Consider the following 65490-nt stretch of genomic DNA (forward strand, 5'->3'; position numbering starts at 1 on the left):
TTCCCTGGCACAGCCTGAGCCTGTGTCCTCTTGTTCTGGTACTGGCTGCCTGGGAGAAGACAGCAACCTCTGCCTGTCTACAGCCTCCCTTCAGGTAGTTGTAGAGAGTGATAAGGTCACCCCTGAGTCTCCTCTTCTCCAGGCTAAGCAACCCCAGCTCCCTCAGCCTCTCCTCACAGGGCTGTGCTCCAACCCCCTCACCAACTTCGTTGCCCTTCTCTGGACTCGTTCCAGCAAGTCAACCTCCTTCCTAAACTGAGTGTCCCAGAACTGGACACAGGACTTGAGGTGCAGCCTAACCAGTGCAGTGTACAGAGGCAGAATGACCTCCCTGCTCCTGCTGGCCACACTCTTCCTGATGCAGGCCAGGATGCCATTGGCTGCCTGGGCACACTGCAGGCTCATGTTCAGCCTACCATCGACCAGTACCCCCAGGTCCCTCTCTACCTGGCTGCTCTCAGCCACTCTGACCCCAGCCTGTAGCACTGCCTGGGGTTGCTGTGGCCAAAGTGCAGCCCCTGGCACTTGGACTTGTTCAATGCCATCCTGTTAGCCCCTGCCCATCTGTGCAGCCTGGCAAGGTCCCTCTGCAGAGCCTCTCTACCCTCCAGCAGATCAACTCCTGCCCCCAGCTTGGTATTGTCTGCAAATTTACTGATAGACTCAATGCCCTCATCCAGATCATCAATGAAGATGTTAAAGAGCACAGGGCCCAGCACTGATCCCTGAGGCACACCACTGGTGCCTGGCTGCCAGCTGGCTGTGGCACCATTCACCACCACTCTCTGGGCTCAGCCTCCAGCCAGTTCCTAACCCAGCTCAGAGTGCTGCTGTCCCAGCCAGGGGCTGACAGCTTGGCCAGGAGCTTGCTGTGGGGTACAGTGTCAAAGGCCTTGCTGAGGTCCAGGTAGACTACACCCACAGCCTGCCCCACATCCACCAGGCAGTCCCCTGGGCATGGAAGGAGATCAGGTTGGTCAGGCAGGACCTGCCCTTCCTAAATCCATTCTGGCTAGGCCTGATCCCTTGGCCATCCTCTAAGTGCTGTGTGATTGCACTCAGGATGACTGCTCCATCATTTTCCCTGGCACTGAGGTCAGGCTGACAGGCCTGGAATTCCCTGGCTCATCCAACCGGCCCTTCTTGTGGATGGGGACCACGCTGGCCAGCTTCCAGTCCTCTGGGACCTCCCCAGTGAGCCAGGACTGCTAGAAAATGATGGAGAATGGCTTGGCCAGCTCATCTGCCAGCTCTCTCAGCACCCTAGGATGGATCTCATCCGGTCCCATGGACTTGTGGGGATCCAAGCGGCTGAGGAGAGCTCAAACTACCTGCTCCTGGATCACAGGGGGAACTATGCTGCTCCCTGGCTCCTTCTGCCAGCTCTGCAGGCCAGCTGTCTGGAAGATGTTCTGTCCTGCTAGTAAAAATTGAGGCAAAGAAGGTGTTAAGTACCTCTGCCTTTTCCTCATCCTTTGTTACAACGTTCCCCTCCATGTCAACCAAGGAGTGGAGGTTGTCCTTGCCCTTCCTCTTGCTATTAATGTATTTATAGAAGGACTTTTTGTTGTCCTTCACAGCAGAGGCCAGGCTAAGCTCCAAATGTGCTTTTGCCTCCCTAATTTTCTTCCTACATGATTTAGTAACATCCTTAAACATTCTGTGGGTTGCCTCCCCTCTCTTCCAAAGGTGATACACCCTCTTTTCTTCCCTTAGCTCTATTAAGAGTTCATTACCCATCCAGGCTGGCCGGCTGCCCCGGCGGCTCATCTTCCGGCACATTGGCACAGCCTGTCCCTGAGCCTTCAACAATTCTTCATTGAAGCAGGCCCAGCCCTCCTGGACCCCTTTGTTTTTAAGGGCTTTATCCCAAGGAACCCTCTGAGTTAGTTCCTTGAGTAACCCGAAGTCTGCCCTCCGGCAGTCCAGAGTGGAGGTCTTCTTGCTGCCCCTCTTGGCTTGACCAAAACCGAGAATTCAATTATCTCGTGGTCACTGGACCCAAACACCCTCCAACCACCACATCCCCACCAGCCCTTCCCTGTTGGTGAAGAGGAGGTCAAGCATAGCCTTGCCCCTGCTAGGCTCTTGCAGCACCAGGGATGAGAAGCTGTCCTCCATGCACTCTCAGAACCTCCCAGACTGCCTTCTCTCTGCTGTGTTGAGATCCCAGCAGATGTCAGGCAGGTTGAAGTCGCCCATGAGAACAAGGTCTGGTGATTGAGACAGCCTCTAGCTGCCTATAGAATGCTTCATCAACTTCTTCCTCCTGGTTGGGTGGTCTATAACAGACTCCAACCAGGATGTCTGCCCTGCCGGTCTTCCCTCTAATTCTCACCCACAGGCACTCAACCTGATGGTCCCTGATCTCTGTCTCAACAACAGAGTCTAACAACAGAGTCTAAAGCAACAGAGTCTAAAGCAACAGAGCTCCCAACACCAGAGCTTATAACAATGGAGTTTAGAACCAGTAGAGTTCCTAACAACAAAGTTTAAAACAAGAAAGTGTATAAGCAATAGTTTATAAGTTTATAACAACAGAGTCAACAACAACAGAGTTCATAACAAGAGAGTCTGAAACACTGGAGTTCAGAAGCAGAGGAAGGTGCAGGGAGCACTGTGTGAAGGGCTGGAGCCTGTGATGTTCTCCTCTGCTTCAAGGGCATGGGGTCTGCCAGCTGCTTCGGGCACTCCTGAGCAGTTCTCGGCTCCTTTCTCCCCAGAACTCAGACTGCTGCTGCTGGTGGTGCTGGCAGCCTTCTACACAGTGCTTCCCACCCTCTCAGCCTGGATAAGGATTACAGCAGGAGCAGCCCTGCAAGAGAGGATTTCCATGGCAGTCGTGGGGAGGGGAACTGAGGTCACCAAGGGCATTAGCAGCCTTGGCAAGAGGAACAGGGGACCTGGAGAATCAAAGCCCAGCAGAAGCATGGGAGGCTTGGCTGGAGGAGGAGTTGTGAGGGGCAAGGCTGAGAGCTGCAGAGCAACAGCTCCATGGAGTGGCTCTTCTCGGTGCTTAGCCCTGGACTGGGCTCCTGAGCCACAGCTGGCACAGATCCTGCCTGCAGCTCCACCTCTTTCACAAGGAGGATCTGCAGCTACTCTCAGGTCCCTGATGATGCCAGTTTTGGGGTCCAGCATGAGTTCTGGTCAGGGTCAGAGCCCTGCCATCCCCCCCTGCAGCCTTGCCCACACATTTGATTGTGCCACCACTGTGACTGCTGCTTCCTGTGGGATGCTCCACCCCAAAGATGCAAGTGGAGCAAACCACAGCAGACACCTCCCAGCTAATCTTGCTGGGGGTCCTGGCCCTTGCTGGGGCTTTACCTCTCCCTGCTTTGCTCTGGGGGATCCAAGTCGCCTGTGCTCCCCAGCTCCAGCTGAACTGGATTGGGACCAGCAGCTTCCATGGTTTCCTGCCATGAAAGGGGACAAATCAAGCTGGCTGCCTTGGCTCGGGGCGGAGAGAAACTCAAGAGCCAGGAACATCTCTGCCTGCTGCCCTCTGCTGCTGAGCCGTGGCAGCTTCCGCTGGCAGTGCAGCAGGGTGCAGAGCTCGCTGCCAGCCCCTGGGGAGGGTTAAAGGCACTGTCCTGGCAAAAGGACAATCATCATCTTGATGAGAAACGACTGACTGAGAACGCTCCCCGAGGGGGAAGCTCAGTGCTGACTCAAGGGGTTGAAGCGGGATCCAGGCCCTTAGGATCAGCTCCCTTGGAGTTCTGATGGTCTCCCAACATGTCAGGAGAAGCTGTGCTAGGAACAGGCAACCTGCCAGCCTGAGGGAGAGGCCCAGCCCCGGGCACCCAGCAGGCCTTACCTCTTCTTGCTGGCCTTCAGTCTTGGCACTCTCCTCCTTCTTCCTCCTCTCCGGCAGAAGGTCATCCAGCAGGCTGAGCTCCCGCTTGGAGAACCAGAAGTCCATCGCCTTCCGCACCAAGACCAGAGCCAAATCCTTCACAGACAGGAGGGGAGATAGGGTGAGGCCAGAGCTGAGCCTTCCACCTCGCTGCAGACACGGCCTGCTGAGCAGCAGCAGCTCTTACCAGCAGGGGGAAGATGAGGGCAGCAGGGGACATCTTGATGAGGCAGAGCAGGGTGAGGCAGAGGACCTGGATGAAGGTGAAGAGGTGCACCTTGCGCAGGGGGACGTGCCGCAGGTAGAGGAAGTCCGGCTGGTGCTTGCTTGGCATCAGAACCAGCAGCAAGCGCTTGAAGAACTGCAAAGGCACAGGCCAAGAGCTGCCAGCTTAGCACCGCAGAAGCTTCCTGGCCCTGCTGACACCTGGAGGCTCTTTGCAGGATGCCGCTTGAAAGCACAAGGCCTGGCAGCCGCTCTGGACGCTCCTCCTGGGGGCAGCAGCAGCCACTTTCCCTCCCCTCCAGCTACCAGCCGGCTTGCCCACGGGAGCTGCCACCGACCTGCCCTTCCTCCGTGCGGCTCTCTTCTCTGCCTTTCCTGGCCCACCGAATGCCCCTGCAAGCGCTGCCGGCAGCGGTGGAAGCTGCCTTCCCTGGGCACCGAGTTCCCCCATTTCCACCTGAGCAAACCCTGCCCTGCCCTAGCCCCTGACCCGAGCACGCTGAGGAACCGCTGCTCCCAGCCCCAGAGATCTCCTGGGCCCCCACCCACCTCTCCCTCACAGCAAAGGCTTTCCCTGCGCGCTCGCAGAGAGCCTCTGCCGCGGCCCCGCGTTGGCCTTGCTGCCGGGCAGAGGCGGCAGCAGGGAGCAGCCGTGCTGCAGGCTGCCGCTGAGGCACTACCTGGAGTCCTCGGAGCGACGACACACCCATGTAGAGGAAGATGCCGTAAAGCACAGGCATGGGGATGAGCTGCGGAGGAGAAGGCAACGGTCTGTGCCTGACGTGGCACTGGCAGGCTCAGCACCCTGCTCTGCGGGCACTGCCCGCAGCCGCCTGAACCCCCAGCAGGGCTGGCCCTGAAAGGCAGCTGGAAGCCAAAGCTCTGGGCGCCGCTCGCTCGCCTCCAGCGCACCCCAGTGGGGGCCGAAGGGCTGCAAAGCAAAGCCCAAGCTGCTTCCCGGCACAGGTCAAGCCCCAGGGTCGGGGGTCGCCTCCTCCTCCGCTCCACAGCTCCCGGGGGCTGGAGAGGCGCTGGGAGGTGTGTGTGTCAGTGCCACAAAGCCGGTGCCGGTCGGGGCTTGGCATTGCCCTCTCACCTTTAACACCGAGGTCAGGAAGACAGAGCAGCCCATGAGCACAAAGACCATCAAGCCAGTGACTCTCTGCTCTCGCACCCCCAGGAACCTGGGTTGCTCTCCTGGAGCTGAGCCGGCAGACTCCACCTTGAGGCTGTTCACGTGGGTGATGGACAGCACAGTGGCAGCCACAAACCAGGGCAGGCCCATCAGGGAGCACACCCCCAGCAGCACAGACACCACAAAGAGGTCCAGGTGGTAGCCACATCCTTTCTGCAAGGAAGGCAGCAAAAGAAGGAGCAGAGCAGCCCACAGCACAAGAGCAAGGGCAGCCTCAGCAGTCAGACTCTGCCCCTGCTTGAGCCGCTCCTGGCAGCACAGCACAAGGCTTCCTTCCCGCGGCTGCCGCCACCACTTCACAAGCACAGCACGCTTCCCTCCTGCACCCAGCTCCATGTGCTGCTGCAGCAGAGCGCTCGTCTCAGCTGCCCTGGGCTTTGCTCCCTGGGGCACCACTGCTGCAGGAGAGCATCCTGCCACCCAGCCCGATGCTGGCTGCAGCCCAGGGCGGGGCGGGACGGGCTCATCTCTTGCAGCCTCTTACCTTCAGCTTGTGGTCCTTCCTGTTGACGATAGCAACCGTGATGTGCTGGTCCATGAAGATCAGGACGGTGCAGAGCAGAGCTGGGATGAGCGCAGCGAACACTGTCCACACGGGGTTGGGTCCTAGGGGGCTGATGAACCACCCGCGGTCGTCCCTGGTCAGCTGCAGCAAAGCACAGGCCTCAGCAGCAGCTCTCAGCCCAGACACTGCCCTGCCTTGCATTTTGCCTCTCCCCTCCTGAGGCACAGCATCTCCCAGCCTTGGCTTCAGGTCACCCTCTCTGGTGGGCTCCAGCAGTGCCGGCGGCCTCTCTGCAGGCACCTGCAGCTACTTCTCCTGGAGGTGCCCAGCTTTGGGGCTGCCTTCTCATTTCCAGAAAGAAAGCGTGCCTTGGAGGCACAGGAGGAGATGGGCAGAGCAGCAGCATGTCCTGCAGGCCCAGCCCCAGCCTGCCCTGCCATCCCCTCCCTTGCGGCAGCCCCGAGGGCTGAAGCCAGTTCCAAGCCAGGCAGCCTCATTACCTTGATCTCACTGGGCACGTGGAGCTTGGGCGAGGGGATCCCAACCAGGTAGTCGGTCAGCACCATGGTGACCAGGGTGAGGAAAACAGCAAAGTCACTGATGAGGGAGCGCACCTAGGGGAGAAGAACAGAGCTGAGGGGGGCACTGCCAGCGGGGCCACACCGGGGCACGGAGAAGCTGGGGCCATCGACACCCCCAAGGCCGGGGCAGCAAATCCCCCCGCAGCGCCTGCAGCCTCCTCCCTTGCCGACATGCTGTGGCTGTGAGAGCTGGGCCCAGGCATGGGAAGAGCTGAATGAAGTGGGCAAGGGCTGCTGGAATTCAAGCCTTTAGCAGATCTATTGCCACTGCAGCCACGATGGCATAAGGCTCTGCAGCTCCCTTCCTGCCTCAGGGGGAGCAGCTGGGGCTTTGTCCAGGGCAGCTCTGCGTTTGAAACAACTTTGCCCCCGAGCAGGCAAGGCACGGGTTGGGGGGTGGGGGTAAACCAAAGCTAACTGTGGAAGACCCAATTTCCCCCCCCCGAAAGGGAAAACAGAGAACACAGAAGGGGCCCTGGGGTAGGGGGTAGGACAGGTGGGAAAGGCTGTGAGCCGTTTTCATCCACAGAAAGCAGCGGGGGGGGGGGGGCCGGGGGGGGGGAATCCGAGGCGGTGCAGAGCTTCTCTTCCAGCTTGGCATTTCCCAGCTTGACCAAGTGGTGGTGGAGACTGCTTGGGGAAAGGAGGGTGGAGACTGTTGCTACTTTGGTGGTGAAGAAAGGGCTGCTCCTCAGGTTCTTCAGGAAGCTGGCCAGGGCAAAGGTGGAGAAGAGGAGGATGCAGCACCAGAAGAAGACATTAGGCACGTAGGGGCCATGGGGCCCACAGGCAGGGCCTCGGAACTCTCCCCGCAAGTGCCGGCACTCCTGGAGAGACAGAGAGTCGGGACACAGGCGGTGAAGGTGTGGCCAGGACACGCTGGGTAAGGAGGGGGTGAGGAGGATCTGGCAGCAGCACGCTTGGCAGCCCCTCCGCAGCGCAAGGGCTCTGCCTTGTGCACCGGGGGGATGCCCCCTGGCGGCGGCACGAGGAAGCAGTGGCTCGGGGCACTCACAGTCACGGTGAGGTTGTGCCAGGCGATGCCAGGCACGTCGAGCTTGCTGCTCTCCCAGAAACGCAGGGTTTCGAGGCTGGGCTGGGCTGGTGCCACACACTCGCAGCTGGCAGGAGAGAAGCCAGGAGAGGGGTAAGGAAAAGGCAAAGGAGAGGCAGCCCTGAGCTCCTGGCCAGAGGCAGCAGCCTTTAGCAGGGCAGCACTCACCTGGAGTTGGTGTAGCTGGCGAGGGCGCCGGGCGTGTGCACAGGGTAGGTGACTCGCAGCTGACTCAGCTTCTCCAGAGCCTCGTAGATGAAGATGAGGCAGATGAGGGAGGCGTAGGTCTCCTCGGTGAAGCGAGTGATGTAGCGCACCAGGGAGCTGGCGTCGGTCACCACCAGCACCAGGGAGAAGAAGGTGGTCCAGAGCCCGATGCACGCCCGCAGGGACAGGTAGGAGAGCGCCTGCTCCCTGGGGAACCAAAGCCAGGTGGGAAGGGGGAGAGGCCAGCAAGGGGCTGCCAGCTCTGCCTGCCCTGGGCAAACCTCAGAGCAGTTTAGGAGCGTGGCCAGGCTGGGGGCGGGGGGGAGGCAGTCTCCAGCAAGTGCCACAGACAGCCTCGGGGCTGCAGCCTGGGCTCTGGACCCGCGCGAGGAGAGGCCAAGGACTTAGCAGCAGTTGGGTTAAGGCCCTGGGGGCTAGTGGAGGTCAGGCGCCGGCTGTGGGAGGTGCTGTGGTCTCACCTCACTCTCATGCCCGAACACCAGCGCTGGCTGGGTTTGTGCCCAGTCACCTGCTGCCAACCCACCCCCACGACTCCCCGTCTCCGCCCTCCAGAGCCCCTGCACCACCAGCTAGTAAAGCAGCAGCAGCCTGCAAAGCTCTGACACCGGAGACAACTGAGACCTCACAAGTGCCACCCGGAACAGCACGGCCCAAGCATCTTTTCCTCCTCCCTGTCTCCTGCTGCAGCCTCTGCCAGCCCCTGGCTGTGGCAGCCAGCCTTACTTGCAGAAGTGGTAGATGATCTTCTCAAAGACAAGGATGGGTCCGGTGCTGCCGAGGATGGTGAGAGGCTGCCCAGCAAAGAGGCAATAGACCACGCCGCACAGGCAGGCACCCATCAGGGACTCCATGGCACTCTGCCCGGGGGAGAGAGGCAGCAGGCACTAAGCAGATCATGCAGGGCAAGCCCACACCCCCCAGCAAAGCCAAGTGAGCGCAGCAGGGACTTGTGCCCGAGGGTGGGCCCTCCCTCTGCCCTGCCAGCCAGCAGAGAGAGCTGCTCACCATGCAGCCCTCGGTCGCCTCCCCCAGCAGGCCGCCGAAGGTGATGACAGGGGACATGCCGGCGCAGTAGAGGAAGAGGACGGACGCCAGGCACTGCAGGCTGAAGGCGTCCCGAAAGTCGCTCCAGAACCAGGGCACTTTGCGCTTCACGTCCTGGATGAAACCTCCGCAGAACCTGGAGGCAAGAAGGGAGGCTGAGTGTGCTGCGGGAGGGGCTGTGGAGCTCTCTGCTGCACAAGGGCAGCCACAAGCTCAGAGTGACTTGCAGGGCTGCAAAGCAGAAGTCTGCTGGAGCCTGCTTTATACCCAGGAGAAAGGGAGGCAGGCAGGAGAGCTCCTGCAGCACAAGCAGGCCTCGGCCCAGAGCCCCTCCCCTCTGCCCCTCAGCAGCAGCAGTGCTCTCCCTGGGGGTCTCTACCCCTCTGCCCCCACCCCAAATCCAGCAAAGCAGGGGCGATGCCGCTGCGCCTGAGCCCAGCCGCCCACCTCTCCCCCTGCCGGGCCCAGGGCACCGAGGTGGTGCTGTGCAGCCCCTGCCTGAAGCAGCTAAGGCCAGAGCCCTGCCGGAAGGGCAGCTGCAGCCTCAGTTTCCAAGGCCAGCAGAACCAAGGCCAGCCAGGGGAAGCTCAGATCACCTTCCTGTCCACTCCAGCTCCGGCCCAGTGTGTCTCGCCGGCTCGCTCGGCGCAGCACTGCCACCCGCAGCTCCTGGCACCTTCCTTTTCTCCTGGGGAAATGGGAGCAAGGTACAGATGCCCACCTGTCACCGTTCCTCCTGCTCTGGCTCTGGGACTGGCAGAGGGGCACCTGGAGAGCCTGGCCCCCTCAGCACATCCCCAGCCGCGCTGCCGTGCTGCCCCTGCCCCTCCCGCCTCCCGCCCTGCGGCACCCACCTGGGGAGGGACCTTTTCCGGGGGCTTGATTCGGATGGAGGGATCCCACTGGCCTGCTGGCAAGACCTTCACCTGCTCCAGGAACTCTGCCAGGCCAGCCAGCAGGTCCCCTGGCTTCCTGCCTTTATAGGCAACTTCTTGGAAGACCTGCCAGCAGGAGGCAAGCTGCTGAGAGGACAGCCCGCCTTGGATGCCCTCTCCAGGGCAATCAGCTCCTGCCTAAATGCAGGAGAATCTTCCCCATCGTTCCTGCTGGGGGCAGGCAGCATTCCCCCACAGCAAACACCTGCCCACTCTGGGAGGTGCAATGGTCTCCTGCACGAGGTCCCCATCCCCAGGGGCACCCCACGGCCTTTAGCCTAAAGCCAGAGGTGACCCAGAGCTCCCTTATCTGCTGGTACCTCATCAGTCATCAGAGTAGCCATGGCCCTGCCGACCTCGTGGTACTGCTGGGCTTTTCCTGCTGGCCCCAGCAAAACAAACAGGAACCTGGGCAAGAAAAGCAACATGAGGCAGGAGAAGGTGTCCTTGCTCAAAGAGCACCCAAGGAAAGCCCCAGGAGCTGCCAGACCAGAGTCTGGCTCCAGCGGGGACACACAGGCAGCGACTCCCAAATTCATCAGAATCGATCCCACACTCAGTCTGGGCCAAGGGCCATTCAGATGGGCTGGTGGCTACCAAAGCTCCAGCAGGGAAGGGAGACACAAAGGCAAGGAGATGGGGGGGAAGGGGGGGGCTTGTTCCCTTGGCAGCCCCACTGGTGCGTGGAGTTGGATGCCGTGGCGTGGGGCTCTTGGGAAAGCAAAGCTGTGTGCTTCTCACTCAGACCTGGTTGGGATGGGCACTTGGGTCAGCCCCGGGAGCAGCACAGCCTGGGCCAGGCGGACAAAGGCCAGCAGGGGCTGCTGAAGGGCCCCCAGCTCCCCTACGAGCAGGCTGCAGGCTTCGGCCCCGCTGGGAATCCTCTTCAGCAAGCGCAGCTCCTCCTGGGCACAAGAAGCAATCCTCAGGCAGCTGCCCCGAGAGCAAAGCCCTCGACGCTCTGCAGCCCTCCCTGGGGCCACCTGGCCAGAGCCAATCTGGCCCTGAAGGCAGAAGAAAGCTGCAGGGCTCTCACCTTGCCTAGAGCCGTTGTGGAGCTCTCCTGCTTCCTCTCTCCTTCAGCCACAGCAGCGTCTGCAGAAGGCTGAGGGCTGAGCGCTGACACTGGCAGGGGAACAAAGGCACTTGGAGAGGTGGGCAGGTTGCCAGGGCTCTGCCAGGGTGAGCCTGCTGGGACCCAAGCCCTGCAGAAGCCTTCAGCAGCTGTCAGAGCCCTGGAGAACAGCTCACCTCGGGCCACAGCCCTGGCCAGGAAGCTCTTCCTCTCCTTGCTCTGATGCTGCAGCAGAAGCACTTCTCGCACTCTCGCCCGTGCCTGCTCATCAAGCCCTGAGCTCTGTCCCTGCTGGTGCAGGATGGCATCTGGGGGGGCAGAGGGAAAGAAGCCATCAGAGCAGACACCCCCAGTCCCAGCCCTGTTTCGACGAGCGACCTGCCAAGCCCTGCCTCCTGCTTCTCTTTGGCTGGAGAATGCTCTGCAGTCGCTTCTCTAACCCCACACATTGCTTCCAAGAGGAGCCCACCCTGCAGGCAAAGCCCAGTGCCAGGGTTGGGCCCCCAGCCTCTGCTTAAACCCACAGCAGGACTCCTGGGTAGGAGCCTGCCATTGGGGCAGGGTTTGACTGGGGAGGGAAGGGCACCAGAGGCAGCTGAGTTGGGCTGTTGCCAGAGGGACACAGAATGCAGGCTACCTGCAATCTCTTCCATGCTGCTGGCACCAATGTCCAGCAGCACTGTGCCGCTGCTGATCAAGCTCCTCAGCTCCAAGAGGCTGGGCAGGGAGAGTGTGGCCACGTAGGGCTTGCTCCAGCATTCACTGCCATCTTCCAGGTCCTCCTCAAACTTGAACCACCTGCAGACACAGGATGTGATCAGCCCCAGGGATGGGAAAAGTGCCCCCAGCTTTGGCAGCCCTTGGAGAGAGCTGTGGGGTAGCAAGAGAAGAAGGCTCCTGGCAGCAGCAGCAGCTGCAGCAGCAGCAGCAGCAGCAGCTGTGAGAGCTTTGCTTCCCTCAGGGAGGAAAGAAGAGCTCTGAGCGCTGCTGGCCCAGGGCTCCTCTGGCACCGCTGCCAGCAGCAGGGCTTTACCTTGCTGCATCCTTCCACTCAGCAGCTTCACCCTCTGCCACGCAGAGCTCAGCCATCTGGCAGAAGAGTTTGTGGGGAGCATGCTGCTCGTCCTCCTGGCTCCCAAGGATGGCCTGCACCCGCTGGGCTGGGCTGGCTGGGGGCAGAAGACAAAGCTCTGTGCTCTCAGCCTGCCTGAACCAGCTCTGTCCTGCTCTCATGCCAAGGGACCACCAGCTCAGCACCAGCTCAGCCACAGATGCTGGGCTGGCTCCTCTCCCCTGGACTCCTCCTCTGCCCAGGCTTGCACAGAGCCATGGAGCAGGAGCAGCATCTGCTCCACCTCTGACTCAGGGTGGGCAGCCTCCCTTCCCTTCCCTTCCCCACAGGGCCATTTTTAAGGCCAGGATCCCTCCCAGGAAGAGGAGCCTCAGTCCATGATGCATGGCACTGCCTTGCCAGCCCCTCCTGAGCAAAGCCTGGCGAAGGGAGGCCTTGCTAAACGCTGCCATTTCCCTCGGGAGGGCAGCAAGCCACACAAGCCAGGCACAGGGAGCTGCTTGCAGAAGCCCCCAGGTGCACACAGCCCAAGGAGCTCAGGGAACAGCCTGGGGGCACTCACCCTGCCTGCCACAGCTGGGGGATCGGCTTCTCATCACCCGCCTCCTCCCCACGTCCCGGGCACGGTGGCCTGCAAGAGAAGAGTCACTTGCAGAGCTCTTGATGCTGCAGAGATGGGGGAGGCAGTGCCACTGTTCAGCCAGAGCAGCCCTGCCCAGGAGGAAGCACCACCTTGGTGCCTTGGGAGAAGGCACTGGGCTGCTGGCTCCTCTGCCAGGCTCTCTCTGCAGCCTTACTTTGCAACTGATGCTCAGAGTGGAAGCTGGCAGTGCTGCTCCATTTGCCCTGGTCAATCACCGCCTCTTCGTCGTATTCCTGCTCAGCAAGGAGAAGAGGGGCAAAGCTCTCTAGAGGTCCTTTACCTCCTCCACCCCTGTGGCCACACAAGTCCCCCAGGGTCACATTTCTGCATGCCCCCTCCTCCAGGAAAACCCAAACCCGTGGAGTGAAGGAAGGCTGCCAAAGCCCTTTAAGGTTCCCGAGTGCAAGCAGAAGCCAGCTGCCAGGCCCACTAAACTGTGTCCTGAAGCACCCCATCTACAGCTTCCTGAACAGCTGCAGGGATGGCAACTCCACCAGCTCCCTGGGCAGCCTGTTCCAGTGCCTGACCTCTCGGGAGAGAAGTTTTCCTCGTGCCCAATCTACACCTCCCCTGGCACCACTGAAGCCCATTCCCTCCCATCCTGTCACTAGTTGCTGGGGAGAGGAGACCAACACCAGCCTCACTCCAGCCTCCTCCCAGGGAGCTGGAGAGAGGTTTGTAGGAGCTTTGGCTTGCAGGAGGTTTTCCTTCCCATCCCCTCCTTGCTCTGAGCAGCGAGGCCGAAGCAGAGCAGGGCAAAGCATCTCCTCCTGCCCATGCCTCTGCCCCCTGGGGAAATGCCTCTGGGCTGTGGGGGAGAGTTTTGCCCTGTCTGGGGGGGATGCTGGGCCCCTGGGCAGAGCCCCAGCCACGCTACCAGTAACTCCTTCAGGGAGGCCATTTGGTATCCTCCGTTCTCGTCCATCCTCGCCTCGCTGGCTGCCTTGGCAGAGAATTGCACCTTGAGAGCAACCAAGGGGCAGATTCCCCCAGCACACCAGAGCAGGCCTCACGGAGAGGAGCTGAAGCTCAAGTGGCTGCCAGGGAGCACCAACACCGTGGAGACAGAGATGCCCCATGGTGACCTCATAATCTGGGCAGTGGGAGTCCTAAGGGCCTGGTTTGCCTTTGTTCCATAGGGGCTGAGATCTGCTGCCAGGGAGCAGGGAGGGGCTGGGAGGGCAAGAGGAGAGCTGCTGCCTGCCCCCCAGCACCAAGGGCTTCCCACAGGGCAGGGTGGCTGGGGCAGGGCCAGGACCTGTGCCCACACAGCGCTGCCAGCCTGGCCTGAGTGCGGCTGCCCAGGCAGCCGGGCCAGGGGCAGAGCCTGGCACAGCCTGTGGGGCCGTGTGGGCATGTGCTGGGCTGGCACTGCTGCCCCTGGTGCCCTAGGGAGACACTGAGGGCACAGAGACTGCACAGGCAGCGTTTCCTACAGGAAAACTCCAACTGAGCCACACAAATCCACAACTCTCAACCCTTCTTCTTTCCCCTGTCACAGGGGCAGCACCCAGTGCCATGGGGCAGCACCCGGCTGTGAGGCAGCACCCAGTGCCATGGGGCAGCACCCAGCCAGGGGCAGCACCCAGTGCCATGGGGCAGCAACCAGCTGTAGGGCAGCACCAGTGCCATGGGGCAGCACCCAGCCATGGGGCAGCACCCAGTGCCATGGGGCAGCACCCAGCCATGGGGCAGCACCCAGCTGTAGGGCAGCACCCAGTGCCATGGGGCAGCACCCAGCCATGGGGCAGCACCCAGTGCCATGGGGCAGCAACCAGCTGTGAGGCAGCACCCAGCCGTGGGGCAGCACCCAGCCATGGGGCACCACCCAGCCCCACGTGGGGCAGCACCCAGCTGTAGGGCAGACCCAGCTGTAGGACAGCTCCCAGTGCCATGGGGCAGCACCCAGCCGTAGGGCAGCACCCAGCTGTGGGGCAGCACCCAGCCCCACATGGGGCAGCACCCAGCCATGGGGCAGCACCCAGTGCCATGGGGCACCACCCAGCTGTGGGGCAGCACCCAGCCCCACGTGAGGCAGCACTTGGTGCTGGGGCAGCAGCTGACAGGGCAGGATGGCACTGCCATGGTGTCTGGGCTCCATGGGCACTGGGGCAGGCTCTAAAGGCTCTCAAATGCCTTTCACAGTGGTTAAAGAAAGCAAATCTCTCTGGGACGTTGCCTTCGCTCCTCGCAGCTTGTCTGACTCTGTCACTTCCAGTGGGAAGTGTGCTGGGGGGCAGCTAAAGCTCTTCTGCTGAATGGCCACTGGGGGAGACTCGAAAGCCCAAAGGCTTCTCCACGCCTCCAAAGCAGACCCAAAGCCCAGGACTCCTTCTCTGCCCCCACCTGGGGTTTGCCATAAGCCCCAGGGCTCTGACCCTTCCCCCCAGAGGAGAAGCATAGAATCAATAAGGTTGGAAGAGACCTCAAGGAGCATCAAGACCAAGCTGTCACCCAGCACCTCATGACAACTAAACCGTGGCTCCAAGTGGCACATCCAAGCCTTGTTTGAACAGCTCCAGGGATGGGGACTCCACCACCTCCCTGGGCAGCACATCCCCAGGGCCAATCTCTCTGGCTGGGAAGAATTTCTCCCTAACATCCAGCCTGAACCTCCCCTGGCACAGCTTGAGACTGTGTCCTCTTGTTCTGGTGCTGGGGGCCTGGGAGCAGAGCCCAACCCCCTCCTGGCTACAACCTCCCTGCAGGGAGCTGGAGAGAGCAAGAAGGCCTCCCCTGAGCCTCCTCTTCTCCAGGCTAAGCAACCCCAGCTCCCTCAGCCTCTCCTCACAGGGCTGTGCCCCAGACCCCTCCCCAGCTTTCTTGCCCTTCTCTGGACACCTTCCAGCAGCTCAACCTCTTTCCTGACCTGAGGAGCCCAGAGCTGGACACAGGACTCCAGGTGTGGCCTCAGCAGTGCTGAGCACAGGGCACAAGGACTTCCCTGCTCCTGCTGGCCACACTATTTTCAGGCACAAAACTGCACAGGGAAAATGTTGTCTGGCCCTGAAGGCCACAGCTAAGGCCTGGTCTGGCCCTGAAGGGCACAGCCAAGCCTGGAACCATCCTCCCCCCACAGCAGAGAAGGAAGCTGCCTGCATCCAGGGAGAAGAGAGGGAAGGGAAGAGGCAAGAGCTGGGCTGGCTGCCAGCTGAAATAGAGGCAGAGAACAGAGTGATGGGAATGAAATACCCAAAGGTTACAAAGATCCTGTTCACACCTGGACCCCTCTGCACCTCCTGGAGCTCCTCTCTGTCCTTTGCTCAAGGCTTAAGCCTCAGCCCATGACACAGCAGCGATGGTGCTGAGGCACATGGGGCAGTGCTGGGCCATGCTTGGACTTGATTTGAAAGGTTTATTGGCACCCCACCCGCTCCTCTGAGTCCATGACACAGATCCTTCCCCCACACAGAGGCACAGACACAGCTCTGCGTGCTCCACGCACAGCTCCCCTGCCCCTCACGCACACACAGAGGCCAAAGGACTCCCAGAGCTCTGCATGGACACACAGAGCCTCCCACGCCTCAGGCAGCCCTGCAGCCTGCGTGCCAAGATGCTGCCCTGCACCCACCCAGCCTCACCATCAGACCCCCCACATCTCCTGCCCCACTCCTGCTGCCCAGGGGCAGCCCCGAGCCTGTGTGTGTGCTCCCTGGCTGAGGCTGCACACCCAGGAGGGCAGAGGCTGCACACCCAGGAGGGCAGAGGCTGCCACATCGTGGGGGAGAGCTCAGATCATAACCAACTGGGTGGCTCCCTAGAGAGAGCAGAGTGGGGCTGTGATCAGTGGCAGTCAGGCAAGTGAGCCCTGCTGGCCACTGCCCCACTTTTGGTGGCCACAGCAGCAGCTGCTCCCTCCTCAAGTGCCACCTCTGCTGCTCCTCCCCAGGGGAAGCCTGGGAGCGGTGGCAGCAAGAGGAGCTGGGAGGTGTCTGCTGTGGTTTGCTCCACTTGCATCTTTGGGGTGGAGCATCCCACAGGAAGCAGCAGTCACAGTGGTGGCACAATCAAATGTGTGGGCAAGGCTGCAGGGGGGGATGGCAGGGCTCTGACCCTGACCAGAACTCATGATGGACTCTTGCAGGGCTGCTCCTGCTATAATTCCTATCTGGCCTGAGAGGGTGGAAAGCACTGTGTAGAATGCTGCCAGCAGCACCACCAAAAGCAGCCTGAGGTCTGAGGGGATAGAAGTCTAAAACTGCTCAGGAACATTGGAAGCAGCTGGCAGGCTCCAAGCCCTTGAAGGAGAGGAGTGGCAATGTGGCTGTGGGATGTGCCAGCACAGAGGTGGGCAGAAGCAGCTTGTGGTGATGTGGAGCATTCCCAATAAAGCCCTGAGGATGTTGTCAGTGAGCCTGGCTGCATTGCTGGCACTGAGCAGCTCCAGAGCAGCACAGGGAGGGGCACTTTGCAGGCAGAGGGAGGCTGCTGGTGTTGAGCCTCAGTGTGTCCCTGTGTGTGCTGCTGTGGTGCAGCAGTGGCAGAAGGGCTGCCAGCCCTGCGGCACCCGGAGCACTCTCTGATTCCTGCTCTCCTTCTCTTGCTTCCAAACACAAAATTGTTCTCTGCTGCCTTTGATGCATTCTCCACTTTCTTCTGGATGTTGAACTGCTGCAGCAGGTCCAGAGGAGGCCACAAAGATACCAGAGGGCTGCAGAACCTTCCCTATGGGGCAGGGCTGGGAGAGTTGGGGCTGTTCAGCCTGGAGAAGGCCCCAGCAAGACCTTAGAGCAGCCCTCCAGTGCCTGAAGGGGCTCCAGGAGAGCTGGGGAGGGACTCTGGACAAGGGCTGGGAGGGCCAGGCCCAGGGCCAATGGCTTTGAGCTGGGAGAGGAGAGATTGAGAGTGGAGAGGAGGAAGAAATTGTTGAGAGTGAGGCAGGGGAGACTCTGGCACAGGCTGCCCAGGGAGGCTGTGGCTGCCTCCTGCCTGGAGGGGTTGCAGGCCAGGCTGGATGAGGCCTGGAGCAGCCTGGGCTGGTGGGAGGGGTCCCTGCCCATGGCAGGGGCTTGCATCTAGATGATCTTGAAGGCCACATCTACATCATTTGGTTGTATGTTTCTTGCTTGTGGCTTTGCTTTGGCTCTGCCACCGCCCTGGAAGCTGCAGAATGCAGAACTGTCCTCCCCTTGTCCCCGGCTGTGAGCTGAGGGTAAGGGAGCTCTTCGAACTGCACCTTTGAATCTGCTGTGCAGTGACAGGAGAGGCCAGGGGAGGCCTGGAGACTGTGCCCTGGGGCTGCTGCCTCCTTTCTTCCTCCTTCTTCCTTCTTTTTCCCTGGAAGTGTTTTTCTTCACCTCTGTCCTCACAAAGTCTCTTCCCTGGCACGCTGGCAGCAGCTGGCAGGAAAGCAGGAAGATTCCTTCTCCTCCTGCCATTTCCCTGCAGCTCTGCAGGAAGGAGCTGTTAAGCAGAGATGGTTCTTGTGCTCTCTTCAGGTTTTGGGGGAAGTCCTTGGGCTTTGGGCTCAGCCCAGGCACAGCTTACTGAGTCGGGTGGCTGCGGAGCCTGGCAGGAATGACTTAGAGAAAGACACACAAGAGACTCAGTAAGTTTCTTGTATCATGCTTCTATTCTGGCGCCTGACACAGGCAGAATCATTTCAAAAGACCTGTGTACCTTCAGAGAGTTTTGGGCAAACTTTTATACAGAAAGTTATCTGTCTGTAATGACAGAGGGATGTTAATATTTCACAGAAAAGTCCAGGTGCTTCCTAGCTATACAAAGCTTGTCTATCTAAAATAGCAGAAGTATACAGAGCATCCAGGTGTCCTTTCTCTTATACAAAAGATCATCTTGTCCCAGACTAACAGAAGTGAATCACTGACAAATCCTGTTACTGCTTATCTATGCAAAGGCTGTCTGCCAACCCCTCTCCCCCTCCCTGCATTCCAGTACTCAGCTAACAAGCAGACAATTCTTATCAACTCTGTTATTCTGTTAATGAGAATTTTCTGTTCATCAGGACAAGCCAGCAGAAAAGGTCCCCTTGCAGAGCCCTCCACCTTGCTGCGGGCTCAGCCTGGCTCCAGGCTTTTGGTGTCTGCCAAAAGCGCCCCGTGCCCATCTGGGATGGGTGCACGAACCCTCCTGCCATGGGCTTGTCCCCAGGCAGGGCCAAAGCTCAGGTGGCTATGGGCTGGGGGGTTGCAAGGTGTAGCTTGAGCATTGCCCCCGTGGCAGGGAGACTGTCGGCCGGGAGGAGACTGCTTCAGCTCTTCACACAGGAGGGGAGGCCAACACCCGAGCGGCTTGCAGGAAGGGAGCAGAGCCCGGTCTGCCCTGCTGCTCTTCTGCCCTGCTGCCCACGTGTGCCCTGCCGGTGCCGCCTCCTGCGTCCGGCACGGCCCTGGCGCCGAGCTCGGCCGCGCAGCGCCACGCCAAGGGGTGGCTCTGGCAGGCCGAGCCCCGGGGCAGGTGAGGAGAGAGCCTGCGGGCTCGGGGCGTTATGGGGGGCTCCAACCCCCCCTTCCCCCACCTCCATCAGCGGAGGTTTGATCGGGGAAGACAAAGGCGCTAAACTGCCTTCCCCTCCCTCTGGGGGACAGGTCAGAAGGCTCCGTTCCTGCCCCCGGGGGCTGGAGCTCCTCACCAGTGGGGGAAAGCCCTCGCTGGGATTCGGAGCTGAGCTGAGCTGTGCCCAGGATCCATTGGCGCTGCACACATTGCCTAGGAAAAGCTTAAGCAGAGGGACCAGAAAGCAGTCTGCCCTCTCGGTTTGGCTCTCTCTTTTGCAGCTCAGGTCGGATTCGCGGCGAAATCGGAGAGGTCAGCGCTGGGAGCCGGCTGCTCCCCGGACCTGCCTGCCCTGGGGGGCTGCTCCCTGCCTGCCGCTGCAGGGACCCTGCCTGCCGCAAACCTGCGGCTGCTGGCTGGCACAGGCCGGCAGTGCGGCTTCCCTTGCAGCGCTCAGGCAGTGCTGCTGCAGGAGTCCTGCCTCGTGGCGGCTGTGCCTAAGGACTCGCTGATTCTGGCGGCTCCCTTTCCCTCGGAACTGCGCCGCGTTAGCCACACCTTGGATTAGAAACCTGCAGCTCTGGAGCCTGCCGCCGAAGAGAGACCTAGGCACCGGCTGCCAACTCCCGCTCGGTCCTCCCGAGTACAGCCTGGCGTTCTCATCGGCTTTGCCTCGGGTCCTGACTTGCCTCTGTTTCCTGAGTGGGGGGAAGCTATTTTGTGGCTTAGCCTTTCCCAGTTTCTGAATTCTTTGAATCGTACCAATTCCTGGTAGCATTCGCGACCCAGTGGGACCTGTCAATAAAATCTCACGAGTCTGGACATCATGTTGGGGTGGGGGGTTGGGGAAATAAAGATAGTTTTGTAATTCCCGCCTCGTTAACTGAAGCCCAAGCAAAACAGGCCGGGACAGCTGCTCCGCTCCGTGTGTGCGGCGGCCGGGGCTGGGCTGAGCGGCCCCGCAGGCAACAGCGCCACGGCCAGGGAGGGCTCCGAGCTCCGCGGAGCCTGCGCGGTGCTGGGCACGGCCCCGGCCGGTAGGGCACGGCCCCGTGGCGGCGGTTACTGCCCTGGGAGGGCTCCGTGCTCCGCGGAGCCTGCTCGGTGCTGGGCACGGCCCCGGCCGGTAGGGCACGGCCCCGTGGCGGCGGTTACTGCCCTGGGAGGGCTCCGTGCTCCGCGGAGCCTGCTCGGTGCTGGGCACGGCCCCGGCCGGTAGGGCACGGCCCCGTGGCGGCGGTTACTGCCCTGGGAGGGCTCCCTGCCCCGCGGAGCCTGCGCGGCGCGGCTATAAAGGAAGAGCTGCGTCGCTACAGGCTGCTGTTCACAAAAGACCGGAGGAGTCCTTACTCCCACTTCCTCTTCCCACATTGCTTGCCAACAATCGACTCTTCTCCTTGCAGCTCCTTCAGCAGCTTATTGTTACACAGGCTATTTTCCACACTAGCTGTTAGCTTCCCTAATGACACTAATATTTCACTCTACTCTTCAGGCTTCCACAGAAATATAAGAAAGCAAACCAAATATAAACAATGAGAGCAAAGGCAAAGAATAAGAAACATTTTCTAGTAAAAGAAAACATTTTACTCCTATCTCACAATTTCCTGTGTCTGGTTCCCTGTCCCACTTTTGAGTTCCATACTTCTGCTTTAGAGTTTCTCTCTGGCCAAGCCGCTCTCCATCATTTTCCCCCAGCCCTGGCTCACTGGAGAGGTCCCAGGTGACTGAAACTGGCCAATGTGGTCCCCATCCACAAGAAGGGTCGGATGGAGGAACCTGGGAACTCCAGGCCTGGCAGCCTGACCTCAGTGCCAGGGAAAGTGATGGAGCAGGTTATCCTGGGGGCAATAACTGCACCTGAAGCATGGCCAAGGGCTCAGGTCCAGCCAGCATGGATTTAGGAGGGGCAGGTCCTGCCTCTCCAACCTGAGCTCCTTCTATGATCAGGTGACTGTCTGATGGATGTGGGGCAGGCTGTGGATGTGGTCTGCCTGGACTGCAGCAAGGCCTTTGCCACCACCCCCCACAGCAAACTCCTGGCCAAGCTGTCAGCCCCTGGCCTGGGCAGCAGCACTCTGAGCTGGGTTAGGAACTGGCTGGAGGCTGAGCCCAGAGAGTGGTGGTGAATGGTGCCACAGCCAGCTGGCAGCCAGGCACCAGTGGCATCCCCCAGGGATCAGTGCTGGGCCCTGTGCTCTTCAACATCTTCATTGATGATCTGGATGAGGGCATTGAGTCAGTCATCAGCAAGTTTGCAGATGACACCAAGTTATGAGCAGATGTTGGTCAGTTAGAGGACAGAAGGGCTCTGCAGAGGGACCTTGCCAGGCTGAACAGATGGGCAGAGTCCAATGGGATGGCATTGCACAAGTCCAAGTGCCAGGGGCTGCACTTTGGCTACGGCAATCCCATGCAGGGCTACAGGCTGGGGTCGGAGTGACTGGAGAGCTCCCAAACAGAGAGGGACCTGGGGGTGCTGATTGACAGCTGCCTGAACATGAGCCAGCAGTGTGCCCTGGTGGCCAAGAGGGCCAATGGCATTCTGGCCTGCATCAGGAATAGTGTGGCCAAGAGCAGGGAGGTCATTGTGCCCTGTGCTCAGCACTGCTTTGGCCACAGTTGAGTCCTGTGTCCAGTCCTGGGCCCCTCAGTTTAAGAAGGACATTGAGACACTTGAAGGTGTCCAGAGAAGGGCAACAAGGCTGGGGAGAGGCCTTGAGCACAACCCTGTGAGGAGAGGCTGAGGGAGCTGGGGTTGTTTAGCCTGGAGAAGAGGAGGCTCAAGAGTGACCTCATTGCTCTCTCCAACTCCCTGCAGGGAGGTTGTAGCCAGGAGGGGGTTGGCCTCTTCTCCCAGGCAACCAGCCCCAGAACAAGGGGACACAGTCTCAAGCTGTGCCAGGGGAGGTTCAGGCTGGAGGTGAGGAGAAAGTTCATCCCAGAGAGAGTTGTTAGCCATTGGGATGTGCTGCCCAGGGAGGTGGTGGAGTCCCCATCCCTGGAGGTGTTCAAGAGGGGATTGGATGTGGCACTTGGTGCCATGGTCTAGTCATGAGGTCTGTGGTGAGAGGTTGGACTCGATGATCTTTGAGGTCTCTTCCAGCCTTGGTGATTCTGTTAGACTGTGATTATTTCCCCTTACATAATAACCAGTTCCTGTCTGATGCCCTCTACCAGGTACTACTGTGCTCCACCAACATGCCCCCAGCGCTGTTTGCTTGCCTCTTACAGCCTTAAATTGCTCCTTTCAAAATCAAATGGATCTTAACCAAATTTTAATTGGCTTTGTCATTTGTAACACCACTGATTCTGCTGCTGTCTCTCCAGTGCCCACTGAACCTGTGGCACCATTCAGCTCAAAGCCATTGCCCCCTGTCCTGGCCTGCAACCCCTCCAGGCAGGAGGCAGCCACAGCCTCCCTGGGCAGCCTGGGCCAGAGTCTCCCCAGCCTCACTCTCAACAATTTCTTCCTCCTCTCCACTCTCAATCTCTCCTCTCCCAGCTCAAAGCCATTGTCCCTGGGCCTCGCACTCCCAGCCCTTGTCCAGAGTCCCTCCCCAGCTCTCCTGGAGCCCCTTCAGGCACTGGAGGGCTGCTCTAAGGTCTTGCTGGGGCCTTCTCCAGGCTGAACAGCCCCAACTCTCCCAGCCCTGCCCCATAGGGAAGGTTCTGCAGCCCTCTGGTATCTTTGTGGCCTCCTCTGGACCTGCTGCAGCAGTTCAACATCCAGAAGAAAGTGGAGAGTTGGGCTCCTCAAGACAAGAGAGAGGTGGAGGTGCTGGAGCCAGGGCAGAGCAGGGCAAGGAAGCTGGGAAGGGCCTGCAGGAGAAATCTGATGAGGAGAGGCTGAAGGAGCTGGGGATGGTTAGTGTGCAGGAGAGGAGGCTGAGGGCAGAGCTCCCTGCTCTCTGCAGCTCCCTGAGAGGAGGCTGTGCAGAGCTTGCTGCTGCTCTCCTCTCACAGGGGATGAACAAGAGGCAATGGCCTCAGGCTGCAGCAGGGCAGGCTCAGACTGGACACCAGGCAAAGGCTTTTGCCAGCAGGAGTGGTCAGAGCTTGGCAGAGGCTGCCCAGGGAGGTGGTGGAGTCCCCAGGCCTGGAGGTGTTTCAGGGTGGTTTGGCTGTGGTGCTTGGGGCTGTGGGTTAGGGGTGAGCCTTGCAGGGTAGGGTCAGGGGTTGGGGTTGGTGATCCTGAGGGGCTTTGCCTCCCTGGATGTCTCTGGGGCTCTGTGATTCTGTAAGGCTATGCACAGCCCTTGAGCTGTGTGATTCCATACCCTTACAAAGCCCAGGAGCAATTCCCTTCTGAGGGTTCTCAGATGACTTGCTTGGGCCTGCAAGGCTGATGAGGAGACACAGCATCCATAGAGATAGAACCAACAGCCCCAGCCCACCAGGGTGAGCATCCAAAGTGTGAGGAAAAATGTCTGTAACTGTCTGAGGGCTGGGGGTCAGGAAGGAAGGGCCAGGGCCAGGCTCTGCTCACTGTGCCCTGGCAAGGGATGGAAAGTGCAGGCCAGGAGGTTGCAGCTCAGCGGGAGGAGGAACTTCTTGCCTGGGAGGCTGCCAGAGGCCTGGAGCAGGCTGCCCAGAGAGGTTGTGGAGTCTCCTGCTCTGGAGCCTTTGCAGCTCTGTCTGGATGTGTTCCTGTGGGACCTGTGCTGGATTCTCCGCTCCTGTTCTGTCCACAGGACACTTCCCTGTGGGGTCTCCCCCATTGCTGGAAGGCAGAGCTTCCCTTTTATCCTCAATTCCCAGACACACATTTCCCTCTCCCTTTCCCCCCTGGCAGAGCTACTCAGGACTTACAGTCTCCCTGAAACGCCTCCTGCCTGTCCCCCTTCCCATGGAACCCCCTGCATCACACATCCCAGCTGCATTCCAATTAGGTTCTTCCCTCCTCTGGGTGGAGAAGTTAATATGCAGCAGCCTGGGAAGCCTTTGCTCTGTCCTAACAGTTCAGCAGCTGGGGCTGGCTGTGTTCAGTGTCTGCCCTCTTCGGCCAGCCTCCTGCTGCTTTCACACCAAGAGCCCAGGGGAGGCACTGAGCAGAGGCCCTTTGTGACTGACAGACAGCGAGGGGAGGAGAGCTCTCTGCTGCTTCCTTTGCTCTTGCAACTCCCTCTGAGCCAATTCTGCCTGCTTTGGATCCCATCCTGTCGGCACCTGTGTGCTTCCCCCTGGCAAGGAATGGAGACCTCTTGCTTTAAATTATTGTGGGGTTATTCAAGTTTTGTTTCAATTATTTTCAGAATGGTAACATTATAGAACATTTAGAATAAACCTTTATTTAGAATAAACCAAGCCACGTTGGAAGAGACCTTCAAGATCATGGTGTCCAACCCATCAACCAATCCAACCCACCTAAACAACTAACCCATGGCACCAAGCACCCCATCAAGTCTCCTCCTGAACACCTCCAATGACGGCGACTCCACCACCTCCCCAGGCAGCCCATCCCAATGGGCAATCACTCTCTCTGTGTAGATCTTCTTCCTAACATCCAACCTGAACCTTCCCTGGCACAGCCTGAGCCTGTGTCCTCTTGTTCTGGTACTGGCTGCCTGGGAGAAGACAGCAACCTCTGCCTGTCTACAGCCTCCCTTCAGGTAGTTGTAGAGAGTGATAAGGTCACCCCTGAGTCTCCTCCTCTCCAGGCTGAGCAACCCCAGCTCCCTCAGCCTCTCCTCACAGGGCTGTGCTCCAAACCCCTCACCAACTTCGTTGCCCTTCTCTGGACTCATTCCAGCAAGTCAACCTCCTTCCTAAACTGAGTGTCCCAGAACTGGACACAGGACTTGAGGTGCAGCCTAACCAGTGCAGTGTACAGAGGCAGAATGACCTCCCTGCTCCTGCTGGCCACACTCTTCCTGATGCAGGCCAGGATGCCATTGGCTGCCTGGGCACACTGCAGGCTCATGTTCAGCCTACCATCAACCAGCACCCCCAGGTCCCTGTCTGCCTGGCTGCTCTCAGCCACTCCGACCCCAGCCTGTAGCACTGCCTGGGGTTGTTGTGGCCAAAGTGCAGCCCCTGGCACTTGGACTTGTTCAATGCCATCCTGTTAGCCCCTGCCCATCTGTGCAGCCTGGCAAGGTCCCTCTGCAGAGCTCTCCTACCCTCCAGCAGATCAACTCCTGCCCCCAGCTTGGTATTGTCTGCAAATTTACTGATAGACTCAATGCCCTCATCCAGATCATCAATGAAGATGTTAAAGAGCACAGGGCCCAGCACTGATCCCTGAGGCACACCACTGGTGCCTGGCTGCCAGCTGGCTGTGGCACCATTCACCACCACTCTCTGGGCTCAGCCTCCAGCCAGTTCCTAACCCAGCTCAGAGTGCTGCTGTCCCAGCCAGGGGCTGACAGCTTGGCCAGGAGCTTGCTGTGGGGTACAGTGTCAAAGGCCTTGCTGAGGTCCAGGTAGACTACACCCACAGCCTGCCCCACATCCACCAGGCAGTCCCCTGGGCATGGAAGGAGATCAGGTTGGTCAGGCAGGACCTGCCCTTCCTAAATCCATTCTGGCTAGGCCTGATCCCTTGGCCATCCTCTAAGTGCTGTGTGATTGCACTCAGGATGACTGCTCCATCATTTTCCCTGGCACTGAGGTCAGGCTGACAGGCCTGGAATTCCCTGGCTCATCCAACCGGCCCTTCTTGTGGATGGGGACCACGCTGGCCAGCTTCCAGTCCTCTGGGACCTCCCCAGTGAGCCAGGACTGCTAGAAAATGATGGAGAATGGCTTGGCCAGCTCATCTGCCAGCTCTCTCAGCACCCTAGGATGGATCTCATCCGGTCCCATGGACTTGTGGGGATCCAAGTGGCTGAGGAGAGCTCAAACTACCTGCTCCTGGATCACAGGGGGAACTATGCTGCTCCCTGGCTCCTTCTGCCAGCTCTGCAGGCCAGCTGTCTGGAAGATGTTCTGTCCTGCTAGTAAAAATTGAGGCAAAGAAGGTGTTAAGTACCTCTGCCTTTTCCTCATCCTTTGTTACAACGTTCCCCTCCATGTCAACCAAGGAGTGGAGGTTGTCCTTGCCCTTCCTCTTGCTATTAATGTATTTATAGAAGGACTTTTTGTTGTCCTTCACAGCAGAGGCCAGGCTAAGCTCCAAATGTGCTTTTGCCTCCCTAATTTTCTTCCTACATGATTTAGTAACATCCTTAAACATTCTGTGGGTTGCCTCCCCTCTCTTCCAAAGGTGATACACCCTCTTTTCTTCCCTTAGCTCTATTAAGAGTTCATTACCCATCCAGGCTGGCCGGCTGCCCCGGCGGCTCATCTTCCGGCACATTGGCACAGCCTGTCCCTGAGCCTTCAACAATTCTTCATTGAAGCAGGCCCAGCCCTCCTGGACCCCTTTGTTTTTAAGGGCTTTATCCCAAGGAACCCTCTGAGTTAGTTCCTTGAGTAACCCGAAGTCTGCCCTCCGGCAGTCCAGAGTGGAGGTCTTCTTGCTGCCCCTCTTGGCTTGACCAAAACCGAGAATTCAATTATCTCGTGGTCACTGGACCCCAAACACCCTCCAACCACCACATCCCCACCAGCCCTTCCCTGTTGGTGAAGAGGAGGTCAAGCATAGCCTTGCCCCTGCTAGGCTCTTGCAGCACCAGGGATGAGAAGCTGTCCTCCATGCACTCTCAGAACCTCCCAGACTGCCTTCTCTCTGCTGTGTTGAGATCCCAGCAGATGTCAGGCAGGTTGAAGTCGCCCATGAGAACAAGGTCTGGTGATTGAGACAGCCTCTAGCTGCCTATAGAATGCTTCATCAACTTCTTCCTCCTGGTTGGGTGGTCTATAACAGACTCCAACCAGGATGTCTGCCCTGCCGGTCTTCCCTCTAATTCTCACCCACAGGCACTCAACCTGATGGTCCCTGATCTCTGTCTCAACAACAGAGTCTAACAACAGAGTCTAAAGCAACAGAGTCTAAAGCAACAGAGCTCCCAACACCAGAGCTTATAACAATGGAGTTTAGAACCAGTAGAGTTCCTAACAACAAAGTTTAAAACAAGAAAGTGTATAAGCAATAGTTTATAAGTTTATAACAACAGAGTCAACAACAACAGAGTTCATAACAAGAGAGTCTGAAACACTGGAGTTCAGAAGCAGAGGAAGGTGCAGGGAGCACTGTGTGAAGGGCTGGAGCCTGTGATGTTCTCCTCTGCTTCAAGGGCATGGGGTCTGCCAGCTGCTTCGGGCACTCCTGAGCAGTTCTCGGCTCCTTTCTCCCCAGAACTCAGACTGCTGCTGCTGGTGGTGCTGGCAGCCTTCTACACAGTGCTTCCCACCCTCTCAGCCTGGATAAGGATTACAGCAGGAGCAGCCCTGCAAGAGAGGATTTCCATGGCAGTCGTGGGGAGGGGAACTGAGGTCACCAAGGGCATTAGCAGCCTTGGCAAGAGGAACAGGGGACCTGGAGAATCAAAGCCCAGCAGAAGCATGGGAGGCTTGGCTGGAGGAGGAGTTGTGAGGGGCAAGGCTGAGAGCTGCAGAGCAACAGCTCCATGGAGTGGCTCTTCTCGGTGCTTAGCCCTGGACTGGGCTCCTGAGCCACAGCTGGCACAGATCCTGCCTGCAGCTCCACCTCTTTCACAAGGAGGATCTGCAGCTACTCTCAGGTCCCTGATGATGCCAGTTTTGGGGTCCAGCATGAGTTCTGGTCAGGGTCAGAGCCCTGCCATCCCCCCCTGCAGCCTTGCCCACACATTTGATTGTGCCACCACTGTGACTGCTGCTTCCTGTGGGATGCTCCACCCCAAAGATGCAAGTGGAGCAAACCACAGCAGACACCTCCCAGCTAATCTTGCTGGGGGTCCTGGCCCTTGCTGGGGCTTTACCTCTCCCTGCTTTGCTCTGGGGGATCCAAGTCGCCTGTGCTCCCCAGCTCCAGCTGAACTGGATTGGGACCAGCAGCTTCCATGGTTTCCTGCCATGAAAGGGGACAAATCAAGCTGGCTGCCTTGGCTCGGGGCAGAGAGAAACTCAAGAGCCAGGAACATCTCTGCCTGCTGCCCTCTGCTGCTGAGCCGTGGCAGCTTCCGCTGGCAGTGCAGCAGGGTGCAGAGCTCGCTGCCAGCCCCTGGGGAGGGTTAAAGGCACTGTCCTGGCAAAAGGACAATCATCATCTTGATGAGAAACGACTGACTGAGAACGCTCCCCGAGGGGGAAGCTCAGTGCTGACTCAAGGGGTTGAAGCGGGATCCAGGCCCTTAGGATCAGCTCCCTTGGAGTTCTGATGGTCTCCCAACATGTCAGGAGAAGCTGTGCTAGGAACAGGCAACCTGCCAGCCTGAGGGAGAGGCCCAGCCCCGGGCACCCAGCAGGCCTTACCTCTTCTTGCTGGCCTTCAGTCTTGGCACTCTCCTCCTTCTTCCTCCTCTCCGGCAGAAGGTCATCCAGCAGGCTGAGCTCCCGCTTGGAGAACCAGAAGTCCATCGCCTTCCGCACCAAGACCAGAGCCAAATCCTTCACAGACAGGAGGGGAGATAGGGTGAGGCCAGAGCTGAGCCTTCCACCTCGCTGCAGACACGGCCTGCTGAGCAGCAGCAGCTCTTACCAGCAGGGGGAAGATGAGGGCAGCAGGGGACATCTTGATGAGGCAGAGCAGGGTGAGGCAGAGGACCTGGATGAAGGTGAAGAGGTGCACCTTGCGCAGGGGGACGTGCCGCAGGTAGAGGAAGTCCGGCTGGTGCTTGCTTGGCATCAGAACCAGCAGCAAGCGCTTGAAGAACTGCAAAGGCACAGGCCAAGAGCTGCCAGCTTAGCACCGCAGAAGCTTCCTGGCCCTGCTGACACCTGGAGGCTCTTTGCAGGATGCCGCTTGAAAGCACAAGGCCTGGCAGCCGCTCTGGACGCTCCTCCTGGGGGCAGCAGCAGCCACTTTCCCTCCCCTCCAGCTACCAGCCGGCTTGCCCACGGGAGCTGCCACCGACCTGCCCTTCCTCCGTGCGGCTCTCTTCTCTGCCTTTCCTGGCCCACCGAATGCCCCTGCAAGCGCTGCCGGCAGCGGTGGAAGCTGCCTTCCCTGGGCACCGAGTTCCCCCATTTCCACCTGAGCAAACCCTGCCCTGCCCTAGCCCCTGACCCGAGCACGCTGAGGAACCGCTGCTCCCAGCCCCAGAGATCTCCTGGGCCCCCACCCACCTCTCCCTCACAGCAAAGGCTTTCCCTGCGCGCTCGCAGAGAGCCTCTGCCGCGGCCCCGCGTTGGCCTTGCTGCCGGGCAGAGGCGGCAGCAGGGAGCAGCCGTGCTGCAGGCTGCCGCTGAGGCACTACCTGGAGTCCTCGGAGCGACGACACACCCATGTAGAGGAAGATGCCGTAAAGCACAGGCATGGGGATGAGCTGCGGAGGAGAAGGCAACGGTCTGTGCCTGACGTGGCACTGGCAGGCTCAGCACCCTGCTCTGCGGGCACTGCCCGCAGCCGCCTGAACCCCCAGCAGGGCTGGCCCTGAAAGGCAGCTGGAAGCCAAAGCTCTGGGCGCCGCTCGCTCGCCTCCAGCGCACCCCAGTGGGGGCCGAAGGGCTGCAAAGCAAAGCCCAAGCTGCTTCCCGGCACAGGTCAAGCCCCAGGGTCGGGGGTCGCCTCCTCCTCCGCTCCACAGCTCCCGGGGGCTGGAGAGGCGCTGGGAGGTGTGTGTGTCAGTGCCACAAAGCCGGTGCCGGTCGGGGCTTGGCATTGCCCTCTCACCTTTAACACCGAGGTCAGGAAGACAGAGCAGCCCATGAGCACAAAGACCATCAAGCCAGTGACTCTCTGCTCTCGCACCCCCAGGAACCTGGGTTGCTCTCCTGGAGCTGAGCCGGCAGACTCCACCTTGAGGCTGTTCACGTGGGTGATGGACAGCACAGTGGCAGCCACAAACCAGGGCAGGCCCATCAGGGAGCACACCCCCAGCAGCACAGACACCACAAAGAGGTCCAGGTGGTAGCCACATCCTTTCTGCAAGGAAGGCAGCAAAAGAAGGAGCAGAGCAGCCCACAGCACAAGAGCAAGGGCAGCCTCAGCAGTCAGACTCTGCCCCTGCTTGAGCCGCTCCTGGCAGCACAGCAGAAGGCTTCCTTCCCGCGGCTGCCGCCACCACTTCACAAGCACAGCACGCTTCCCTCCTGCACCCAGCTCCATGTGCTGCTGCAGCAGAGCGCTCGTCTCAGCTGCCCTGGGCTTTGCTCCCTGGGGCACCACTGCTGCAGGAGAGCATCCTGCCACCCAGCCCGATGCTGGCTGCAGCCCAGGGCGGGGCGGGACGGGCTCATCTCTTGCAGCCTCTTACCTTCAGCTTGTGGTCCTTCCTGTTGACGATAGCAACCGTGATGTGCTGGTCCATGAAGATCAGGACGGTGCAGAGCAGAGCTGGGATGAGCGCAGCGAACACTGTCCACACGGGGTTGGGTCCTAGGGGGCTGATGAACCACCCGCGGTCGTCCCTGGTCAGCTGCAGCAAAGCACAGGCCTCAGCAGCAGCTCTCAGCCCAGACACTGCCCTGCCTTGCATTTTGCCTCTCCCCTCCTGAGGCACAGCATCTCCCAGCCTTGGCTTCAGGTCACCCTCTCTGGTGGGCTCCAGCAGTGCCGGCGGCCTCTCTGCAGGCACCTGCAGCTACTTCTCCTGGAGGTGCCCAGCTTTGGGGCTGCCTTCTCATTTCCAGAAAGAAAGCGTGCCTTGGAGGCACAGGAGGAGATGGGCAGAGCAGCAGCATGTCCTGCAGGCCCAGCCCCAGCCTGCCCTGCCATCCCCTCCCTTGCGGCAGCCCCGAGGGCTGAAGCCAGTTCCAAGCCAGGCAGCCTCATTACCTTGATCTCGCTGGGCACGTGGAGCTTGGGCGAGGGGATCCCAACCAGGTAGTCGGTCAGCACCATGGTGACCAGGGTGAGGAAAACAGCAAAGTCACTGATGAGGGAGCGCACCTAGGGGAGAAGAACAGAGCTGAGGGGGGCACTGCCAGCGGGGCCACACCGGGGCACGGAGAAGCTGGGGCCATCGACACCCCCAAGGCCGGGGCAGCAAATCCCCCCGCAGCGCCTGCAGCCTCCTCCCTTGCCGACATGCTGTGGCTGTGAGAGCTGGGCCCAGGCATGGGAAGAGCTGAATGAAGTGGGCAAGGGCTGCTGGAATTCAAGCCTTTAGCAGATCTATTGCCACTGCAGCCACGATGGCATAAGGCTCTGCAGCTCCCTTCCTGCCTCAGGGGGAGCAGCTGGGGCTTTGTCCAGGGCAGCTCTGCGTTTGAAACAACTTTGCCCCCGAGCAGGCAAGGCACGGGTTGGGGGGTGGGGGTAAACCAAAGCTAACTGTGGAAGACCCAATTTCCCCCCCCCGAAAGGGAAAACAGAGAACACAGAAGGGGCCCTGGGGTAGGGGGTAGGACAGGTGGGAAAGGCTGTGAGCCGTTTTCATCCACAGAAAGCAGCGGGGGGGGGGGGCCGGGGGGGGGGAATCCGAGGCGGTGCAGAGCTTCTCTTCCAGCTTGGCATTTCCCTGCTTGACCAAGTGGTGGTGGAGACTGCTTGGGGAAAGGAGGGTGGAGACTGTTGCTACTTTGGTGGTGAAGAAAGGGCTGCTCCTCAGGTTCTTCAGGAAGCTGGCCAGGGCAAAGGTGGAGAAGAGGAGGATGCAGCACCAGAAGAAGACATTAGGCACGTAGGGGCCATGGGGCCCACAGGCAGGGCCTCGGAACTCTCCCCGCAAGTGCCGGCACTCCTGGAGAGACAGAGAGTCGGGACACAGGCGGTGAAGGTGTGGCCAGGACACGCTGGGTAAGGAGGGGGTGAGGAGGATCTGGCAGCAGCACGCTTGGCAGCCCCTCCGCAGCGCAAGGGCTCTGCCTTGTGCAGCGGGGGGATGCCCCCTGGCGGCGGCACGAGGAAGCAGTGGCTCGGGGCACTCACAGTCACGGTGAGGTTGTGCCAGGCGATGCCAGGCACGTCGAGCTTGCTGCTCTCCCAGAAACGCAGGGTTTCGAGGCTGGGCTGGGCTGGTGCCACACACTCGCAGCTGGCAGGAGAGAAGCCAGGAGAGGGGTAAGGAAAAGGCAAAGGAGAGGCAGCCCTGAGCTCCTGGCCAGAGGCAGCAGCCTTTAGCAGGGCAGCACTCACCTGGAGTTGGTGTAGCTGGCGAGGGCGCCGGGCGTGTGCACAGGGTAGGTGACTCGCAGCTGACTCAGCTTCTCCAGAGCCTCGTAGATGAAGATGAGGCAGATGAGGGAGGCGTAGGTCTCCTCGGTGAAGCGAGTGATGTAGCGCACCAGGGAGCTGGCGTCGGTCACCACCAGCACCAGGGAGAAGAAGGTGGTCCAGAGCCCGATGCACGCCCGCAGGGACAGGTAGGAGAGCGCCTGCTCCCTGGGGAACCAAAGCCAGGTGGGAAGGGGGAGAGGCCAGCAAGGGGCTGCCAGCTCTGCCTGCCCTGGGCAAACCTCAGAGCAGTTTAGGAGCGTGGCCAGGCTGGGGGCGGGGGGGAGGCAGTCTCCAGCAAGTGCCACAGACAGCCTCGGGGCTGCAGCCTGGGCTCTGGACCCGCGCGAGGAGAGGCCAAGGACTTAGCAGCAGTTGGGTTAAGGCCCTGGGGGCTAGTGGAGGTCAGGCGCCGGCTGTGGGAGGTGCTGTGGTCTCACCTCACTCTCATGCCCGAACACCAGCGCTGGCTGGGTTTGTGCCCAGTCACCTGCTGCCAACCCACCCCCACGACTCCCCGTCTCCGCCCTCCAGAGCCCCTGCACCACCACCTAGTAAAGCAGCAGCAGCCTGCAACAGCTCTGACACCGGAGACAACTGAGACCTCACAAGTGCCACCCGGAACAGCACGGCCCAAGCATCTTTTCCTCCTCCCTGTCTCCTGCTGCAGCCTCTGCCAGCCCCTGGCTGTGGCAGCCAGCCTTACTTGCAGAAGTGGTAGATGATCTTCTCAAAGACAAGGATGGGTCCGGTGCTGCCGAGGATGGTGAGAGGCTGCCCAGCAAAGAGGCAATAGACCACGCCGCACAGGCAGGCACCCATCAGGGACTCCATGGCACTCTGCCCGGGGGAGAGAGGCAGCAGGCACTAAGCAGATCATGCAGGGCAAGCCCACACCCCCCAGCAAAGCCAAGTGAGCGCAGCAGGGACTTGTGCCCGAGGGTGGGCCCTCCCTCTGCCCTGCCAGCCAGCAGAGAGAGCTGCTCACCATGCAGCCCTCGGTCGCCTCCCCCAGCAGGCCGCCGAAGGTGATGACAGGGGACATGCCGGCGCAGTAGAGGAAGAGGACGGACGCCAGGCACTGCAGGCTGAAGGCGTCCCGAAAGTCGCTCCAGAACCAGGGCACTTTGCGCTTCACGTCCTGGATGAAACCTCCGCAGAACCTGGAGGCAAGAAGGGAGGCTGAGTGTGCTGCGGGAGGGGCTGTGGAGCTCTCTGCTGCACAAGGGCAGCCACAAGCTCAGAGCGACTTGCAGGGCTGCAAAGCAGAAGTCTGCTGGAGCCTGCTTTATACCCAGGAGAAAGGGAGGCAGGCAGGAGAGCTCCTGCAGCACAAGCAGGCCTCGGCCCAGAGCCCCTCCCCTCTGCCCCTCAGCAGCAGCAGTGCTCTCCCTGGGGGTCTCTACCCCTCTGCCCCCACCCCAAATCCAGCAAAGCAGGGGCGATGCCGCTGCGCCTGAGCCCAGCCGCCCACCTCTCCCCCTGCCGGGCCCAGGGCACCGAGGTGGTGCTGTGCAGCCCCTGCCTGAAGCAGCTAAGGCCAGAGCCCTGCCGGAAGGGCAGCTGCAGCCTCAGTTTCCAAGGCCAGCAGAACCAAGGCCAGCCAGGGGAAGCTCAGATCACCTTCCTGTCCACTCCAGCTCCGGCCCAGTGTGTCTCGCCGGCTCGCTCGGCGCAGCACTGCCACCCGCAGCTCCTGGCACCTTCCTTTTCTCCTGGGGAAATGGGAGCAAGGTACAGATGCCCACCTGTCACCGTTCCTCCTGCTCTGGCTCTGGGACTGGCAGAGGGGCACCTGGAGAGCCTGGCCCCCTCAGCACATCCCCAGCCGCGCTGCCGTGCTGCCCCTGCCCCTCCCGCCTCCCGCCCTGCGGCACCCACCTGGGGAGGGACCTTTTCCGGGGGCTTGATTCGGATGGAGGGATCCCACTGGCCTGCTGGCAAGACCTTCACCTGCTCCAGGAACTCTGCCAGGCCAGCCAGCAGGTCCCCTGGCTTCCTGCCTTTATAGGCAACTTCTTGGAAGACCTGCCAGCAGGAGGCAAGCTGCTGAGAGGACAGCCCGCCTTGGATGCCCTCTCCAGGGCAATCAGCTCCTGCCTAAATGCAGGAGAATCTTCCCCATCGTTCCTGCTGGGGGCAGGCAGCATTCCCCCACAGCAAACACCTGCCCACTCTGGGAGGTGCAATGGTCTCCTGCACGAGGTCCCCATCCCCAGGGGCACCCCACGGCCTTTAGCCTAAAGCCAGAGGTGACCCAGAGCTCCCTTATCTGCTGGTACCTCATCAGTCATCAGAGTAGCCATGGCCCTGCCGACCTCGTGGTACTGCTGGGCTTTTCCTGCTGGCCCCAGCAAAACAAACAGGAACCTGGGCAAGAAAAGCAACATGAGGCAGGAGAAGGTGTCCTTGCTCAAAGAGCACCCAAGGAAAGCCCCAGGAGCTGCCAGACCAGAGTCTGGCTCCAGCGGGGACACACAGGCAGCGACTCCCAAATTCATCAGAATCGATCCCACACTCAGTCTGGGCCAAGGGCCATTCAGATGGGCTGGTGGCTACCAAAGCTCCAGCAGGGAAGGGAGACACAAAGGCAAGGAGATGGGGGGAAGGGGGGGGCTTGTTCCCTTGGCAGCCCCACTGGTGCGTGGAGTTGGATGCCGTGGCGTGGGGCTCTTGGGAAAGCAAAGCTGTGTGCTTCTCACTCAGACCTGGTTGGGATGGGCACTTGGGTCAGCCCCGGGAGCAGCACAGCCTGGGCCAGGCGGACAAAGGCCAGCAGGGGCTGCTGAAGGGCCCCCAGCTCCCCTACGAGCAGGCTGCAGGCTTCGGCCCCGCTGGGAATCCTCTTCAGCAAGCGCAGCTCCTCCTGGGCACAAGAAGCAATCCTCAGGCAGCTGCCCCGAGAGCAAAGCCCTCGACGCTCTGCAGCCCTCCCTGGGGCCACCTGGCCAGAGCCAATCTGGCCCTGAAGGCAGAAGAAAGCTGCAGGGCTCTCACCTTGCCTAGAGCCATTGTGGAGCTCTCCTGCTTCCTCTCTCCTTCAGCCACAGCAGCGTCTGCAGAAGGCTGAGGGCTGAGCGCTGACACTGGCAGGGGAACAAAGGCACTTGGAGAGGTGGGCAGGTTGCCAGGGCTCTGCCAGGGTGAGCCTGCTGGGACCCAAGCCCTGCAGAAGCCTTCAGCAGCTGTCAGAGCCCTGGAGAACAGCTCACCTCGGGCCACAGCCCTGGCCAGGAAGCTCTTCCTCTCCTTGCTCTGATGCTGCAGCAGAAGCACTTCTCGCACTCTCGCCCGTGCCTGCTCATCAAGCCCTGAGCTCTGTCCCTGCTGGTGCAGGATGGCATCTGGGGGGGCAGAGGGAAAGAAGCCATCAGAGCAGACACCCCCAGTCCCAGCCCTGTTTCGACGAGCGACCTGCCAAGCCCTGACTCCTGCTTCTCTTTGGCTGGAGAATGCTCTGCAGTCGCTTCTCTAACCCCACACATTGCTTCCAAGAGGAGCCCACCCTGCAGGCAAAGCCCAGTGCCAGGGTTGGGCCCCCAGCCTCTGCTTAAACCCACAGCAGGACTCCTGGGTAGGAGCCTGCCATTGGGGCAGGGTTTGACTGGGGAGGGAAGGGCACCAGAGGCAGCTGAGTTGGGCTGTTGCCAGAGGGACACAGAATGCAGGCTACCTGCAATCTCTTCCATGCTGCTGGCACCAATGTCCAGCAGCACTGTGCCGCTGCTGATCAAGCTCCTCAGCTCCAAGAGGCTGGGCAGGGAGAGTGTGGCCACGTAGGGCTTGCTCCAGCATTCACTGCCATCTTCCAGGTCCTCCTCAAACTTGAACCACCTGCAGACACAGGATGTGATCAGCCCCAGGGATGGGAAAAGTGCCCCCAGCTTTGGCAGCCCTTGGAGAGAGCTGTGGGGTAGCAAGAGAAGAAGGCTCCTGGCAGCAGCAGCAGCAGCAGCTGTGAGAGCTTTGCTTCCCTCAGGGAGGAAAGAAGAGCTCTGAGCGCTGCTGGCCCAGGGCTCCTCTGGCACCGCTGCCAGCAGCAGGGCTTTACCTTGCTGCATCCTTCCACTCGGCAGCTTCACCCTCTGCCACGCAGAGCTCAGCCATCTGGCAGAAGAGTTTGTGGGGAGCATGCTGCTCGTCCTCCTGGCTCCCAAGGATGGCCTGCACCCGCTGGGCTGGGCTGGCTGGGGGCAGAAGACAAAGCTCTGTGCTCTCAGCCTGCCTGAACCAGCTCTGTCCTGCTCTCATGCCAAGGGACCACCAGCTCAGCACCAGCTCAGCCACAGATGCTGGGCTGGCTCCTCTCCCCTGGACTCCTCCTCTGCCCAGGCTTGCACAGAGCCATGGAGCAGGAGCAGCATCTGCTCCACCTCTGACTCAGGGTGGGCAGCCTCCCTTCCCTTCCCTTCCCCACAGGGCCATTTTTAAGGCCAGGATCCCTCCCAGGAAGAGGAGCCTCAGTCCATGATGCATGGCACTGCCTTGCCAGCCCCTCCTGAGCAAAGCCTGGCGAAGGGAGGCCTTGCTAAACGCTGCCATTTCCCTCGGGAGGGCAGCAAGCCACACAAGCCAGGCACAGGGAGCTGCTTGCAGAAGCCCCCAGGTGCACACAGCCCAAGGAGCTCAGGGAACAGCCTGGGGGCACTCACCCTGCCTGCCACAGCTGGGGGATCGGCTTCTCATCACCCGCCTCCTCCCCACGTCCCGGGCACGGTGGCCTGCAAGAGAAGAGTCACTTGCAGAGCTCTTGATGCTGCAGAGATGGGGGAGGCAGTGCCACTGTTCAGCCAGAGCAGCCCTGCCCAGGAGGAAGCACCACCTTGGTGCCTTGGGAGAAGGCACTGGGCTGCTGGCTCCTCTGCCAGGCTCTCTCTGCAGCCTTACTTTGCAACTGATGCTCAGAGTGGAAGCTGGCAGTGCTGCTCCATTTGCCCTGGTCAATCACCGCCTCTTCGTCGTATTCCTGCTCAGCAAGGAGAAGAGGGGCAAAGCTCTCTAGAGGTCCTTTACCTCCTCCACCCCTGTGGCCACACAAGTCCCCCAGGGTCACATTTCTGCATGCCCCCTCCTCCAGGAAAACCCAAACCCGTGGAGTGAAGGAAGGCTGCCAAAGCCCTTTAAGGTTCCCGAGTGCAAGCAGAAGCCAGCTGCCAGGCCCACTAAACTGTGTCCTGAAGCACCCCATCTACAGCTTCCTGAACAGCTGCAGGGATGGCAACTCCACCAGCTCCCTGGGCAGCCTGTTCCAGTGCCTGACCTCTCGGGAGAGAAGTTTTCCTCGTGCCCAATCTACACCTCCCCTGGCACCACTGAAGCCCATTCCCTCCCATCCTGTCACTAGTTGCTGGGGAGAGGAGACCAACACCAGCCTCACTCCAGCCTCCTCCCAGGGAGCTGGAGAGAGGTTTGTAGGAGCTTTGGCTTGCAGGAGGTTTTCCTTCCCATCCCCTCCTTGCTCTGAGCAGCGAGGCCGAAGCAGAGCAGGGCAAAGCATCTCCTCCTGCCCATGCCTCTGCCCCCTGGGGAAATGCCTCTGGGCTGTGGGGGAGAGTTTTGCCCTGTCTGGGGGGGATGCTGGGCCCCTGGGCAGAGCCCCAGCCACGCTACCAGTAACTCCTTCAGGGAGGCCATTTGGTATCCTCCGTTCTCGTCCATCCTCGCCTCGCTGGCTGCCTTGGCAGAGAATTGCACCTTGAGAGCAACCAAGGGGCAGATTCCCCCAGCACACCAGAGCAGGCCTCACGGAGAGGAGCTGAAGCTCAAGTGGCTGCCAGGGAGCACCAACACCGTGGAGACAGAGATGCCCCATGGTGACCTCATAATCTGGGCAGTGGGAGTCCTAAGGGCCTGGTTTGCCTTTGTTCCATAGGGGCTGAGATCTGCTGCCAGGGAGCAGGGAGGGGCTGGGAGGGCAAGAGGAGAGCTGCTGCCTGCCCCCCAGCACCAAGGGCTTCCCACAGGGCAGGGTGGCTGGGGCAGGGCCAGGACCTGTGCCCACACAGCGCTGCCAGCCTGGCCTGAGTGCGGCTGCCCAGGCAGCCGGGCCAGGGGCAGAGCCTGGCACAGCCTGTGGGGCCGTGTGGGCATGTGCTGGGCTGGCACTGCTGCCCCTGGTGCCCTAGGGAGACACTGAGGGCACACAGACTGCACAGGCAGCGTTTCCTACAGGAAAACTCCAACTGAGCCACACAAATCCACAACTCTCAACCCTTCTTCTTTCCCCTGTCACAGGGGCAGCACCCAGTGCCATGGGGCAGCACCCAGCCATGGGGCAGCACCCAGAGCCATGGGGCAGCACCCAGTGCCATGGGGCAGCACCCAGCCATGGGGCAGCACCCAGTGCCATGGGGCAGCAATCAGCTGTGGGGCAGCACCCAGCCCCACGTGAGGCAGCACTTGGTGCTGGGGCAGCAGCTGACAGGGCAGGATGGCACTGCCATGGTGTCTGGGCTCCATGGGCACTGGGGCAGGCTCTAAAGGCTCTCAAATGCCTTTCACAGTGGTTAAAGAAAGCAAATCTCTCTGGGACGTTGCCTTCGCTCCTCGCAGCTTGTCTGACTCTGTCAGTTCCAGTGGGAAGTGTGCTGGGGGGCAGCTAAAGCTCTTCTGCTGAATGGCCACTGGGGGAGACTCGAAAGCCCAAAGGCTTCTCCACGCCTCCAAAGCAGACCCAAAGCCCAGGACTCCTTCTCTGCCCCCACCTGGGGTTTGCCATAAGCCCCAGGGCTCTGATCCTTCCCCCCAGAGGAGAAGCATAGAATCAATAAGGTTGGAAGAGACCTCAAGGAGCATCAAGACCAAGCTGTCACCCAGCACCTCATGACAACTAAACCGTGGCTCCAAGTGGCACATCCAAGCCTTGTTTGAACAGCTCCAGGGATGGGGACTCCACCACCTCCCTGGGCAGCACATCCCCAGGGCCAATCTCTCTGGCTGGGAAGAATTTCTCCCTAACATCCAGCCTGAACCTCCCCTGGCACAGCTTGAGACTGTGTCCCCTTGTTCTGGTGCTGGGGGCCTGGGAGCAGAGCCCAACCCCCACCTTGCCACAGCCTCCCTGCAGGGAGCTGGAGAGAGCAAGAAGGCCTCCCCTGAGCCTCCTCTTCTCCAGGCTAAGCAACCCCAGCTCCCTCAGCCTCTCCTCACAGGGCTGTGCCCCAGACCCCTCCCCAGCTTTCTTGCCCTTCTCTGGACACCTTCCAGCAGCTCAACCTCTTTCCTGACCTGAGGAGCCCAGAGCTGGACACAGGACTCCAGGTGTGGCCTGAGCAGTGCTGAGCACAGGGCACAAGGACTTCCCTGCTCCTGCTGGCCACACTATTTTCAGGCACAAAACTGCACAGGGAAAATGTTGTCTGGCCCTGAAGGCCACAGCTAAGGCCTGGTCTGGCCCTGAAGGGCACAGCCAAGCCTGGAACCATCCTCCCCCCACAGCAGAGAAGGAAGCTGCCTGCATCCAGGGAGAAGAGAGGGAAGGGAAGAGGCAAGAGCTGGGCTGGCTGCCAGCTGAAATAGAGGCAGAGAACAGAGTGATGGGAATGAAATACCCAAAGGTTACAAAGATCCTGTTCACACCTGGACCCCTCTGCACCTCCTGGAGCTCCTCTCTGTCCTTTGCTCAAGGCTTAAGCCTCAGCCCATGACACAGCAGCGATGGTGCTGAGGCACATGGGGCAGTGCTGGGCCATGCTTGGACTTGATTTGAAAGGTTTATTGGCACCCCACCCGCTCCTCTGAGTCCATGACACAGAAACTTCCCCCACACAGAGGCACAGACACAGCTCTGCGTGCTCCACGCACAGCTCCCCTGCCCCTCACGCACACACAGAGGCCAAAGGAGTCCCAGAGCTCTGCATGGACACACAGAGCCACCCACGCCTCAGGCAGCCCTGCAGCCTGCGTGCCAAGATGCTGCCCTGCACCCACCCAGCCTCACCATCAGACCCCCCACATCTCCTGCCCCACTCCTGCTGCCCAGGGGCAGCCCCGAGCCTGTGTGTGTGCTCCCTGGCTGAGGCTGCACACCCAGGAGGGCAGAGGCTGCACACCCAGGAGGGCAGAGGCTGCCACATCGTGGGGGAGAGCTCAGATCATAACCAACTGGGTGGCTCCCTAGAGAGAGCAGAGTGGGGCTGTGATCAGTGGCAGTCAGGCAAGTGAGCCCTGCTGGCCACTGCCCCACTTTTGGTGGCCACAGCAGCAGCTGCTCCCTCCTCAAGTGCCACCTCTGCTGCTCCTCCCCAGGGGAAGCCTGGGAGCGGTGGCAGCAAGAGGAGCTGGGAGGTGTCTGCTGTGGTTTGCTCCACTTGCATCTTTGGGGTGGAGCATCCCACAGGAAGCAGCAGTCACAGTGGTGGCACAATCAAATGTGTGGGCAAGGCTGCAGGGGGGGATGGCAGGGCTCTGACCCTGACCAGAACTCATGATGGACTCTTGCAGGGCTGCTCCTGCTATAATTCCTATCTGGCCTGAGAGGGTGGAAAGCACTGTGTAGAATGCTGCCAGCAGCACCACCAAAAGCAGCCTGAGGTCTGAGGGGATAGAAGTCTAAAACTGCTCAGGAACATTGGAAGCAGCTGGCAGGCTCCAAGCCCTTGAAGGAGAGGAGTGGCAATGTGGCTGTGGGATGTGCCAGCACAGAGGTGGGCAGAAGCAGCTTGTGGTGATGTGGAGCATTCCCAATAAAGCCCTGAGGATGTTGTCAGTGAGCCTGGCTGCATTGCTGGCACTGAGCAGCTCCAGAGCAGCACAGGGAGGGGCACTTTGCAGGCAGAGGGAGGCTGCTGGTGTTGAGCCTCAGTGTGTCCCTGTGTGTGCTGCTGTGGTGCAGCAGTGGCAGAAGGGCTGCCAGCCCTGCGGCACCCGGAGCACTCTCTGATTCCTGCTCTCCTTCTCTTGCTTCCAAACACAAAATTGTTCTCTGCTGCCTTTGATGCATTCTCCACTTTCTTCTGGATGTTGAACTGCTGCAGCAGGTCCAGAGGAGGCCACAAAGATACCAGAGGGCTGCAGAACCTTCCCTATGGGGCAGGGCTGGGAGAGTTGGGGCTGTTCAGCCTGGAGAAGGCCCCAGCAAGACCTTAGAGCAGCCCTCCAGTGCCTGAAGGGGCTCCAGGAGAGCTGGGGAGGGACTTTGGACAAGGGCTGGGAGGGCCAGGCCCAGGGCCAATGGCTTTGAGCTGGGAGAGGAGAGATTGAGAGTGGAGAGGAGGAAGAAATTGTTGAGAGTGAGGCAGGGGAGACTCTGGCACAGGCTGCCCAGGGAGGCTGTGGCTGCCTCCTGCCTGGAGGGGTTGCAGGCCAGGCTGGATGAGGCCTGGAGCAGCCTGGGCTGGTGGGAGGGGTCCCTGCCCATGGCAGGGGCTTGCATCTAGATGATCTTGAAGGCCACATCTACATCATTTGGTTGTATGTTTCTTGCTTGTGGCTTTGCTTTGGCTCTGCCACCGCCCTGGAAGCTGCAGAATGCAGAACTGTCCTCCCCTTGTCCCCGGCTGTGAGCTGAGGGTAAGGGAGCTCTTCGAACTGCACCTTTGAATCTGCTGTGCAGTGACAGGAGAGGCCAGGGGAGGCCTGGAGACTGTGCCCTGGGGCTGCTGCCTCCTTTCTTCCTCCTTCTTCCTTCTTTTTCCCTGGAAGTGTTTTTCTTCACCTCTGTCCTCACAAAGTCTCTTCCCTGGCACGCTGGCAGCAGCTGGCAGGAAAGCAGGAAGATTCCTTCTCCTCCTGCCATTTCCCTGCAGCTCTGCAGGAAGGAGCTGTTAAGCAGAGATGGTTCTTGTGCTCTCTTCAGGTTTTGGGGGAAGTCCTTGGGCTTTGGGCTCAGCCCAGGCACAGCTTACTGAGTCGGGTGGCTGCGGAGCCTGGCAGGAATGACTTAGAGAAAGACACACAAGAGACTCAGTAAGTTTCTTGTATCATGCTTCTATTCTGGCGCCTGACACAGGCAGAATCATTTCAAAAGACCTGTGTACCTTCAGAGAGTTTTGGGCAAACTTTTATACAGAAAGTTATCTGTCTGTAATGACAGAGGGATGTTAATATTTCACAGAAAAGTCCAGGTGCTTCCTAGCTATACAAAGCTTGTCTATCTAAAATAGCAGAAGTATACAGAGCATCCAGGTGTCCTTTCTCTTATACAAAAGATCATCTTGTCCCAGACTAACAGAAGTGAATCACTGACAAATCCTGTTACTGCTTATCTATGCAAAGGCTGTCTGCCAACCCCTCTCCCCCTCCCTGCATTCCAGTACTCAGCTAACAAGCAGACAATTCTTATCAACTCTGTTATTCTGTTAATGAGAATTTTCTGTTCATCAGGACAAGCCAGCAGAAAAGGTCCCCTTGCAGAGCCCTCCACCTTGCTGCGGGCTCAGCCTGGCTCCAGGCTTTTGGTGTCTGCCAAAAGCGCCCCGTGCCCATCTGGGATGGGTGCACGAACCCTCCTGCCATGGGCTTGTCCCCAGGCAGGGCCAAAGCTCAGGTGGCTATGGGCTGGGGGGTTGCAAGGTGTAGCTTGAGCATTGCCCCCGTGGCAGGGAGACTGTCGGCCGGGAGGAGACTGCTTCAGCTCTTCACACAGGAGGGGAGGCCAACACCCGAGCGGCTTGCAGGAAGGGAGCAGAGCCCGGTCTGCCCTGCTGCTCTTCTGCCCTGCTGCCCACGTGTGCCCTGCCGGTGCCGCCTCCTGCGTCCGGCACGGCCCTGGCGCCGAGCTCGGCCGCGCAGCGCCACGCCAAGGGGTGGCTCTGGCAGGCCGAGCCCCGGGGCAGGTGAGGAGAGAGCCTGCGGGCTCGGGGCGTTATGGGGGGCTCCAACCCCCCCTTCCCCCACCTCCATCAGCGGAGGTTTGATCGGGGAAGACAAAGGCGCTAAACTGCCTTCCCCTCCCTCTGGGGGACAGGTCAGAAGGCTCCGTTCCTGCCCCCGGGGGCTGGAGCTCCTCACCAGTGGGGGAAAGCCCTCGCTGGGATTCGGAGCTGAGCTGAGCTGTGCCCAGGATCCATTGGCGCTGCACACATTGCCTAGGAAAAGCTTAAGCAGAGGGACCAGAAAGCAGTCTGCCCTCTCGGTTTGGCTCTCTCTTTTGCAGCTCAGGTCGGATTCGCGGCGAAATCGGAGAGGTCAGCGCTGGGAGCCGGCTGCTCCCCGGACCTGCCTGCCCTGGGGGGCTGCTCCCTGCCTGCCGCTGCAGGGACCCTGCCTGCCGCAAACCTGCGGCTGCTGGCTGGCACAGGCCGGCAGTGCGGCTTCCCTTGCAGCGCTCAGGCAGTGCTGCTGCAGGAGTCCTGCCTCGTGGCGGCTGTGCCTAAGGACTCGCTGATTCTGGCGGCTCCCTTTCCCTCGGAACTGCGCCGCGTTAGCCACACCTTGGATTAGAAACCTGCAGCTCTGGAGCCTGCCGCCGAAGAGAGACCTAGGCACCGGCTGCCAACTCCCGCTCGGTCCTCCCGAGTACAGCCTGGCGTTCTCATCGGCTTTGCCTCGGGTCCTGACTTGCCTCTGTTTCCTGAGTGGGGGGAAGCTATTTTGTGGCTTAGCCTTTCCCAGTTTCTGAATTCTTTGAATCGTACCAATTCCTGGTAGCATTCGCGACCCAGTGGGACCTGTCAATAAAATCTCACGAGTCTGGACATCATGTTGGGGTGGGGGGTTGGGGAAATAAAGATAGTTTTGTAATTCCCGCCTCGTTAACTGAAGCCCAAGCAAAACAGGCCGGGACAGCTGCTCCGCTCCGTGTGTGCGGCGGCCGGGGCTGGGCTGAGCGGCCCCGCAGGCAACAGCGCCACGGCCAGGGAGGGCTCCGAGCTCCGCGGAGCCTGCGCGGTGCTGGGCACGGCCCCGGCCGGTAGGGCACGGCCCCGTGGCGGCGGTTACTGCCCTGGGAGGGCTCCGTGCTCCGCGGAGCCTGCTCGGTGCTGGGCACGGCCCCGGCCGGTAGGGCACGGCCCCGTGGCGGCGGTTACTGCCCTGGGAGGGCTCCGTGCTCCGCGGAGCCTGCTCGGTGCTGGGCACGGCCCCGGCCGGTAGGGCACGGCCCCGTGGCGGCGGTTACTGCCCTGGGAGGGCTCCCTGCCCCGCGGAGCCTGCGCGGCGCGGCTATAAAGGAAGAGCTGCGTCGCTACAGGCTGCTGTTCACGAAAGACCGGAGGAGTCCTGTCAAACGCCATCCGAGTTGTTATTAACGACAAAGCGAATTAAAATTTGATTAAAAACAATTTTCTTTTGAAAAGAGCAACTGAAGGCAACAAAAGGCGAGCAAACAGCGCCGCAGACGTTTCCACTGGCTGGAGGCTGAGCCCAGAGAGTGGTGGTGAATGGTGCCACAGCCAGCTGGCAGCCAGGCACCAGTGGTGTGCCCCAGGGAGCAGTGCTGGGCCCTGTGCTCTTTAACATCTTCATTGATGATCTGGATGAGGGCATTGAGTCAGTCATCAGCAAGTTTGCAGATGACACCAAGTTAGGAGTAGATGTTGGTCAGTTAGAGGACAGAAGGGCTCTGCAGAGGGACCTTGCCAGGCTGAACAGATGGGCAGAGTCCAATGGGATGGCATTGAACAAGTCCAAGTGCCACGGGCTGCACTTTGGCTACGGCAATCCCATGCAGGGCTACAGGCTGGGGTCGGAGTGACTGGAGAGCTCCCAATCAGAGAGGGGCCTGGGGGTGCTGATTGACAGCTGCCTGAACATGAGCCAGCAGTGTGCCCTGGTGGCCAAGAGGGCCAATGGCATTCTGGCCTGCATCAGGAATAGTGTGGCCAGCAGGAGCAGGGAAGTCCTTGTGGCCTGTGCTCAGCACTGCTTAGGCCACACCTTGAGTCCTGTGTCCAGTTCTGGGCCCCTCAGTTTAAGAAGGACATTGAGAGACTTGAAGGTGTCCAGAGAAGGGCAACAAGGCTGGGGAGAGGCCTTGAGCACAGCCCTGTGAGGAGAGGCTGAGGGAGCTGGGGTTGTTTAGCCTGGAGAAGAGGAGGCTCAGGGGAGACCTCATTGCTCTTTACAACTCCCTGAAGGGAGGTTGGAGCAGGTGGGGGTTGGCCTCTTCTCCCAGGCAACCAGCCCCAGAACAAGGGGACACAGTCTCAAGCTGTGCCAGGGGAAGTTTAGGCTGGAGGTGAGGAGAAAGTTCTTCCCAGAGAGAGTTGTTAGCCATTGGGATGTGCTGCCCAGGGAGGTGGTGGAGTCCCCATCCCTGGAGGTGTTCCAGAGGGGATTGGATGTGGCACTTGGTGCCATGGTCTAGTCATGAGGTCTGTGGTGAGAGGTTGGACTCGATGATCCTCGAGGTCTCTTCCAACAATTCCCCTACTACTATTCCAAGCCTCTCCACCATTCTCCTCCATCCCATATTTCCACAACTGGAATATCAATCATCCTCTATTGCGCTGAAACCACTGGGGCCTGAGATTCCATCCTGCTAGATCCCGGATTCTTGTACCACCGCTGTATTTCTTCTCTTGCAGTTTCTCAGCCTCAAACAACCTACACATTCATCGCAGGGGCTTGCCAGATACTCTAAGGGGCATGGCAATGTATTCATTCACGGGCACACAACGACAGTTTCTCACCGATACACAGCAATACTTTCGAGGTCAATCTCTTCTTGGCCCACAAAGGCTCCACAAATTCATCACAGCTTCCCACGCTTCCCCCTCTTTGGTTTTCTGCTGCAAATGTTGGTTTGATCCTCTGCTGCAGGGCCCTTTGCAGGAGACTAATCAGGCAAGGCAACATCAGTAACATCACAATCACAATCAGCAATATTAATGAGCCAGCTTTAACAAGCGAAAGAAACCACCCAGAGAATGCCCATCCTTGCCACAATCCTTCCAACCAACCTTCATTATCAATCTGCAACTGTGCTGCTCTCTAGTCCAGCTCTTGGATGTGCTTATGTATAGAGACTGAGTGATCTGACAGATTCGGGCCACACAATCCTTCAAACTCTTGACAACTGTCAGCTTGCTCTAACAACACCACCTACAGTGGTTCTGTTTTGCAAGGCAGCCTACACCATGCCATTGGCTCAGCACTGGTGGGGCTCACAGCAAAAGGTAAAACGATGCTAGAGAACAGAAACTCTTTTGCCAGTTATGGCCTGGATTTCAACGTGCAGCACAGCATCACAGCTGAGCCACAGCATCACAGCTGAGCCACAGCATCACAGCTGAGCCCCAGCATCACGGCTGAGCCCCAGCATCACGGCTGAGCCCCAGCATCACAGCTGAGCCCCAGCATCACAGCTGAGCCACAGCATCACAGCTGAGCCACAGCATCATGGCTGAGCCACAGCACCATGGCTGAGCCACAGCATCACAGCTGAGCCACAGCATCACGGCTGAGCCCCAGCATCACGGCTGAGCCCCAGCATCACGGCTGAGCCACAGCATCACAGCTGAGCCACAGCATCACAGCTGAGCCACAGCATCACGGCTGAGCCACAGCATCACAGCTGAGCCACAGCATCACGGCTGAGCCCCAGCATCACAGCTGAGCCACAGCACCATGGCTGAGCCACAGCATCACAGCTGAGCCACAGCATCACGGCTGAGCCACAGCACCATGGCTGAGCCACAGCATCACGGCTGAGCCACAGCACCATGGCTGAGCCACAGCATCACAGCTGAGCCACAGCACCATGGCTGAGCCACAGCATCACAGCTGAGCCCCAGCATCACGGCTGAGCCCCAGCATCACGGCTGAGCCACAGCATCACAGCTGAGCCACAGCATCACAGCTGAGCCACAGCATCACGGCTGAGCCACAGCACCATGGCTGAGCCACAGCATCACAGCTGAGCCACAGCATCACAGCTGAGCCACAGCATCACGGCTGAGCCACAGCACCACGGCTGAGCCACAGCATCATGGCTGAGCCACAGCATCACAGCTGAGCCACAGCATCACGGCTGAGCCACAGCACCATGGCTGAGCCACAGCATCACAGCTGAGCCACAGCACCATGGCTGAGCCACAGCATCACAGCTGAGCCACAGCATCACGGCTGAGCCACAGCACCATGGCTGAGCCACAGCATCACAGCTGAGCCACAGCATCACAGCTGAGCCCCAGCATCACGGCTGAGCCACAGCATCACAGCTGAGCCACAGCATCACAGCTGAGCCACAGCATCATGGCTGAGCCACAGCACCATGGCTGAGCCACAGCATCACAGCTGAGCCACAGCACCATGGCTGAGCCACAGCATCACAGCTGAGCCACAGCATCACGGCTGAGCCACAGCACCATGGCTGAGCCACAGCATCACAGCTGAGCCACAGCATCACAGCTGAGCCACAGCACCATGGCTGAGCCACAGCATCACAGCTGAGCCACAGCATCACAGCTGAGCCCCAGCATCACGGCTGAGCCACAGCATCACAGCTGAGCCACAGCATCACAGCTGAGCCACAGCATCATGGCTGAGCCACAGCACCATGGCTGAGCCACAGCATCACAGCTGAGCCACAGCATCACAGCTGAGCCACAGCACCATGGCTGAGCCACAGCATCACAGCTGAGCCACAGCATCACAGCTGAGCCACAGCATCATGGCTGAGCCACAGCACCATGGCTGAGCCACAGCATCACAGCTGAGCCACAGCATCACAGCTCAGCCACAGCACCATGGCTGAGCCACAGCATCACAGCTGAGCCACAGCATCACAGCTGAGCCACAGCATCATGGCTGAGCCACAGCACCATGGCTGAGCCACAGCATCACAGCTGAGCCACAGCATCACAGCTCAGCCACAGCACCATGGCTGAGCCACAGCATCACAGCTGAGCCACAGCACCATGGCTGAGCCACAGCATCACAGCTGAGCCACAGCATCACAGCTGAGCCACAGCATCACGGCTGAGCCACAGCACCATGGCTGAGCCACAGCATCACAGCTGAGCCACAGCATCACAGCTGAGCCCCAGCATCACGGCTGAGCCACAGCATCACAGCTGAGCCACAGCATCACAGCTGAGCCACAGCATCATGGCTGAGCCACAGCACCATGGCTGAGCCACAGCATCACAGCTGAGCCACAGCACCATGGCTGAGCCACAGCATCACAGCTGAGCCACAGCATCACGGCTGAGCCACAGCACCATGGCTGAGCCACAGCATCACAGCTGAGCCACAGCATCACAGCTGAGCCACAGCACCATGGCTGAGCCACAGCATCACAGCTGAGCCACAGCATCACAGCTGAGCCCCAGCATCACGGCTGAGCCACAGCATCACAGCTGAGCCACAGCATCACAGCTGAGCCACAGCATCATGGCTGAGCCACAGCACCATGGCTGAGCCACAGCATCACAGCTGAGCCACAGCATCACAGCTGAGCCACAGCACCATGGCTGAGCCACAGCATCACAGCTGAGCCACAGCATCACAGCTGAGCCACAGCATCATGGCTGAGCCACAGCACCATGGCTGAGCCACAGCATCACAGCTGAGCCACAGCATCACAGCTCAGCCACAGCACCATGGCTGAGCCACAGCATCACAGCTGAGCCACAGCATCACAGCTGAGCCACAGCATCATGGCTGAGCCACAGCACCATGGCTGAGCCACAGCATCACAGCTGAGCCACAGCATCACAGCTCAGCCACAGCACCATGGCTGAGCCACAGCATCACAGCTGAGCCACAGCACCATGGCTGAGCCACAGCATCACAGCTGAGCCACAGCACCATGGCTGAGCCACAGCATCACAGCTGAGCCACAGCACCATGGCTGAGCCACAGCATCACAGCTGAGCCACAGCATCACAGCTGAGCCACAGCATCACGGCTGAGCCACAGCACCATGGCTGAGCCACAGCATCACAGCTGAGCCACAGCATCACAGCTGAGCCACAGCACCATGGCTGAGCCACAGCATCACAGCTGAGCCACAGCATCACGGCTGAGCCACAGCATCACGGCTGAGCCACAGCATCACAGCTGAGCCACAGCACCATGGCTGAGCCACAGCATCACAGCTGAGCCACAGCATCACAGCTCAGCCACAGCATCACGGCTGAGCCCCAGAGGGCTACAGCGCACACGCAGGGTTGGAGCTGCGCATTCTCACACCGGAATCACCAGGTGTTACCACTCGAGCCGCAAGGGATGGCCCCCACCACAGAGGATGAGAGCTTCCCTTTAACTCTTTGACATCATTATTTAACCATGACAGACTGGTGAGTTACCATGTGAACAGATTCTCAAATCTCTTAAGTGATGATGAGATTCAGGTCTAAGTTAGATGTTTTCTGTTGATATCTCTGAAGTTAGGGCCTTTCAAACCTTTGAGGTGAAATGTGCTCTCTGATCAGAATTGAGAGTCCCAATTGAACCAAAATGTGGTAATAGAATAGAATAGAATAGAATAGAATAGAATAGAATAGAATAGAATAGAATAGAATAGACCAGGTTGGGAGAGACCTTCGAGATCATCGAGTCCAACCTATCATCCAACACCACCTAATCAACTAGACCATGCAACCAAGCTCCCTATCAAGTCTCCTCCTGAACACCTCCAGTGATGGTGACTCCACCACCTCCCCGGGCAGCCCATTCCAAGGGGCAATCAGTCTCTCTGTGTAGAACTTCTTCCTAACCTCCAGCCTGAACCTCCCCTGGTGCAGCCTGAGACTGTGTCCTCTTGTTCTAGTGCTGGGTGCCTGGGAGAACTCTTAGCTGCTATAGAAGCAGTAGGTGGTGTTGCTGGCTGTGCCTCTACCCAAGGTGTGAGCTGATCTACAATCATTAGCGGGTATCCACACCGCCCCCCTTTGGTAAGTCAGTACAATCGACCTGTATCTTTTCAAATGGTCTACATGCAACTTTCCTCCCTCCAGTGGGTGTTTGTCTGATCACCTTTTTATTTATCTTTTGACATGTTAAACAGCCTTGAGCAGCTTGCTTAGCCACCTCATAAATCCCTGCACACCCATAACATTTCAAAACCTGATCCCCCAGTGCCTTCGTTCCCCAAGGGCTCTGCCAATGCAGCTGCAGAACCATTCCTCTAGCCTGCTCTTTTGGTAGTAGTTTCCTCCCATAAGCTAAGACCCATCTGCCTTCTTTTAATTCTGCCCCTATCATTTCCATGGATTTTATCTCCACCTCTGTATACTTCTCCTGTGCTCTTTGTCCATCATTCATTTCTTGTAAAGTTAAGACTTGAGTGTGTTTTCTGAGGGCTGCTTCCTGAGCTTCCCTATCAGCTAGATTAGGGGTCCAGATCTGGGCCCCTCAGTTTAAGAAGGACATCGAGACACTTGAAGGTGTCCAGAGAAGGGCAACAAGGCTGGGGAGAGGCCTTGAGCACAGCCCTGTGAGGAGAGGCTGAGGGAGCTGGGGTTGTTTAGCCTGGAGAAGAGGAGGCTCAGGGGTGACCTCATTGCCCTCTACAACTACCTGAAGGGAGGTTGGAGCAGGTGGGGGTTGGTCAATTCTCTCAGGCACCCAACATCAGAACAAGAGGACACAGTCTCAAGCTGTGCCAGGGAAGTTTAGGCTGGAGGTGAGGAGAAAGTTCTTCCCAGAGAGAGTTGTTAGCCATTGGAATGTGCTGCCCAGGGAGGTGGTGGAGTCCCCATCCCTGGAGGTGTTCAAGAGGGGATTGGATGTGGCACTTGGTGCCATGGTCTAGTCATGAGGTCTGTGGTGAGAGGTTGGACTTGATGATCTTTGAGGTCTCTTCCAGCCTTGGTGATTCTGTTAGACTGTGATTATTTCCCCTTACATAATAACCAGTTCCTGTCTGATGCCCTCTACCAGGTACTACTGTGCTCCACCAACATGCCCCCAGCGCTGTTTGCTTGCCTCTTACTGCCTTAAATTGCTCCTTTCAAAATCAGATGGATCTTAACCAAATTTTAATTGGCTTTGTCATTTGTAACACCACTGATTCTGCTGCTGTCTCTCCAGTGCCCACTGAACCTGTGGCACCATTCAGCTCAAAGCCATTGCCCCCTGTCCTGTCACTACGGGCCTCATCCAGCCTGGCCTGCAACCCCTCCAGGCAGGAGGCAGCCACAGCCTCCCTGGGCAGCCTGGGCCAGAGTCTCCCCAGCCTCACTCTCAACAATTTCTTCCTCCTCTCCACTCTCAGTCTCTGCTCTCCCAGCTCAAAGCCATTGTCCCTGGGCCTGGCCCTCCCAGCCCTTGTCCAGAGTCCCTCCCCAGCTCTCCTGGAGCCCCTTCAGGCACTGGAGGGCTGCTCTAAGGTCTTGCTGGGGCCTTCTCCAGGCTGAACAGCCCCAACTCTCCCAGCCCTGCCCCATAGGGAAGGTTCTGCAGCCCTCTGGTATCTTTGTGGCCTCCTCTGGACCTGCTGCAGCAGTTCAACATCCAGAAGAAAGTGGAGAGTTGGGCTCCTCAAGACAAGAGAGAGGTGGAGGTGCTGGAGCCAGGGTAGAGCAGGGCAAGGAAGCTGGGAAGGGCCTGCAGGAGAAATCTGATGAGGAGAGGCTGAAGGAGCTGGGGATGGTTAGTGTGCAGGAGAGGAGGCTGAGGGCAGAGCTCCCTGCTCTCTGCAGCTCCCTGAGAGGAGGCTGTGCAGAGGTTGCTGCTGCTCTCCTCTCACAGGGGATGAACAAGAGGCAATGGCCTCAGGCTGCAGCAGGGCAGGCTCAGACTGGACACCAGGCAAAGGCTTTTGCCAGCAGGAGTGGTCAGAGCTTGGCAGAGGCTGCCCAGGGAGGTGGTGGAGTCCCCAGGCCTGGAGGTGTTTCAGGGTGGTTTGGCTGTGGTGCTTGGGGCTGTGGGTTAGGGGTGAGCCTTGCAGGGTAGGGTCAGGGGTTGGGGTTGGTGATCCTGAGGGGCTTTGCCTCCCTGGATGTCTCTGGGGCTCTGTGATTCTGTAAGGCTATGCACAGCCCTTGAGCTGTGTGATTCCATACCCTTACAAAGCCCAGGAGCAATTCCCTTCTGAGGGTTCTCAGATGACTTGCTTGGGCCTGCAAGGCTGATGAGGAGACACAGCATCCATAGAGATAGAACCAACAGCCCCAGCCCACCAGGGTGAGCATCCAAAGTGTGAGGAAAAATGTCTGTAACTGTCTGAGGGCTGGGGGTCAGGAAGGAAGGGCCAGGGCCAGGCTCTGCTCACTGTGCCCTGGCAAGGGATGGAAAGTGCAGGCCAGGAGGTTGCAGCTCAGCGGGAGGAGGAACTTCTTGCCTGGGAGGCTGCCAGAGGCCTGGAGCAGGCTGCCCAGAGAGGTTGTGGAGTCTCCTGCTCTGGAGCCTTTGCAGCTCTGTCTGGATGTGTTCCTGTGGGACCTGTGCTGGATTCTCCGCTCCTGTTCTGTCCACAGGACACTTCCCTGTGGGGTCTCTCCCATTGCTGGAAGGCAGAGCTTCCCTTTTATCCTCAATTCCCAGACACACATTTCCCTCTCCCTTTCCCCCCTGGCAGAGCTACTCAGGACTTACAGTCTCCCTGGAACGCCTCCTGCCTGTCCCCCTTCCCATGGAACCCCCTGCATCACACATCCCAGCTGCATTCCAATTAGGTTCTTCCCTCCTCTGGGTGGAGAAGTTAATATGCAGCAGCCTGGGAAGCCTTTGCTCTGTCCTAACAGTTCAGCAGCTGGGGCTGGCTGTGTTCAGTGTCTGCCCTCTTCGGCCAGCCTCCTGCTGCTTTCACACCAAGAGCCCAGGGGAGGCACTGAGCAGAGGCCCTTTGTGACTGACAGACAGCGAGGGGAGGAGAGCTCTCTGCTGCTTCCTTTGCTCTTGCAACTCCCTCTGAGCCAATTCTGCCTGCTTTGGATCCCATCCTGTCGGCACCTGTGTGCTTCCCCCTGGCAAGGAATGGAGACCTCTTGCTTTAAATTATTGTGGGGTTATTCAAGTTTTGTTTCAATTATTTTCAGAATGGTAACATTATAGAACATTTAGAATAAACCTTTATTTAGAATAAACCAAGCCACGTTGGAAGAGACCTTCAAGATCATGGTGTCCAACCCATCAACCAATCCAACCCACCTAAACAACTAACCCATGGCACCAAGCACCCCATCAAGTCTCCTCCTGAACACCTCCAATGACGGCGACTCCACCACCTCCCCAGGCAGCCCATCCCAATGGCCAATCACTCTCTCTGTGTAGATCTTCTTCCTAACATCCAACCTGAACCTTCCCTGGCACAGCCTGAGCCTGTGTCCTCTTGTTCTGGTACTGGCTGCCTGGGAGAAGACAGCAACCTCTGCCTGTCTACAGCCTCCCTTCAGGTAGTTGTAGAGAGTGATAAGGTCACCCCTGAGTCTCCTCTTCTCCAGGCTAAGCAACCCCAGCTCCCTCAGCCTCTCCTCACAGGGCTGTGCTCCAAACCCCTCACCAACTTCGTTGCCCTTCTCTGGACTCGTTCCAGCAAGTCAACCTCCTTCCTAAACTGAGTGTCCCAGAACTGGACACAGGACTTGAGGTGCAGCCTAACCAGTGCAGTGTACAGAGGCAGAATGACCTCCCTGCTCCTGCTGGCCACACTCTTCCTGATGCAGGCCAGGATGCCATTGGCTGCCTGGGCACACTGCAGGCTCATGTTCAGCCTACCATCAACCAGCACCCCCAGGTCTCTCTCTACCTGGCTGCTCTCAGCCACTCTGACCCCAGCCTGTAGCACTGCCTGGGGTTGTTGTGGCCAAAGTGCAGCCCCTGGCACTTGGACTTGTTCAATGCCATCCTGTTAGCCCTTGCCCATCTGTGCAGCCTGGCAAGGTCCCTCTGCAGAGCCTCTCTACCCTCCAGCAGATCAACTCCTGCCCCCAGCTTGGTATTGTCTGCAAATTTACTGATAGACTCAATGCCCTCATCCAGATCATCAATGAAGATGTTAAAGAGCACAGGGCCCAGCACTGATCCCTGGGGCACACCACTGGTGCCTGGCTGCCAGCTGGCTGTGGCACCATTCACCACCACTCTCTGGGCTCAGCCTCCAGCCAGTTCCTAACCCAGCTCAGAGTGCTGCTGTCCCAGCCAGGGGCTGACAGCTTGGCCAGGAGCTTGCTGTGGGGTACAGTGTCAAAGGCCTTGCTGAGGTCCAGGTAGACTACACCCACAGCCTGCCCCACATCCACCAGGCAGTCCCCTGGGCATGGAAGGAGATCAGGTTGGTCAGGCAGGACCTGCCCTTCCTAAATCCATTCTGGCTAGGCCTGATCCCTTGGCCATCCTCTAAGTGCTGTGTGATTGCACTCAGGATGACTGCTCCATCATTTTCCCTGGCACTGAGGTCAGGCTGGCAGGCCTGGAATTCCCTGGCTCATCCAACCGGCCCTTCTTGTGGATGGGGACCACGCTGGCCAGCTTCCAGTCCTCTGGGACCTCCCCAGTGAGCCAGGACTGCTAGAAAATGATGGAGAGTGGCTTGGCCAGCTCATCTGCCAGCTCTCTCAGCACCCTAGGATGGATCTCATCCGGTCCCATGGACTTGTGGGGATCCAAGCGGCTGAGGAGAGCTCAAACTACCTGCTCCTGGATCACAGGGGGAACTATGCTGCTCCCTGGCTCCTTCTGCCAGCTCTGCAGGCCAGCTGTCTGGAAGATGTTCTGTCCTGCTAGTAAAAATTGAGGCAAAGAAGGTGTTAAGTACCTCTGCCTTTTCCTCATCCTTTGTTACAACGTTCCCCTCCATGTCAACCAAGGAGTGGAGGTTGTCCTTCCCCTTCCTCTTGCTATTAATGTATTTATAGAAGGACTTTTTGTTGTCCTTCACAGCAGAGGCCAGGCTAAGCTCCAAATGTGCTTTTGCCTCCCTAATTTTCTTCCTACATGATTTAGTAACATCCTTAAACATTCCGTGGGTTGCCTCCCCTCTCTTCCAAAGGTGATACACCCTCTTTTCTTCCCTTAGCTCTATTAAGAGTTCATTACCCATCCAGGCTGGCCGGCTGCCCCGGCGGCTCATCTTCCGGCACATTGGCACAGCCTGTCCCTGAGCCTTCAACAATTCTTCCTTGAAGCAGGCCCAGCCCTCCTGGACCCCTTTGTTTTTAAGGGCTTTATCCCAAGGAACCCTCTGAGTTAGTTCCTTGAGTAACCCGAAGTCTGCCCTCCGGCAGTCCAGAGTGGAGGTCTTCTTGCTGCCCCTCTTGGCTTGACCAAAACCGAGAATTCAATTATCTCGTGGTCACTGGACCCCAAACACCCTCCAACCACCACATCCCCACCAGCCCTTCCCTGTTGGTGAAGAGGAGGTCAAGCATAGCCTTGCCCCTGCTAGGCTCTTGCAGCACCAGGGATGAGAAGCTGTCCTCCATGCACTCTCAGAACCTCCCAGACTGCCTTCTCTCTGCTGTGTTGAGATCCCAGCAGATGTCAGGCAGGTTGAAGTCGCCCATGAGAACAAGGTCTGGTGATTGAGACAGCCTCTAGCTGCCTATAGAATGCTTCATCAACTTCTTCCTCCTGGTTGGGTGGTCTATAACAGACTCCAACCAGGATGTCTGCCCTGCCGGTCTTCCCTCTAATTCTCACCCACAGGCACTCAACCTGATGGTCCCTGATCTCTGTCTCAACAACAGAGTCTAACAACAGAGTCTAAAGCAACAGAGTCTAAAGCAACAGAGCTCCCAACACCAGAGCTTATAACAATGGAGTTTAGAACCAGTAGAGTTCCTAACAACAAAGTTTAAAACAAGAAAGTGTATAAGCAATAGTTTATAAGTTTATAACAACAGAGTCAACAACAACAGAGTTCATAACAAGAGAGTCTGAAACACTGGAGCTCAGAAGCAGAGGAAGGTGCAGGGAGCACTGTGTGAAGGGCTGGAGCCTGTGATGTTCTCCTCTGCTTCAAGGGCATGGGGTCTGCCAGCTGCTTCGGGCACTCCTGAGCAGTTCTCGGCTCCTTTCTCCCCAGAACTCAGACTGCTGCTGCTGGTGGTGCTGGCAGCCTTCTACACAGTGCTTCCCACCCTCTCAGCCTGGATAAGGATTACAGCAGGAGCAGCCCTGCAAGAGAGGATTTCCATGGCAGTCGTGGGGAGGGGAACTGAGGTCACCAAGGGCATTAGCAGCCTTGGCAAGAGGAACAGGGGACCTGGAGAATCAAAGCCCAGCAGAAGCATGGGAGGCTTGGCTGGAGGAGGAGTTGTGAGGGGCAAGGCTGAGAGCTGCAGAGCAACAGCTCCATGGAGTGGCTCTTCTCGGTGCTTAGCCCTGGACTGGGCTCCTGAGCCACAGCTGGCACAGATCCTGCCTGCAGCTCCACCTCTTTCACAAGGAGGATCTGCAGCTACTCTCAGGTCCCTGATGATGCCAGTTTTGGGGTCCAGCATGAGTTCTGGTCAGGGTCAGAGCCCTGCCATCCCCCCCTGCAGCCTTGCCCACACATTTGATTGTGCCACCACTGTGACTGCTGCTTCCTGTGGGATGCTCCACCCCAAAGATGCAAGTGGAGCAAACCACAGCAGACACCTCCCAGCTAATCTTGCTGGGGGTCCTGGCCCTTGCTGGGGCTTTACCTCTCCCTGCTTTGCTCTGGGGGATCCAAGTCGCCTGTGCTCCCCAGCTCCAGCTGAACTGGATTGGGACCAGCAGCTTCCATGGTTTCCTGCCATGAAAGGGGACAAATCAAGCTGGCTGCCTTGGCTCGGGGCAGAGAGAAACTCAAGAGCCAGGAACATCTCTGCCTGCTGCCCTCTGCTGCTGAGCCGTGGCAGCTTCCGCTGGCAGTGCAGCAGGGTGCAGAGCTCGCTGCCAGCCCCTGGGGAGGGTTAAAGGCACTGTCCTGGCAAAAGGACAATCATCATCTTGATGAGAAACGACTGACTGAGAACGCTCCCCGAGGGGGAAGCTCAGTGCTGACTCAAGGGGTTGAAGCGGGATCCAGGCCCTTAGGATCAGCTCCCTTGGAGTTCTGATGGTCTCCCAACATGTCAGGAGAAGCTGTGCTAGGAACAGGCAACCTGCCAGCCTGAGGGAGAGGCCCAGCCCCGGGCACCCAGCAGGCCTTACCTCTTCTTGCTGGCCTTCAGTCTTGGCACTCTCCTCCTTCTTCCTCCTCTCCGGCAGAAGGTCATCCAGCAGGCTGAGCTCCCGCTTGGAGAACCAGAAGTCCATCGCCTTCCGCACCAAGACCAGAGCCAAATCCTTCACAGACAGGAGGGGAGATAGGGTGAGGCCAGAGCTGAGCCTTCCACCTCGCTGCAGACATGGCCTGCTGAGCAGCAGCAGCTCTTACCAGCAGGGGGAAGATGAGGGCAGCAGGGGACATCTTGATGAGGCAGAGCAGGGTGAGGCAGAGGACCTGGATGAAGGTGAAGAGGTGCACCTTGCGCAGGGGGACGTGCCGCAGGTAGAGGAAGTCCGGCTGGTGCTTGCTTGGCATCAGAACCAGCAGCAAGCGCTTGAAGAACTGCAAAGGCACAGGCCAAGAGCTGCCAGCTTAGCACCGCAGAAGCTTCCTGGCCCTGCTGACACCTGGAGGCTCTTTGCAGGATGCCGCTTGAAAGCACAAGGCCTGGCAGCCGCTCTGGACGCTCCTCCTGGGGGCAGCAGCAGCCACTTTCCCTCCCCTCCAGCTACCAGCCGGCTTGCCCACGGGAGCTGCCACCGACCTGCCCTTCCTCCGTGCGGCTCTCTTCTCTGCCTTTCCTGGCCCACCGAATGCCCCTGCAAGCGCTGCCGGCAGCGGTGGAAGCTGCCTTCCCTGGGCACCGAGTTCCCCCATTTCCACCTGAGCAAACCCTGCCCTGCCCTAGCCCCTGACCCGAGCACGCTGAGGAACCGCTGCTCCCAGCCCCAGAGATCTCCTGGGCCCCCACCCACCTCTCCCTCACAGCAAAGGCTTTCCCTGCGCGCTCGCAGAGAGCCTCTGCCGCGGCCCCGCGTTGGCCTTGCTGCCGGGCAGAGGCGGCAGCAGGGAGCAGCCGTGCTGCAGGCTGCCGCTGAGGCACTACCTGGAGTCCTCGGAGCGACGACACACCCATGTAGAGGAAGATGCCGTAAAGCACAGGCATGGGGATGAGCTGCGGAGGAGAAGGCAACGGTCTGTGCCTGACGTGGCACTGGCAGGCTCAGCACCCTGCTCTGCGGGCACTGCCCGCAGCCGCCTGAACCCCCAGCAGGGCTGGCCCTGAAAGGCAGCTGGAAGCCAAAGCTCTGGGCGCCGCTCGCTCGCCTCCAGCGCACCCCAGTGGGGGCCGAAGGGCTGCAAAGCAAAGCCCAAGCTGCTTCCCGGCACAGGTCAAGCCCCAGGGTCGGGGGTCGCCTCCTCCTCCGCTCCACAGCTCCCGGGGGCTGGAGAGGCGCTGGGAGGTGTGTGTGTCAGTGCCACAAAGCCGGTGCCGGTCGGGGCTTGGCATTGCCCTCTCACCTTTAACACCGAGGTCAGGAAGACAGAGCAGCCCATGAGCACAAAGACCATCAAGCCAGTGACTCTCTGCTCTCGCACCCCCAGGAACCTGGGTTGCTCTCCTGGAGCTGAGCCGGCAGACTCCACCTTGAGGCTGTTCACGTGGGTGATGGACAGCACAGTGGCAGCCACAAACCAGGGCAGGCCCATCAGGGAGCACACCCCCAGCAGCACAGACACCACAAAGAGGTCCAGGTGGTAGCCACATCCTTTCTGCAAGGAAGGCAGCAAAAGAAGGAGCAGAGCAGCCCACAGCACAAGAGCAAGGGCAGCCTCAGCAGTCAGACTCTGCCCCTGCTTGAGCCGCTCCTGGCAGCACAGCAGAAGGCTTCCTTCCCGCGGCTGCCGCCACCACTTCACAAGCACAGCACGCTTCCCTCCTGCACCCAGCTCCATGTGCTGCTGCAGCAGAGCGCTCGTCTCAGCTGCCCTGGGCTTTGCTCCCTGGGGCACCACTGCTGCAGGAGAGCATCCTGCCACCCAGCCCGATGCTGGCTGCAGCCCAGGGCGGGGCGGGACGGGCTCATCTCTTGCAGCCTCTTACCTTCAGCTTGTGGTCCTTCCTGTTGACGATAGCAACCGTGATGTGCTGGTCCATGAAGATCAGGACGGTGCAGAGCAGAGCTGGGATGAGCGCAGCGAACACTGTCCACACGGGGTTGGGTCCTAGGGGGCTGATGAACCACCCGCGGTCGTCCCTGGTCAGCTGCAGCAAAGCACAGGCCTCAGCAGCAGCTCTCAGCCCAGACACTGCCCTGCCTTGCATTTTGCCTCTCCCCTCCTGAGGCACAGCATCTCCCAGCCTTGGCTTCAGGTCACCCTCTCTGGTGGGCTCCAGCAGTGCCGGCGGCCTCTCTGCAGGCACCTGCAGCTACTTCTCCTGGAGGTGCCCAGCTTTGGGGCTGCCTTCTCATTTCCAGAAAGAAAGCGTGCCTTGGAGGCACAGGAGGAGATGGGCAGAGCAGCAGCATGTCCTGCAGGCCCAGCCCCAGCCTGCCCTGCCATCCCCTCCCTTGCGGCAGCCCCAAGGGCTGAAGCCAGTTCCAAGCCAGGCAGCCTCATTACCTTGATCTCGCTGGGCACGTGGAGCTTGGGCGAGGGGATCCCAACCAGGTAGTCGGTCAGCACCATGGTGACCAGGGTGAGGAAAACAGCAAAGTCACTGATGAGGGAGCGCACCTAGGGGAGAAGAACAGAGCTGAGGGGGGCACTGCCAGCGGGGCCACACCGGGGCACGGAGAAGCTGGGGCCATCGACACCCCCAAGGCCGGGGCAGCAAATCCCCCCGCAGCGCCTGCAGCCTCCTCCCTTGCCGACATGCTGTGGCTGTGAGAGCTGGGCCCAGGCATGGGAAGAGCTGAATGAAGTGGGCAAGGGCTGCTGGAATTCAAGCCTTTAGCAGATCTATTGCCACTGCAGCCACGATGGCATAAGGCTCTGCAGCTCCCTTCCTGCCTCAGGGGGAGCAGCTGGGGCTTTGTCCAGGGCAGCTCTGCGTTTGAAACAACTTTGCCCCCGAGCAGGCAAGGCACGGGTTGGGGGGTGGGGGTAAACCAAAGCTAACTGTGGAAGACCCAATTTCCCCCCCCCAAAAGGGAAAACAGAGAACACAGAAGGGGCCCTGGGGTAGGGGGTAGGACAGGTGGGAAAGGCTGTGAGCCGTTTTCATCCACAGAAAGCAGCGGGGGGGGGGGGGGCCGGGGGGGGGGAATCCGAGGCGGTGCAGAGCTTCTCTTCCAGCTTGGCATTTCCCAGCTTGACCAAGTGGTGGTGGAGACTGCTTGGGGAAAGGAGGGTGGAGACTGTTGCTACTTTGGTGGTGAAGAAAGGGCTGCTCCTCAGGTTCTTCAGGAAGCTGGCCAGGGCAAAGGTGGAGAAGAGGAGGATGCAGCACCAGAAGAAGACATTAGGCACGTAGGGGCCATGGGGCCCACAGGCAGGGCCTCGGAACTCTCCCCGCAAGTGCCGGCACTCCTGGAGAGACAGAGAGTCGGGACACAGGCGGTGAAGGTGTGGCCAGGACACGCTGGGTAAGGAGGGGGTGAGGAGGATCTGGCAGCAGCACGCTTGGCAGCCCCTCCGCAGCGCAAGGGCTCTGCCTTGTGCACCGGGGGGATGCCCCCTGGCGGCGGCACGAGGAAGCAGTGGCTCGGGGCACTCACAGTCACGGTGAGGTTGTGCCAGGCGATGCCAGGCACGTCGAGCTTGCTGCTCTCCCAGAAACGCAGGGTTTCGAGGCTGGGCTGGGCTGGTGCCACACACTCGCAGCTGGCAGGAGAGAAGCCAGGAGAGGGGTAAGGAAAAGGCAAAGGAGAGGCAGCCCTGAGCTCCTGGCCAGAGGCAGCAGCCTTTAGCAGGGCAGCACTCACCTGGAGTTGGTGTAGCTGGCGAGGGCGCCGGGCGTGTGCACAGGGTAGGTGACTCGCAGCTGACTCAGCTTCTCCAGAGCCTCGTAGATGAAGATGAGGCAGATGAGGGAGGCGTAGGTCTCCTCGGTGAAGCGAGTGATGTAGCGCACCAGGGAGCTGGCGTCGGTCACCACCAGCACCAGGGAGAAGAAGGTGGTCCAGAGCCCGATGCACGCCCGCAGGGACAGGTAGGAGAGCGCCTGCTCCCTGGGGAACCAAAGCCAGGTGGGAAGGGGGAGAGGCCAGCAAGGGGCTGCCAGCTCTGCCTGCCCTGGGCAAACCTCAGAGCAGTTTAGGAGCGTGGCCAGGCTGGGGGCGGGGGGGAGGCAGTCTCCAGCAAGTGCCACAGACAGCCTCGGGGCTGCAGCCTGGGCTCTGGACCCGCGCGAGGAGAGGCCAAGGACTTAGCAGCAGTTGGGTTAAGGCCCTGGGGGCTAGTGGAGGTCAGGCGCCGGCTGTGGGAGGTGCTGTGGTCTCACCTCACTCTCATGCCCGAACACCAGCGCTGGCTGGGTTTGTGCCCAGTCACCTGCTGCCAACCCACCCCCACGACTCCCCGTCTCCGCCCTCCAGAGCCCCTGCACCACCACCTAGTAAAGCAGCAGCAGCCTGCAACAGCTCTGACACCGGAGACAACTGAGACCTCACAAGTGCCACCCGGAACAGCACGGCCCAAGCATCTTTTCCTCCTCCCTGTCTCCTGCTGCAGCCTCTGCCAGCCCCTGGCTGTGGCAGCCAGCCTTACTTGCAGAAGTGGTAGATGATCTTCTCAAAGACAAGGATGGGTCCGGTGCTGCCGAGGATGGTGAGAGGCTGCCCAGCAAAGAGGCAATAGACCACGCCGCACAGGCAGGCACCCATCAGGGACTCCATGGCACTCTGCCCGGGGGAGAGAGGCAGCAGGCACTAAGCAGATCATGCAGGGCAAGCCCACACCCCCCAGCAAAGCCAAGTGAGCGCAGCAGGGACTTGTGCCCGAGGGTGGGCCCTCCCTCTGCCCTGCCAGCCAGCAGAGAGAGCTGCTCACCATGCAGCCCTCGGTCGCCTCCCCCAGCAGGCCGCCGAAGGTGATGACAGGGGACATGCCGGCGCAGTAGAGGAAGAGGACGGACGCCAGGCACTGCAGGCTGAAGGCGTCCCGAAAGTCGCTCCAGAACCAGGGCACTTTGCGCTTCACGTCCTGGATGAAACCTCCGCAGAACCTGGAGGCAAGAAGGGAGGCTGAGTGTGCTGCGGGAGGGGCTGTGGAGCTCTCTGCTGCACAAGGGCAGCCACAAGCTCAGAGCGACTTGCAGGGCTGCAAAGCAGAAGTCTGCTGGAGCCTGCTTTATACCCAGGAGAAAGGGAGGCAGGCAGGAGAGCTCCTGCAGCACAAGCAGGCCTCGGCCCAGAGCCCCTCCCCTCTGCCCCTCAGCAGCAGCAGTGCTCTCCCTGGGGGTCTCTACCCCTCTGCCCCCACCCCAAATCCAGCAAAGCAGGGGCGATGCCGCTGCGCCTGAGCCCAGCCGCCCACCTCTCCCCCTGCCGGGCCCAGGGCACCGAGGTGGTGCTGTGCAGCCCCTGCCTGAAGCAGCTAAGGCCAGAGCCCTGCCGGAAGGGCAGCTGCAGCCTCAGTTTCCAAGGCCAGCAGAACCAAGGCCAGCCAGGGGAAGCTCAGATCACCTTCCTGTCCACTCCAGCTCCGGCCCAGTGTGTCTCGCCGGCTCGCTCGGCGCAGCACTGCCACCCGCAGCTCCTGGCACCTTCCTTTTCTCCTGGGGAAATGGGAGCAAGGTACAGATGCCCACCTGTCACCGTTCCTCCTGCTCTGGCTCTGGGACTGGCAGAGGGGCACCTGGAGAGCCTGGCCCCCTCAGCACATCCCCAGCCGCGCTGCCGTGCTGCCCCTGCCCCTCCCGCCTCCCGCCCTGCGGCACCCACCTGGGGAGGGACCTTTTCCGGGGGCTTGATTCGGATGGAGGGATCCCACTGGCCTGCTGGCAAGACCTTCACCTGCTCCAGGAACTCTGCCAGGCCAGCCAGCAGGTCCCCTGGCTTCCTGCCTTTATAGGCAACTTCTTGGAAGACCTGCCAGCAGGAGGCAAGCTGCTGAGAGGACAGCCCGCCTTGGATGCCCTCTCCAGGGCAATCAGCTCCTGCCTAAATGCAGGAGAATCTTCCCCATCGTTCCTGCTGGGGGCAGGCAGCATTCCCCCACAGCAAACACCTGCCCACTCTGGGAGGTGCAATGGTCTCCTGCACGAGGTCCCCATCCCCAGGGGCACCCCACGGCCTTTAGCCTAAAGCCAGAGGTGACCCAGAGCTCCCTTATCTGCTGGTACCTCATCAGTCATCAGAGTAGCCATGGCCCTGCCGACCTCGTGGTACTGCTGGGCTTTTCCTGCTGGCCCCAGCAAAACAAACAGGAACCTGGGCAAGAAAAGCAACATGAGGCAGGAGAAGGTGTCCTTGCTCAAAGAGCACCCAAGGAAAGCCCCAGGAGCTGCCAGACCAGAGTCTGGCTCCAGCGGGGACACACAGGCAGCGACTCCCAAATTCATCAGAATTGATCCCACACTCAGTCTGGGCCAAGGGCCATTCAGATGGGCTGGTGGCTACCAAAGCTCCAGCAGGGAAGGGAGACACAAAGGCAAGGAGATGGGGGGAAGGGGGGGGCTTGTTCCCTTGGCAGCCCCACTGGTGCGTGGAGTTGGATGCCGTGGCGTGGGGCTCTCGGGAAAGCAAAGCTGTGTGCTTCTCACTCAGACCTGGTTGGGATGGGCACTTGGGTCAGCCCCGGGAGCAGCACAGCCTGGGCCAGGCGGACAAAGGCCAGCAGGGGCTGCTGAAGGGCCCCCAGCTCCCCTACGAGCAGGCTGCAGGCTTCGGCCCCGCTGGGAATCCTCTTCAGCAAGCGCAGCTCCTCCTGGGCACAAGAAGCAATCCTCAGGCAGCTGCCCCGAGAGCAAAGCCCTCGACGCTCTGCAGCCCTCCCTGGGGCCACCTGGCCAGAGCCAATCTGGCCCTGAAGGCAGAAGAAAGCTGCAGGGCTCTCACCTTGCCTAGAGCCATTGTGGAGCTCTCCTGCTTCCTCTCTCCTTCAGCCACAGCAGCGTCTGCAGAAGGCTGAGGGCTGAGCGCTGACACTGGCAGGGGAACAAAGGCACTTGGAGAGGTGGGCAGGTTGCCAGGGCTCTGCCAGGGTGAGCCTGCTGGGACCCAAGCCCTGCAGAAGCCTTCAGCAGCTGTCAGAGCCCTGGAGAACAGCTCACCTCGGGCCACAGCCCTGGCCAGGAAGCTCTTCCTCTCCTTGCTCTGATGCTGCAGCAGAAGCACTTCTCGCACTCTCGCCCGTGCCTGCTCATCAAGCCCTGAGCTCTGTCCCTGCTGGTGCAGGATGGCATCTGGGGGGGCAGAGGGAAAGAAGCCATCAGAGCAGACACCCCCAGTCCCAGCCCTGTTTCGACGAGCGACCTGCCAAGCCCTGACTCCTGCTTCTCTTTGGCTGGAGAATGCTCTGCAGTCGCTTCTCTAACCCCACACATTGCTTCCAAGAGGAGCCCACCCTGCAGGCAAAGCCCAGTGCCAGGGTTGGGCACCCAGCCTCTGCTTAAACCCACAGCAGGACTCCTGGGTAGGAGCCTGCCATTGGGGCAGGGTTTGACTGGGGAGGGAAGGGCACCAGAGGCAGCTGAGTTGGGCTGTTGCCAGAGGGACACAGAATGCAGGCTACCTGCAATCTCTTCCATGCTGTTGGCACCGATGTCCAGCAGCACTGTGCCGCTGCTGATCAAGCTCCTCAGCTCCAAGAGGCTGGGCAGGGAGAGTGTGGCCACGTAGGGCTTGCTCCAGCATTCACTGCCATCTTCCAGGTCCTCCTCAAACTTGAACCACCTGCAGACACAGGATGTGATCAGCCCCAGGGATGGGAAAAGTGCCCCCAGCTTTGGCAGCCCTTGGAGAGAGCTGTGGGGTAGCAAGAGAAGAAGGCTCCTGGCAGCAGCAGCTGCAGCAGCAGCAGCAGCAGCAGCAGCTGTGAGAGCTTTGCTTCCCTCAGGGAGGAAAGAAGAGCTCTGAGCGCTGCTGGCCCAGGGCTCCTCTGGCACCGCTGCCAGCAGCAGGGCTTTACCTTGCTGCATCCTTCCACTCAGCAGCTTCACCCTCTGCCACGCAGAGCTCAGCCATCTGGCAGAAGAGTTTGTGGGGAGCATGCTGCTCGTCCTCCTGGCTCCCAAGGATGGCCTGCACCCGCTGGGCTGGGCTGGCTGGGGGCAGAAGACAAAGCTCTGTGCTCTCAGCCTGCCTGAACCAGCTCTGTCCTGCTCTCATGCCAAGGGACCACCAGCTCAGCACCAGCTCAGCCACAGATGCTGGGCTGGCTCCTCTCCCCTGGACTCCTCCTCTGCCCAGGCTTGCACAGAGCCATGGAGCAGGAGCAGCATCTGCTCCACCTCTGACTCAGGGTGGGCAGCCTCCCTTCCCTTCCCTTCCCCACAGGGCCATTTTTAAGGCCAGGATGCCTCCCAGGAAGAGGAGCCTCAGTCCATGATGCATGGCACTGCCTTGCCAGCCCCTCCTGAGCAAAGCCTGGCGAAGGGAGGCCTTGCTAAACGCTGCCGTTTCCCTCGGGAGGGCAGCAAGCCACACAAGCCAGGCACAGGGAGCTGCTTGCAGAAGCCCCCAGGTGCACACAGCCCAAGG

At 59.7% G+C, this 65490-nt stretch overlaps 4 protein-coding genes across 13 annotated transcripts in view; all 4 read right to left on the reverse strand.

Moving 5' to 3' along the window:
- Positions 1-2503: 2503 nt before the first annotated feature.
- LOC137456824 (electroneutral sodium bicarbonate exchanger 1-like) lies at positions 2504-13822 on the reverse strand. 5 transcript variants are annotated; one of them, XM_068168463.1, is made up of 23 exons: positions 13294-13822; positions 12571-12649; positions 12336-12404; positions 11735-11870; positions 11339-11499; positions 10663-11009; positions 10374-10531; positions 9947-10034; positions 9546-9692; positions 9288-9379; positions 8653-8827; positions 8371-8504; positions 7588-7833; positions 7381-7486; positions 7031-7192; positions 6285-6398; positions 5764-5925; positions 5181-5432; positions 4765-4833; positions 4047-4220; positions 3821-3955; positions 3328-3416; positions 2504-2815 (listed from the first exon to the last, which is right to left on the reverse strand). In XM_068168463.1, the coding sequence occupies exons 1-23, from the start codon at positions 13339-13341 to the stop codon at positions 2761-2763; spliced, it is 3198 nt and encodes a 1065-aa protein (XP_068024564.1). In that variant the 5' UTR covers positions 13342-13822; the 3' UTR covers positions 2504-2760. The 5 variants fall into 5 exon arrangements, with proteins under 5 accessions (XP_068024564.1, XP_068024563.1, XP_068024560.1 ...); XM_068168462.1 differs by having other exon boundaries at positions 10663-10751; positions 10878-11009; positions 12571-13347; XM_068168459.1 differs by having other exon boundaries at positions 12571-13347.
- A 13069-nt stretch (positions 13823-26891) lies between these two features.
- On the reverse strand, positions 26892-35751 carry LOC137456828 (electroneutral sodium bicarbonate exchanger 1-like). Of its 3 annotated transcripts, XM_068168474.1 has the most exons (20): positions 35726-35751; positions 35265-35396; positions 35050-35138; positions 34761-34918; positions 34335-34422; positions 33934-34080; positions 33676-33767; positions 33041-33215; positions 32759-32892; positions 31975-32220; positions 31768-31873; positions 31418-31579; positions 30673-30786; positions 30152-30313; positions 29569-29820; positions 29153-29221; positions 28435-28608; positions 28209-28343; positions 27716-27804; positions 26892-27203 (listed from the first exon to the last, which is right to left on the reverse strand). In XM_068168474.1, exons 1-20 carry the CDS (start codon positions 35739-35741, stop codon positions 27149-27151), a joined length of 2595 nt encoding a protein of 864 aa, XP_068024575.1. In that variant the 5' UTR covers positions 35742-35751; the 3' UTR covers positions 26892-27148. The 3 variants fall into 3 exon arrangements, with proteins under 3 accessions (XP_068024575.1, XP_068024577.1, XP_068024576.1); XM_068168476.1 differs by lacking the exon at positions 29569-29820; XM_068168475.1 differs by lacking the exon at positions 27716-27804.
- Positions 35752-36099: 348 nt separating this feature from the next.
- Positions 36100-38277, reverse strand: LOC137456820 (electroneutral sodium bicarbonate exchanger 1-like). Its single transcript, XM_068168449.1, has 4 exons — positions 37663-38277; positions 36940-37018; positions 36705-36773; positions 36100-36239 (listed from the first exon to the last, which is right to left on the reverse strand). The coding sequence occupies exons 1-4, from the start codon at positions 37708-37710 to the stop codon at positions 36100-36102; spliced, it is 336 nt and encodes a 111-aa protein (XP_068024550.1). The 5' UTR covers positions 37711-38277.
- Positions 38278-54770: 16493 nt separating this feature from the next.
- LOC137456825 (electroneutral sodium bicarbonate exchanger 1-like) overlaps positions 54771-65490 on the reverse strand; it is a 12258-nt gene continuing 1538 nt past the window's right edge. For 2 of the 4 annotated variants that reach the window (XM_068168467.1, XM_068168465.1), the window contains 21 exons: positions 64919-65054; positions 64523-64683; positions 64062-64193; positions 63847-63935; positions 63558-63715; positions 63132-63219; positions 62731-62877; positions 62473-62564; positions 61838-62012; positions 61556-61689; positions 60772-61017; positions 60565-60670; positions 60215-60376; positions 59468-59581; positions 58947-59108; positions 58364-58615; positions 57948-58016; positions 57230-57403; positions 57004-57138; positions 56511-56599; positions 54778-55998 (listed from right to left, as the gene is read on the reverse strand). In XM_068168467.1, coding sequence (XP_068024568.1) covers positions 55944-55998; positions 56511-56599; positions 57004-57138; positions 57230-57403; positions 57948-58016; positions 58364-58615; positions 58947-59108; positions 59468-59581; positions 60215-60376; positions 60565-60670; positions 60772-61017; positions 61556-61689; positions 61838-62012; positions 62473-62564; positions 62731-62877; positions 63132-63219; positions 63558-63715; positions 63847-63935; positions 64062-64193; positions 64523-64683; positions 64919-65054 — 2876 coding nt within the window. In that variant the 3' untranslated portion in view covers positions 54778-55943. Of the gene's footprint in view, positions 55999-56510; positions 56600-57003; positions 57139-57229; positions 57404-57947; positions 58017-58363; positions 58616-58946; positions 59109-59467; positions 59582-60214; positions 60377-60564; positions 60671-60771; positions 61018-61555; positions 61690-61837; positions 62013-62472; positions 62565-62730; positions 62878-63131; positions 63220-63557; positions 63716-63846; positions 63936-64061; positions 64194-64522; positions 64684-64918; positions 65055-65490 lie in introns of all 4 variants that reach the window. The other 2 variants (XM_068168466.1, XM_068168468.1) reach the window with 2 other exon arrangements.

Source organism: Melanerpes formicivorus, unplaced genomic scaffold (assembly GCF_026170545.1).
Source record: "Melanerpes formicivorus ecotype bairdi unplaced genomic scaffold, bMelFor1.0.p_v2 SCAF_139, whole genome shotgun sequence".
NCBI lineage: Eukaryota > Metazoa > Chordata > Aves > Piciformes > Picidae > Melanerpes > Melanerpes formicivorus.

Coding starts and splice junctions, on each gene's coding strand:
- LOC137456820 (XM_068168449.1), bottom strand. CDS start 37,710: ATGGACGAGAACGGAGGATACCAAATGGCCTCCCTGAAGGAGTTACTG. Junction 37,019..37,662: donor CCTCCCTGAAGGAGTTACTG/GTAGCGTGGCTG, acceptor CTTGCTGAGCAG/GAATACGACGAAGAGGCGGT. Junction 36,240..36,704: donor CCCCAGCTGTGGCAGGCAGG/GTGAGTGCCCCC, acceptor TTCTGCCCCCAG/CCAGCCCAGCCCAGCGGGTG.
- LOC137456824 (XM_068168459.1), bottom strand. CDS start 12,871: ATGGGGTGCTTCAGGACACAGTTTAGTGGGCCTGGCAGCTGGCTTCTG. Junction 11,500..11,734: donor GAGTGGAAGGATGCAGCAAG/GTAAAGCCCTGC, acceptor CTGTGTCTGCAG/GTGGTTCAAGTTTGAGGAGG. Junction 7,834..8,370: donor ATCATCTACCACTTCTGCAA/GTAAGGCTGGCT, acceptor TTGGTTCCCCAG/GGAGCAGGCGCTCTCCTACC.
- LOC137456828 (XM_068168474.1), bottom strand. Junction 28,609..29,152: donor CGTCGCTCCGAGGACTCCAG/GTAGTGCCTCAG, acceptor GTGCCTTTGCAG/TTCTTCAAGCGCTTGCTGCT. Junction 27,204..27,715: donor CCAGAGCAAAGCAGGGAGAG/GTAAAGCCCCAG, acceptor CCTCTCTTGCAG/GGCTGCTCCTGCTGTAATCC.